The sequence below is a fragment of the Lepus europaeus genome, chromosome 2, assembly GCF_033115175.1.
Source record: "Lepus europaeus isolate LE1 chromosome 2, mLepTim1.pri, whole genome shotgun sequence".
NCBI classification, from domain to species: Eukaryota; Metazoa; Chordata; class Mammalia; order Lagomorpha; family Leporidae; genus Lepus; species Lepus europaeus.
The window spans coordinates 144,808,206-144,871,387 of NC_084828.1; the positions used below are offsets into that span (position 1 = coordinate 144,808,206).

General features: G+C 44.9%; 1 pseudogene; it reads left to right on the forward strand.

Annotated features, from left to right (window-relative positions):
• Positions 1-9,248: 9,248 nt before the first annotated feature.
• On the forward strand, positions 9,249-37,908 carry LOC133751997 (dual specificity testis-specific protein kinase 2-like; annotated as a pseudogene).
• Positions 37,909-63,182: the final 25,274 nt, after the last annotated feature.

Below are 63,182 nucleotides of genomic sequence, written 5' to 3' on the forward strand. Positions count from 1 at the left end.
TAGAAGAGGAGACCGAGCCTCAGAGAGTGTAAGTAACTTGGCCAAGATCACACACCTGTGTAGGTGACCCTGCCGGAATTTGAACAGAGAGCTGCTCTGAGCTTATACCCTTGACTGCTATGATGTGCTGCCTCCTAACAGGGATCATATACAAACCAAAGAAGACTGTGTATATCAAGTAGTTCTCATTTTGCTACCCAGCCACAGACTACATGTGCCTCATAGGAAGGAATTGTGTTTTCACCATACTCTGTCCTCTTCACTAGGCTTGTTCTCTAACAATAGTTAAAATACTACAATACTGAAATATTTCCATAACGAGCCACTGGCCCAAGTCTCTTCCCCTAAGATATCCCCTGCTCTGCCCAAATCCAGCAATTAAGAGCTTCGCCCTGACACAGCAGGGAGCCCCAGTCCCTATTTCAGAAATTCCAATAGATGTCCCATCTCTTAGGTAGGCAAGTGAGCCTCCAAGAGGCATAAATATTTGGAACACCATTCTCTAGAGGAAGTAATGGTAAACACTTGTTGAACGAATACAGTTGAGGTCAGTTGTAGAAATGGAATTTGCACCCAGGTGCACTTGACTCCAAAGCCTGTGATGTGCACCCCCAGGAGACCTGGCACCCACAAGCATCAGCATCTGAAGGGGTTGAGCCTTGAGAGGCAGAACAAAGCTTACCCTAGACTCAACAGCACAGGCGAAAATCCTCAGTGCCTACCTGCCCTGCAAGATCCCCATCACCCTGGCTCCCTAGCTCCCTGGCTCCCTGGCTCCCTGGCTCCCTCTCTGTCCACATTCCAGCTGCAGTGACCTCTCTCTGTTCCTTGCCCACACTTGGTTTCTCTGGCTTGGAAATCTAGGCTCCTCATCATTCAGCTCACGTCTGAAATGTCACCTCCTCAGACTGGCCTCCCAAGATCACCACACCTGAGACTACCACTCTCCCAACCACCACACCCTCATCACAATCATCGGAAAGATGACCCTTTCCCTTCCTTCAGGCCACTAGCGTAAGTGTCATGAGGCCAGGGTCCAGTCTCTCCTTTCCACTGGTGTATCCGCAGCTTCAGGCACCTTTCGGAATAAGTTAATGAGGAACAAGTATAGATATTCAGGAAGAATAGTTTAAGTAAACCAAAGCCAGATGGTTCTGAAATACAACAGAAAACATCCAAGAAAGTCAATTCTGGTGGACATTTACCTTCTGTCAATGTTAAATGATCACCTGCTTCCTACCAGGCTCTATCCTAGGGCCTGGAGATTCACAAGGGAACAAGCAGAGAAAAAATTCCAAACTTTATGGAGTTTTTCTATTACGGGGATCTAGAGTAAAGGGAAGAGAAGTGAAAGGGCAGGTGCTGTGGCTCAACAGGCTAATCCTCCACCTAGCGGCGCCGGCACACCAGGTTCTAATCCCGGTCGGGGCGCCAGATTCTGTCCCGGTTGCCCCTCTTCCAGGCCAGCTCTCTGCTGTGGCCAGGGAGTGCAGTGGAGGATGGCCCAAGTGCTTGGGCCCTGCACCCCATGGGAGACCAGGAGGAAGCACCTGGCTTCTGGCTTCGGATCAGCACGGTGCACCAGCCCCAGCGCGCCGACAGTGGCGGCCATTGGAGGATGAACCAACAGCAAAAGGAAGACCTTTCTCTCTGTCTATCTCTCTCTCTCTCACTGTCCACTCTGCCTGTCAAAAAAAGAGAGAGAAAGAGAGAGAGAGAGAGAAGTGAAAGGCCAGGACACAAAAGTAACATGAGCAAATGAGAAGGGGATCATTGGAGAGCTTTGGGGAGAGACAAGCTCTGCTCTTTGAGCATCAGCTAGCGAGTGCAGGGAAGTGGAGCTGTGGCACAGGGAGTTCAGAGGCTACTGAATTGCACTAACACAGGCAAGAGCGCCAAGTAGCTAGGTCTAGAGTGATCAAGGTAGAGGTGGAGAGAAGAGGTGCCCCAGAATCAGGCAGCATGAACATTTGGGGCTGGCATTGTGGTGCAGTAGGTTAAGCTGCTGTGTGCAATGCCAGCATCTCATATTGCCTCCAGTTCAAGGCCAAGGTGCTCCACTTTCAATCCGGGTCCCTGCTAATGTGACTTTAGGGAAGCAGTGGAAGATGGCCCAAGTGCTTGCATCCACATGGCCACATGGGAGACCCAGATGATGCTCTCGGCTCCTGGCTTCAGCCTGGCTCAGACTTGGTCATTGTAGCTGTTTGGGGAGTGAACCAACAGATGGAACATCTCTTCTCTCTCTCTAGAACTCTGCCTTTCAAGTAAATAAAGATAAAATAAAGACTATGATTGTCTAAAATCAGGGCTAGTAGCTATGGAAAGAAAGAAATGACTTCAAACCTTTTTGCTAATGATTACACACTACAGGAACAGGGACAGCTAGACTTGGAGGAGGTCATAGGAGCACGTTAAGAAAGGAAGATGGAACTGTGGCTATGGGCACAAATGCAATATATCATGGAGACACACAGCACCAGCAGACGGGTTAGGAGAGCAAAAAGGAAGCATGAAGGAAGTCTCTGTGGCTGCTCCTGCCTTGGAGGAGCTGTGTCTCCAATGCATCCTTCCGAAGGCAAACTCCCTACGAGTCAAGGTCAGCTGTCATGGACATGAGGCCTGCACAATCACATGAGCCCCCTGCTTGAAAAGGGCCTTGCACTTAGTTTAATGCACCTTTTCCAGTGTCTTGAAATTCCTGATAATTTGGGGCCAGTGCTGTGGCATAGTATGTTAAGCCTCTGCCTGTGGGACCAGCATAGCATATGGGCTCCAGTTCATGTCCCAGCTGCTCCACTTCCAATCCAGCTCCCTGTTAATGTGCCTGGGAAAGCAGTGGAAGATGGTCCAAGTGCTTGGGCCCCTGCACCTGTGTGGGAGACCCAGAAAAAGTTCCAGGCTCCTAGCTTCGGATTGGCTCAGCTTTGGCCATTGCAACCATTTAGAAAGTGAACCAGTGGGGGAAGACCTCTCTCTCTGTCTCTCCCTCTCTCCGTCTATAACTCTGCCTCTCAAATTAATAAATAAATCTTTTTTAGAAATCCTGATCATTTTAACAGGGGGCCACACATTTGCACTCTGCTCCAGGACTCACAAATCATGCAGCTGTTTCTGCTGACAGCACTCCGGACTCACTTGCTGCCACGTTTGGAAAGTCTCCAGGAGGGACTGTGTGAGAAACACTAAGATGGTGATGTTGCAAGAGCCCTTGGACACCCCCAGGGACGAAGACGCTGTACCCATCTGTGCCCAGCAGCACCGCAGTGACTATGAGAACATTAGCCCTGCACCCAGAGTCGTCAGTGGCCTCTTTAAAGTATAAAAGGGCAAGAACAACACAAATAAAACCTGTGGTGGAAAAATACAGCATTCCCTCTTTCCACAGTTATGTTTGCCTTCCAAAAACCAATGCACCCAGGAACAGCCCCAGCCACCACGGAAGTCCTGTTGATTGGTACCAAAAATCGTGCCCCAGCCATAGTCATGATTGACTCTGAAGCACAGAAAGAAACCCATCAATAATGACTTGTCTGTTCATTCTCTTTACTCACTCTTCATCCATGTACCCAGACTAGCAACTAGACACTAGAAAATTAAATTTGAAACAACGCCTCCATTCTAGGTAGTAGACGCAATTCTCCCTCACCTGATTCTAGGACTGTGGCTAAAACAAGCTAAGCATCTATTCATTTCATTTTCAAATATCACGTAATCCATGAGGAAGTATCAAAAAGGAGAATTCACAAATCTGATGCTGGAATAAACCAAACACAACAAGATGAACAGACTTTGTTCCTGACTGCGTGGCTATTTAGCTTTTGTGGACTATCTTAGAAATTTAAAAAATAAACAAATAAAAAGGAGCACTAGCAGTTTACTGAGTCAGCAAACCCATCTTACAGCATCAGAATAACACTATGTGGTGCACCAAATCCCCAAAACACGGGCAGCCTCTCCCCCAGGATCTACAGTAAGACATAGATGCTGAGAGCACTTACATTTATACTGGAACATTTTTAAATGTTAAGGAATTCAATCGACTCATAACCAAATATATAAGGGGCTTCCAAAGCCATTAGAAAAATGGAGCTAAAAGATAATGTACATTTTCCATGAACTCTCTGAAGCCCCTTACTAGCTACAAGCACCATAATCATATTCTTGAAAAAGCTGTGGCTGAAGCTGAATTTTCCAGAACTTCCCTGGTTCACATCTCTCATAATGGATAAGACATTGAATGGTCTTCAGCAATTCCTACCTCTCTTACATCAGTGCCCTTGCCACCCAACACCAGAGCTCCAAATATGAGGTCTTTCCACTCATCACACCTTAAACCCACCATAAAATGATTCTCTCCCCCTGTCCCCACCCCACCACCACCTCCTCCTCCTCTCTCTCTTGTGCCTGCACAATTGAAAAGTAACCAGTTAAAAAAGAAAAGTTGGACGTTGGTGAGAGTTAATAACCGGCAGATGATCAAGGAAATTGAAGCTAAACAGTCATTCCAAATGGGAAGCATGCAGGGTCCTGTGCCTTGGGCAGGACACACAGCAGCACTGACCCAGATGTCACTGACAAACACCATCAGATACAACTCCGTCCAATGGAAGGCCCTGGAGCTCTGGGAACAAGCTGTGTAGATACTTCCGTGAACCCCCCTCATGTCTGGGTGTCTGGTTGAACCCATCAAGATGGAATTGTTCCTTTGAGCAGAAGGCTGTCATGATCATCCTGGAAAACAGAGCTTTGGTATGAGGCCATCAACCTATCCAGCGCCCACTCACGTCCTCCCCCCACCAGATTAGCCTTATTTACGAGAAATTCACATGGGCTTGGGACAAAGCCCCACTAAGAGCAAAGTGTTGTTTTGCTTTGCTTTGTTGCTACAGCACATATATCACCTGAGGTCAGATTCTCCCATTTCTCCTAAAACAAGAGACCCAAACATGTCACTTTCCATTATGAGTAGAAAAGAGGGAGGGGGAAACTATGAGAATTTATTTGCTTTTAAGAATTAGTTCCCCATGGGTTAAAATGACAAATGAAGAAGACAAAATCGGGTTTTTCTTGGCAATTAGCTAATGAGACTTGAACATTCTCACGTATGAAAGGACGTCCTTCCTCCAGCAGGTGTTTTTGGCATACTGAATTAACGACAGGAGCTAAAGTTTGTGTTTTTTATGACCCAATTTTCAGTGCATACCCTTGTTTTGAGATAACACAACTGATACACTAAAAAAAGATTTGCAGTCAGATCTGTACTTATGTTATTAAAATAAGAGGTTATATTAAAAGAAATTTATTTTCCCTTGCCACTCCTTTATAAAACATTAAGCACTTTGAAAGTCATGACTTGTTTCTCTTCAAAAGAGAACTGAATTTAAGAGGGATGCTTATCTAAGTCCTTTTAGATTTGGAAAGTAATTCCCAAGATAGGCCTATATTCATTTCAAGTGAAAATTTTACCTAACAGAGGCAGCCACATGATTAAAATGGAAGGTACTTTGAAATGTTTTAGATTTTACCTTGCAAAAAAAAAAAAAAGATGATCCTTGAAAAATCTGGCTTCCCTTCTGGCCCAGGGCTGACTATGACCTTGAAAAACTGCAGCCCTGGAACCAACTGCGTACAGGACCACACAGAGATCTTCTCCCAAGACTGTAAAGGTTGAGGAGCCCACCAACCCTCTACCTTAAAGGTTACAAAGCTGCAGTTGTCCAGATGACCTCATTCTCTTATTTAAGTAACGCACATTTAAATTAGAGAACTCTCCAAGCATCACTTGGGATCCATTGTAAATCACTGGATTTTTCATTGACATCTCTCTCCTCCCTTTGCTTTTGTGGTAGGACTTTCTTGTTTGTGTTCTTAGAGCCACAAGACAGCCACTAGGAACCCAGCAAGGAGCATCTTCCTGGGCTGCGTTAGACTCACGTCTAGTGAGTAAACCAGCCTTGGTAGATCATGAAGCAGTGCTTTCAGATCTTGCCAGAAACTGGAAACAGAAACTAGAATCCATGCTCGAAATGTTTGGCCTGCCAGCCTCACCAGGGACCATTTCGTTTACAGACGAGGTTTGCCAAAACTTCAAGAAAAGCCTGGTCCCTCTTCCCTCAGAAAATATTTCAAAGAATAACAAAAGCCATCAGCTAGATTTACCAAATCAACAACAAACTTGATAACAAAACCAAAGAAGTACAGTGCAATAAAAGATGATTAGACTAACCTTAACTGTTCACATAGAGAGGAGAGTTCCAAAACATCAAAAAAATCAAGTCCAATAGCACATCTCTAAAATTACATCATAACCATTTGGAGTTTACCCAAGGGGCAAAGAAAGGTCAACATCAGGAGATCCATTAAGCTGTAACTCACACTGATGAAGGAAAAAGAACCTCAAATAGTGTTGACAGGTCATGTGTTAGAATTGAATACACATTCATAATTTTTAAAAGTTCTTAGTGGCCGGCACTGCGGCTTACTTGGCTAATCCTCCGCCTGCGGCGCCAGCACTCCAGGTTCTAGTCCCAGTTGGGGGGCCGGATTCTGTCCCGGTTGCTCCTCTTCCAGTCCAGCTCTCTGCTATGGCCCGGGAGGGCAGTGAAGGATGGCCCAGGTGCTTGGGCCCTGCACCCGCATGGGAGACCAGGAGGAAGCACATGGCTCCTGGCTTCGGATTGGCACAGTGCACCGGCCATAGTGGCCATTTGGGGGTGAATCAACAGAAGGAAGACCTTTCTCTCTGTCTCTCTCTCTCTCTCTCTCTCTCTCTCACTGTCTAACTTTGCCTGTCAAAAAAAAAAAGAAAGTTGTTAGTGAACACTCAATAGGAGGAAAATTTTTAATATGATAAAAAAGTATGCACCAAAAGCTTAGAGCAAACATCCTTTCTCATAATGGAAAATTTAGAAATATTGCAATTACCAAAAATAAAATGAAGATGTCTGCTATCCCCATTACTATTCAATATCATTGCAGAGGTCCTAGGAAACGCAGTAAGACAAGGGGCAGAAAGGATATTAAACTGCTACTGTTTGCAATTAACAGCCTTTACTACTTACAAATGCAGGATAATCTACAGACCAACTATTAGAAGCAACACAAGAGATTCACTGGCTACAAAATCAATATAAGACCAACAACACCCCTACCCACCAGCAATAACAAGTGTAGAATGCAAAGGAGGTGTGTGCACATACAATTCATATTTACAACAAAAAACCTCAGGAATCCAGGAATATATCTAACAAAGGATTTTTAGAGGAAATTACAAAATATTATGAAAGAATATAAAAGAAATCTCAAATAAACAAGAGATATCTTGTTCATGGTTGGGAAACTGAAAGAAACCATATTTTTTTCTCAATAAGATCAGCATGATTCTAATCCCAGTGATAGAGTAGAACTTAATAAAATGATTCTGAAGTTCTTGTGGCAGAATAAAATTCCAAGAAGAATCAATATAATTCTAAAAATAAATAACAAAACAGCAACCCTGTCAGAGTTGCAACACTATGTAAGGAGGTAAAGAAATTAATGAAACAGAACCGGAAGCCTGGAAATATGGTACAGTAGTCCCCCTTAGCCATGGTTTTGCTTCCACAGTTTCAGTTACCCTAAGTCAACCAGGTTCAAAGATATTAAGTAGAAAATTCTAGAAATAAACAACTCATAACTTTTGGGTCGTGAGTGGGGCTAGGCACCGTAGCACAGTGGATTGTGTCACTGCTGGGACACCCGTTCCCCATAGCAGAGCACAGGTTCAAGTCCGAAGTATTCTGCTTCTGATCCAGCTTCCTGCTACTGCTGAGAGACAGCAAACGATGGCCCAAGTGCTTGGATCCTTGCCACCCACACGGGAGACTGGGATGGAGTCCCAGGCTCCTGGCTTTGGCCTGGCCTAGCTCTGGCTGGTGCAGCCATTTGGGGAGTAAAACAGCAGATAGAAGATCTCTTTGTCTCTCCCTCTCTCTGTAACTCTGCCTTTCAATAACTTAACAGACCCAAGAAAGCCATGTTCTAAACCAGCAGTGAAGAACTCAAGGAGCACCCTGGTTTACTGGACAGAATCGACAAACGATGTCCCCACTGGCTTCACAGCACACTGGACAGGAAAGGTGTGCTAGCAGCTAGGCTCCCAAACCCCCATGACCACTTTACCCACTAGGGCAACTGCACCCCCAACCCTGGAGAAGATAAAATAAAAGATCGATGGTTTGGGGGCACCTGCCTGGTTATGGGCAGGAGTGTCTTTGTAAAAATAGGAGGATTTAAGTAAAAGTCTTCACTCTGAAGGCTGAGATTCCCAGATTTTTTGTGGACTTGATCCCAGAATTCTGACAGCATGGCTTATGTGATGTTTCAGTCATGAAAAGTCAGGGCCAGTGCTGTAGCACAGTGGACTTGGCTTCCAACTGCAGTGCCAGCATCCCATACGGGCAACGGTTTGAGTCCCAGCTGCTCCACTTCCAATCCAGCTCTCTGCTATGGCCTGGGAAGGCAGTGGAAGATGGCCCAAATCCTTGGGTCCCTGCTACCCATGTGGGAGACCCAGAGGAAGCTCCTGGCTTCTGGGTTCAGATTGGCGCAGCTCCAGCTATTGCAGCCATTTGGGGAGTGAACCAGCAGATGGAAGGCTTTCTCTGTCTCTCCCTCTCACTGTCTGTAACTATACCTCTCAAAAAAATAAATAAAATCTTTTTTCTTGAAAAAAAAAAAAGACATGGAAATTCCTTTCTAGGGAATATATTCAACCTAAGAAAAAGCTGAAGAAAATGGCAGTGGGTATTTCTAAACAAAAGGCCCAGCCAAGTCCCCCTATAGTGAGGCCTGTAGTTAGCAGGTCAGACTTAGTACCCCCTTCAAACATGACAGGATGATCAAGGACATGCAGGCACTTTTTCAGAGCCCTTAACTGAAAGACAGGAGCTAGAAAACCATTTCAGACTGTGGAGCCATGGCAGTCACCTCCTCATCCTCTGCTGTGGCTCATGCCCCTGCATTGCTGGCTTCTGCACAAGGGACCCCACCACCACCACCTCCTCTGCCCAGGGAGCTGCTGCCACCACCGAGCTGTGAGGCTACCGAGCTGCATCCTCACTGCCACCTTCCGATCCCGCCCACACAGGCGCTCCTCTAACTGCTCAGCCCCACCTCGGGATCAAAACAGAAGAGAAGCAAAGTTCAACAAAAGTGTATTATGTTTGGAGTTCCATTTTAAATGAAGAAAAAAAATGATTGAGGCTATGGATAGAAGAAAATGGAATTCAATTGCAGGATTTCCTCCACATGTCGAGCATCTTGAAGAGTTTGAAAGAGTTAGTGGAGGGGATGGGTACGCGACCCAGGTGGGAAGAGTCTGGCCATCTTCCTATTGAGCTCTTGTAAGTGCCTTTTCCAGACTGACTCATTTGGATGATTTTACCTGTGAAAAAATAGGGTCTGGCTTCTTCTCTGAAGTTTTCAAGGAGCACTCCAGAGCTTTGGGTCAGCTGATGGCTCTTGAGATGAATAACTGGAGCAGTAACCAGGCGAATACGCGGAAGGCAGTACAGCTCATGAATAGACTCTCTCAGCCCAGCACCCTTAGGTTCGTGGGTGGGTGTGCACATCAAGGACAATTGCAAACACTTACAGATTAGATCAACTCCAGGAACCTGAAACAGTTGTCAGACTGTGACCCACATTTGCCCTGGCCCATGAGCGTGAAACTTCACTGCAAAGGCATTTTTCATCAGGGCCTCACGCCCAAGAACTGCCCATTAAAGAGAAAAGAGGAGGGTTCCTCTGCAGTGGTGGCTGACTTCAGCCTGGCTGAGAAGGTCCCTGATGTCACCATGGGGCGTGGGAAGCAGCTGTGTGGGCTCTCCTTTCTGGATAGCACTGGAGATGCTCAGAGACGAGCCTGCCCCAAATGAAGAGGCAAACATGTTCTCTTACGGTACCATCCTCTGCGATTCATTGCTCACATCCAGGCTGATCCGGACTATCTTCCTGGCACAGAGAATTTCAGGCTGGACCATGACGCACACAGATGTGAGACTGTCCCCCAGACTTTCTGCAGCTCACCTCAACTACTGCAATATGGACCCCATACTGGAGCCTGGGAAGACCCTCAAGGAAATTCTGAGCCACTTACAGGAAGAAGAACCAGAGAAAAGCAGAAAGCTGCAGCCCACAGCCAAGGGATTCCTAGAGAAAGCACCTAGATAAGGCAACTGAGCTCACTGGCTGACATGATCCCTCATAAGTCCCCATGCCCAAGCCCAAGAGGTACCATCTGGCTATCTCGAAGCCAGTCAGATATCTTCTCCTACAAGCCCCCACATACAGGGAGCATCTTGGATCCCTATTACCAGCCACAACAAGATGGTTCTGACCACGTTCCTAGTGTCATCTTCTTCAGCACTCACCAGGACCTTAAGGGCGGCAAGATCCAATATAAATGGCCTCAACTCTCCAGTTAAAAGATACACTGGCTGAATGGATTAAAAAACAAGACCCATCTATTTGCTGCCCACTAGAAACACATCTCACCAACAAAGATACACACAGACTGAAAGTCAAAGGATGGAGGGGCCAGTGCTGTAGTGCTGTGGGTTAAAGCCACGGCCAGCAGTGCCAGCATCCTATATGGATGCCAGCTTGATTCCCAGCTGCTCCACTTCTGTTCCAGCTCCCTGCTGATGAGCCTGGGAAAGCAGTGGAAGATGGCCCAAGTGCTTGGGCCCCTGCAACCATGTGGGAGATCCAGAAGAGGCTCCTAATTCCTGGCTTCAGACCAGTTTAGCTCTGGCCATTGCAGCTATTTGGGGAGTGAACCAGTAGATGGAAGACCTCGCTCTATGTCTCTACCTCTCTCTGTAACTCTTTCAAATAAATAAAATAAATCTTAAAAAAAGTAAAAGTATGGAAAAAAGATATTCCATGCTAACAGAAACCAAAGAAGTGCTGATGTTGACATCCTAATATCAGGCAACCTAGACTTTAACATAAAAACTGTTAAAAGACATGAAGAAGGGCACTACACAATGATTAAGGGACCTATTCAAAAGGAAGATGTGACTATAATAAATGTATACACACCCAATTTCTGGGCACCTGGATATTAAATGGAAATGTTAATGGACCTAAAGGGAGACATAGACTCCAATACAATAGTAATGGGGGACTTCAATGCCCTACTTTCAGCAATGGACAGATCAAACAGAAAGAAAATAAGCAACGAAACAACAGAGTTAATCAACACTATAGATCAAATGGACCTAGTGGATATCTACAGAACATTTTACCCCACAGTGGCAGAATACACATTCTTCTCATCAATGCATGGAACTTTCTCTAAGAAAGACCATATGCTAAGCCATAAAGCAAATCTCAGCAAATTCAAAAAAAGTGAAATCATACTATGGAATAAAGCTGGAAATCAACAACTCAAGAATCTCTAGATCACATGCAAATAAATGGAGATTGAACAATCACAGAGGAAGTCAAAAGAGAAATCAAAAAATTTCTGGAAACTAATGAAGATGACAATATATCATATCAAAACTTATGGATACAGCAAAAGCAGTATTAAGAGGGACTTTTTAACTTTTATTTAATGCACATAAATTTCCAAAGTACAGCTTATGGATTACAATGGCTTTCCCCCCCATAACTTCCCTCCCACCCGCAACCCTCCCCTCTCCCGCTCCCTCTTCCATTCCATTCACATCAAGATTCATTTTCAATTCTCTTTATATACAGAAGATCAATTTAGTATATATTAAGTAAAGATTTCAACAGTTTGCACCCACATAGAAACACAAAGTGAAACATACTGTTTGAGTATTAGTTATAGCATTAAATCACAATGTACAGCACATTAAGGACAGAGATCCTACATGAGGAGTAAGTGCACAGTGACTCCTGTTGTTGACTTAACAAATTGACACTCTTGTTTATGGCATCAGTAATCACCCTAGGCTCTTGTCATGAGTTGCCAAAGCTATGGAAGCCTTTTGAGTTCACCAACTCTGTTCATATTTAGACAAGGTCATAGTCAAAGTGGAAGTTCTCTCCTCCCTTCAGAGAAAGGTACTTGCTTCTTTGATGACCTGTTCTTTCCACTGGGATCTCACTCATGGAGATCTTTCATTTAGGTCATTTTTTTTTTTTTGCCAGAGTGTCTTGGCTTTCCATGCCTGAAATACCCTCATGGGTTTTTCAGCCAGATCTGAATGCTTTAAGGGCTGATTCTGAGGCCAGCGTGCTGTTTAGGACATCTGCCATTCTATGAGTCTGCTGTGTATCCCACTTCCCATGTTGGATCGTTCTCTCCCTTTTTTGTTCTATTGGTTAGTATTTTCAGACACTAGTCTTGTTTATGTGATCAAGAGGGTCATTTATAGCAATTTGTGCCTACATGAAAAAATTGGAAAGGTACCAAATAAATTAGCTACCAATCCATCTCAAGGACCTAGAAAAATAGCAAACAAGCCAACAATTAGTAGGAGGAAAGAAATAATTAATATTAGAAGATAAACAAAATTGAAACAAAAAAATGCAAAAATATCAGTGAGATGAAGAGCTGTTTTTTTTAAAAAATAAGCAAAATTGATATACCATTGACATAACTATTCAAAAAAAAGAAGTCCCAAATCAATAAAATCAGAGATGAAAAGGGAAATGTAACAACAGATACCACAGAAATAAAAAGCATCATCAGAAATTATTACAAATATCTTTATGCCAACAAATTGGGAAACCTATAAGAAATGGATAAATTCCTAGAAACATACAACATTGAGTCATGTAGATATAGAAAACCTAAACAGACCAATAACCAAGATGGAAATTGAATCATTAATAAAGACCCCCCAAACAAAGAAAAGCCCAGGACCAGATGGCATCATGGATGAATTCTACAAGGCATTTAAAGAACTAATTCCAATTCTTCCCAAGCTATTTGAAAGGGAGCGAATCCTCCCAAACTCCTATGAAGCCTGTACCACCTTAATACCTAAACCTGAAAAAGACGCAACAAAGAAAGAGTACTATAGACCAATATCCCTGGTGAACAAAGATACAAAAATCCTCAACAAAATATTAGCTAATCAAATTCAACAACACATCAGAAAGATCGTTCACCCAGCCCAAGTAAGATTTATTCCTAGTATGCAGGGATGGTTCAACATTTGCAAATCAATCAATGTGATACATAACATTAACAAATTGAGGAACAAAAACCATATGGTTATCCCAATAGATGCAGAGAAAGCATTTGATAAAATACATCTTTTCATGATGAAAACCTTAAGCAAATTTGGTATAGAAGGAGCATTCCGGCCGGCACCGTGGCTTTACAGGCTAATCCTCCACCTTGCGGCGGCGGCACACTGGGTTCTAGTCCCAGTTGGGGCGCCAGATTCTATCCCAGTTGCCCCTCTTCCAGGCCAGCTCTCTGCTGTGGCCCAGGAAGGCAGTGGAGGATGGCCCAAGTGCTTGGGCCCTGCACCCGCATGGGAGACCAGGAGAAGCACCTGGCTCCTGCCTTCAGATCAGCGCGGTGCCCCGGCCGCAGCGGCCATTGGAGGGTGAACCAATGGCAAAAAGGAAGACCTTTCTCTCTGTCTGTCTCTCTCTCACTATCCACTCTTCCTGTCAAAAAAAAAAAAAAAGAAGGAGCATTCCTCAACACAATCAAGGCAATCTATGACAAACCCATGGCCAGCATCCTATTGAATGAGGAAAAGCTGGAAGCATTCCCCCTAAGATCCAGAACCAGACAAGGATGCACACTTTCACCATTGCCACTTAATATAGTCCTGTATGGCTTAGCTAGAGCCATTAGTCAAGAAAAAGAAAGGGACACAAACTGGAAAGGAGGAAATCAAACTATCCCTGTGTGCAGATGACATGATCCTATATATAGGAAATGCAAAAGACTCCACTGAGAGACTGCTGGAACTCATAAAAGAGTTTAGTAAAATGACAGGATATAAAATCAACACAGAAAAATCAACAGCCTTTGTAAATGCAGACAATATCTGGCTGAGAAATAACTTTTAAGATCAGTCCCATTCACAGTAGCTCCAAAAAGAATCAAATACCTTGGGATAAATTTAACAAAGGATGCCAAAGATCTCTATAAAGAAAATTACAAAATGCTGAAGAAAAAAATAGAAGGAGACATTAAAAATGGAAAAATCTTCCATGTTCAAGGATTAGAAGAATCAATATCACCAAAATGTCCATACTACTGAAAGCAATTTACAGATTCAATGCAATCCCAATCAAAATACCAATGACATTCTTCACAGATATAGAAAAAATGATGCTAATATTCACATGGAAATAAAAGAGACCCTGAATAGCTAAAGCAAGGTTATACAACAAAAACAAAGCTGGAGGCATCACAATACCAGATTTCAAGACATAACTACTGTTATAACCAAAACAGCCTGGTACTGGCCAAAAACAGACTTGTAGACCAATGGAACTGAATAGAAACTCCAAAAATCAATACATGCATCTATCACCAACCTATCTTTCATAAAGGAGCTAAAATCAATCCCTGGAATAAGAACAGTCTCTTCAATGGATGGTGCAGGAAAACTGGATCTCCACAGGCAGAAGTATGAAACTAGACCCCTAGCTTACACCTTACACAAAAATCCACTCAAAATGGATCAAATATGTAAATCTACAATCGAATACCATCAAATCCTTAGAGAACATTGGGGAAACTCTGCAAGACATTGACATAGGCAAAGTCTTCTTGGAAAAGACCCCAAAACCACAGGCAATCAAAGCCAAAATTGACAGTTGGGATTACATCAAACTGAGAAGCTTCTGCACTGCAAAAGAAATACTCAGAAAAGTGAAAAGGCAACTGACAGAATGGGAGAAACTATTTGCAAACTATTCAACTGATAAAGGATTAATTTTAATAACCAGGATATATGGAAAGATCAAGAAACTCAACAACAACAAAACAAACAACCCAGTGAAGAAATGGGCAAAGACATTTTTTCTTTTCTTTTCTTTTTTTTTCTTTTTTGAAAGGCAGAGTTAGACAGTGAGAGAGAGAGACAGAGAGAAAAGTCTTCCTTCTGCTCATTCACTCCCCAAATGGGCGCTACAGTCAGCACGCCATGCCGATCCGAAGCAAGGAGCCAGGTGCTTCCTCCTGGTCTCCCATGCAGGTGCAGGGCCCAAGCACTTGGGCCATCCTCCACTGCTTTCCCGGGTCACAACAGAGAGCTGGACTGGAAGAGGAGCAACTGGGACAGAATCCAGTACCCCAACCGGGTCTAGAACCCAGGGTGCCAGCACTGCAGGCAGAGGATTAGCCTAGTGAGCCACAGCATCGGAAAAAGACATTTTTCAAAAGAAATCCAAGTGGCTAACAGACACTTGGAAAAATGCTCAGGATGACTAGCCATCAGGGAAATGCAAATCCAAACCACAATGAGGTTTCACCTCACTCCAGTTAGAATGGCTTTCATACAGAAATCAACAAACAACAAATGCTCGCAAGAATGTGGGGGAAGATACCCTGGTCCACAATTGTTGGGAATGTAAATTGGTGCAATAATTGTGGAAGACAGTATAGAGATACCTCACAAATCTGAATCTAGACCTGCCATATGATCCAGCCATCCCACTCCTGAGAATTTACCCAAACCAAAATAAATCAGTGTATGAAAGAGTGAATTCACAATAGCTAAGATATGGAATCAACCAAGGTGTCCATCAACAGTTGACTGGATAAATAAATTAAAGTATACATATACTACGGAGTACTACTCAGTAAAAAATAAATAAATAAATAAAATCCTGTTTTTTGCAGCAAGTTGGTCACAACTGGAAACCATTATACTTAGTGAAATAAGCCAATCCTAAAAAGACAGATATCATGTTTTCCCTGACCTGAGGTAACTAATAGAGTGCCTGAAATGTAAGGTATTGGAGTGAAATGGACATTCTGAGCTTTGATGATTGCTTACAGCCCTTGTCTCTGCCACTGAATAACAGTCTTGTCTTTTCTTTCTCTTCATACTATTTGTTGAACTCTTTTATTTAGAATAGGGTTAGCTATACTGTCATTAAGTATACTGAAAATGGATCACTGTAAAAATTAAGAGTTGGAATCCGAGAGGGAGCGGGAGGAAGGATTGGAGTATGGGCAGGAGGGAGGGTATGGAGAAGTGCCACTATGTTATCAAATCTGTATGTATGAAATATATGAGACTTATATAACTTAAATGTAATTTTTAAAATTTTAATTAAAAGACGTGTTCTGTCTCATAGAACTTTCAACCTTGTGGTTGGGAGAAGGGCTGGTTTGTAGGCCCTATAGGGCCTGTTCTATGTCTTTGACAACATATGACACACCCAAACGGTTAAATGGTTTATACATGGACTGATTTTCTTCCCTTCCTACCATGGACAGAGCTTCAGGAACAATCTGTCTTCACAGACACATTAAGAAATAACTGAAGAATGAAGTTGGTCAAATATTTTCACAACTTGTTTCTGCTGATTTTTTTGCAAGACTTCCCAAGATATTTTCAGACTTAAAATAAAGTTGTGGGGCTGGCACTGTGGCATAGTGGGTAAAGCCACTGCCTGCAGTGCCAGCATCCCATATGAGTGCTGCTTTGAGTTCCGGCTGCTCCACTTTCAATCCAGCTCTCTGCTGTGGCCTGAGAAAGCAGTAGAAGATGGCCCAAATCCTTGGGCCCCTGCACCCATGTGGGAAGACCCAGAGGAAGCTCCTGGCTCCTGGCTTCAGATCAGTGCAGCTCTAGCCATTGCAGCTATTTGGGGATTGAACCAGCAGATGCAATCTCTCTCTCTCTCTCTCTCTCTCTCTCTCTCTCTCTCTCTCTCTCTCTCTCCCCACCCAGTAGCTCTGCCTTTCAAATAAAAAAAATAAATAAATCTTTAAATTAAATAAAGTAGCTTTTACAGATGAAAACAACACATAAACAAAATTTTCAGGATACAGACTCCATGTGGGAAGAACAAATTTTAACATTAGTATTAATATCATTTCAGACAGAAGATACTGTATATTCATGAACTAATGAGGAGATACCATTTTTAAAATAATAGGAAGAAGATGATTTTTAAAGGCTCTTGGAAATTGAAAATAATAAAAATTAAAAATTTCATTTTGAAGGTTAAGAGGATTTGAACACACACACACACACAATGTTTTATCACCTCACCCTGTCAGAACAGTTATTATCCAAAAGACAAAGAGTAAGAAAATGCTGGTGGAGAAAGGGCAGCTCTTACAAACTCTTGGTGGAAATGTATATTAGTGTGGCCACTGTGGAAAATAGTACAGAAATTTCTTTAAAAACTAGAAATAGACTTGCCATTTGATCCAGCAGTCCCACTGCTGGGTGGGATTGATATGAATACGGTGTATCAAAGAGATACCTACACCACCATGTTCATAGCAGCACTGTTCACAACAACCAAAATATGGAACCAACCAAGGTGTCCATCATCAGAAGAATGGATAAAGAAAATGTGGAATATTATTCAGCTATAAAAAGGAATGAAATTCTATCATTTGCACCAAAATGGTTGCAACGATTGACTGAAATAAACCAGCCATAGGAAGACAAACACCACATGTTCTCCCTTATAGGTGGGAGCTAAAATTTAAAAATAATAATAATAATAAATGCCTATGTGTAGTAGTATTGCTGCAAATATAGTTTTGTCAAATTTTGTTTCATATCTTTGTCAAATTGTTAAGAATGCTATACCCTCTATGGTTTTAATGATCTGTGATTATTTATTTACTAAATATGAGTGAAATTGACATATTTACACTTGATTACTCTTTGTAGTCCCAGCCTATATGCCTGCTGAATTCTTGTATTTTTACTTTTTAGTTGTTGAACTCTGCATTTAGTAGAGCATTAACCTTTGACTATAATGTAAATTAAAAATGTTATCTCAAAAATTAAAATTTTTTAAATTAAATAATTTTTTAAAAGTAGAGAAACTATACCTTAAAGTAGAATAAAAAGGCAGAAAATAGAAAATGTAAAAATGTAGGAGGAACAGTTTAGGAGACCTACCATCTCAGTAACAGGAATTTCAGAAAGAAAAACCAGGGAGAGAGATTTCAGTACAGAAATAACTCAAGGAGTCTCCCAGAACTGAAGAAGTCAATGACTGCCGAGAGACTGGACGAAAATCAACCCACACTGGGACAGGTAATGAAATTTCCAAACCCTAGGAGATCTTTCAAGGTTCTAAAGAGGACAAACATAGCAAGAAATATCAAACAATGATATCAGAATAGTTACCAGGACAACTTCCCAGCCTTAAACAACAAAACTCTAATAGTAAACTATTGAGCATTATCATTTAAAAAAATAATAAAATGAAAATAAAATGCATTACACATGAAAAAGTAAATATATTTTATCTTTTCTTAAAAATGAAAACATAGAGGCCGGTGCCGCGGCTCAATAGGCTAATCCTCCGCCTTGGGGCGCCGGCACACCAGGTCCTGGTCGGGGCACCGATTCTGTCCTGGTTGCCCCTCTTCCAGGCCAGCTCTCTGCTGTGGCCCGGGAGTGCAGTGGAGGATGGCCCAAGTCCTTGGGTCCTGCACCCACATGGGAGACCAGGAGAAGCACCTGGCTCCTGCCATCGGATCAGCGCGGTGCGCCGGCCGCAGCGCCATTGGAGGGTGAACCAACGGCAAAGGAAGACCTTTCTCTCTGTCTGTCTCTCTCTCACTGTCCACTCTGCCTGTCAAAAAATAGAAAAAAAAAAATTTTAATGAAAATATAGAATTAAAAGTTTATTTCAGTGCAAAAAAAAATTTGAAGGAAAATTCTTTTTTAACTAACAGTATACATCCAGCAATAGTACTAAGTGTGAGGGCAAAACACTGACGTTTTTAGCAACAGATTCTCACAAAGTTAATGTCCCATGAGTTGCTCCTCAGGAAGCTGCTGTAGTGTGGTCTTTTCTGAAACAAAAGATTAAATGAGAAAGGACAGGGAATCTAGGAAAGGGGAAACCCAACGGAGGAAATGCAAGAGGAAAATCGGGAGGGTGCCAGATATTCCACCAGTGCAGAAGGCAAGCAGTTCTGACTGCGGAAGGTGAGGGCCCAGCAGACACTGCAGTAGATGCCCTCGACAGACAACTTGACATGTTTGAACATATCAAGAGGAGAATTTAATACAGTCATACAATTAAACTCTATGCAGAAATTAAAATGAATCACACACACACAAAATCTCAACATGGAAAGATTTGTAAGGTGAACATGTGGAAAAGGCCATGAGAATTCCACGGACACAACACCATCATTTGTGTGTCAGACACAGCAGGAATGGTACTAGCAATACTACATATTTTTCACTAGAAGAGAAAAATAAACCAAGGTCATAAAAGTTCCCTTAATGTCCTAAAGGACCACGAGTGATGCTGGGGAAGGGAAAATAGAGAAGACTTTAATTTTTATAACATTTTATTTCCTCTAAAATGATTTTTAACACTTAAAGCAAAAAATGTCTAAATCTTTGCATTGATTAATTCTGGGCAGTGAGTCCACAGGTATCGTCTGACTTTAGTTTTTTCTTTTCCAGAAAGGAAAGAAGGGAGGGAGAGAAGAGAGCGCCAGGGGCTTCCATCACGGCCTCTCCGAGGCCTGGGCTGGGGCACGTGCCAAGGTGTGCCCATTCCAGGTAGCCCCTCCTCCTCCAAGTCTGCTCTTCATCTTGTTCAGGCCGTGGCTCACAGCACAACACAGCCGTTCTGGAGGGCGTACGTCTTCCTTGCAATAACATCCCTTTTTAAATCTCAGTTCTCTGGCTCTCTCTACACAGTCCGTAGAATTTATGCTTCAGCAACAGCCCACACCGAGGAAGGGTGTGCTACTGGCCCTTTTAACACCAAAAACTGAGGCTCAGAAAGGAAGCTTCGGGAAGTGGCTTGGTAACTAATACACAGCTAATACACATGGCATTACTCAGTACCACTCCTCCTTTAATACAAAAAAAATGTAACAATTGCCTCTCTCTCACTTGCTCTCACCTTCACGTGGCAAAGTACACTCATGTCCGAGGGCTCTGCCCTCACCCAGAAGCTGGCAGCTTCCTCCGGCAGGTAAGAGCTAGGAGGGACTCTGTTAAGATCACCCAGACCGTAGGCATCACAACGATGCAGGGTGATGCTGAGATGGCATTTGTCCTGTTTAACACAGAGATTTGCCCTTGGCCGTGAAAGGGCCTGCTAAATGCTCAGCTTCCAGGGCACATTCCCAGCTCCTGCAGAAACCCGAAAAGCTGAGCCCACAGATACCAGCACGCGTGGTCTCGGATAGACTCAAAATAGTTCCTCATCGGATTCTTTCATTTGATTTGGGAACTGGAAGAAGAATTGCAAAGAAGCCAAAATGAAAGGCACTGGACAGTTATCCTCTCTCTATTTAAAAAAAATAATAATAATAACTCTGAAGTTTGGTGAGAATGGTGTGCGCTTGGTTCAGGTCAGTGCACGCATTCACTGACGCTTGATGGATTCCTGGCTTCAAATGTTTTATCAAGACAATCCACCTTGTAGCAATCTCCAAGGAAGACTGTGAGGCTCCATTAAGTCGCAATTTGCTTTTTAAAAGTGACTAAATACGCTTTTTCACAACAACGGCAAGTCATCTCCCTCCCGGAGCCAGCAGAGTTTGTCACCCAGCTTGCCCTGCTTTTCAAAGCCAGCCATCAAAAAGCAAAGGAAATGTCATGACTTTGGAGCGGTCAGAAAGCTCTTAAGTCGCAGTGCAGGCTATTTCTCCCTTTGTGGCACAGAAAAGAGTGGACAGACACAATGAATAAATAATCCCATTGTACTTACAAATGTGCAACAATCCCTCAAAATGAGGTGAGGAACAAAGATAGGAGATAGCAAAGCAGCCTGGGTCTTAACAGAACAGCTTGCAGTTCCAGGGCCTTAAACTGCCTTTGCAAACACAAACACGCACGCCGCAACCATGAGAAAATAAAAATTAAAAATGGCATCTGATTCAGAATGCCAGGAGGCTCAGCCTGAATGACCTTCTGCATAATTTACTATGGACACTTCCAGCCTCCCTGGGTGAAGGCAGCAGGTCTGGGCCAAGGTTAACACCTTAAACCATTCAAAACAACTGACTTTGAAATCAACATCAGGGTCACCAGTTGTTGCTAAAACCACCTCTTCATCATTTTTACTTCTCGGCAGCCTTTCCTTTGCCTTTTAAAGGAGTCTTGTTGTTTTATGTTCTAGCGTTTGCCCAAGGCCTCCATTTTTCATCTCTGGTGCCTGCAGCCACCCCTTCCACCTTGAACTGCAGAATCCAGAGGCACACAGAAGGGTGTGCAATCACTGGAAGGCCCTGCAATGAAGGCCTGACGTAGATCCTAATTATACATCATTCCTGTGCATTCACCCAAGGGGTAATATAGGGAAATACACCAGCCAGGGTAGTCCTAAAACATTTCCACACTCGGAGTCTGGCTCTTCCGAATCGCTTTCCAACTGTGACATTAACGACCACGGTTTTCTATACAGTATCACCCTCTGTGCCACCAGCCGCATAGATGAAGCCACATTTAGTGCACTATCGGCTCTGGGATTTTCTGCCAACCCACAGGCACCATTCTGCAGGTCCTAAACGCTGCAGCTTTCTCAAAATTGTCAGATAATAAAACTGCTTAGTGATAGAGCCCCAACTGACGGAACTGTAAGATGCCAATGACGCTAAGACACACCCCGATGTCACACACAACTAAAGCACTGATGGAGGTGCTAATTGTGTCGGTAGGCCGGCGCCGTGGCTCAACAGGCTAATCCTCCGCCTTGCGGCGCCGGCACACCGGGTTCTAGTCCTGGTCGGGGCACCGATCCTGTCCCGGTTGCCCCTCTTCCAGGCCAGCTCTCTGCTGTGGCCAGGGAGTGCAGTGGAGGATGGACCAAGTGTTTGGGCCCTGCACCCCATGGGAGACCAGGAGAAGCCCCTGGCTCCTGCCATCGGATCAGCGCGGTGCGCCGGCCGCAGCGCGCTACCGCGGCGGCCATTAGAGGGTGAACCAACGGCAAAGGAAGACCTTTCTCTCTGTCTCTGTCTCTCTCTCTCTCACTGTCCACTCTGCCTGTCAAAAATAAAAAAATAAAAAAAAAAAATAATTGTGTCGGTAAAAAGCGGAGGGCTGCAGGGCAGGACGAGGAAGGAAGGAAGGAAGACAAGTGGAATGTGGGCAACTCAGCTGTCTACGTGCCCACAAGCCACATGGGGGGCTCAGTACCCTCAGGGGGATGTTACACCTGTCTGATGACCACAGCACCCCAGGGACTCAGCATCTACAGTGCAGCGAAGTGAAACACGTGAGCCGTCTGGCCCAGGATGGACGGACTTCCTCCCAGCTCCTGCACACCCACGGGAGCAGCAGTGTCGTTAAGAGGCCTCATGTCCCCAGAGCCACTGTGAGCTACCGAGCTGGAACCACACCAGGCTCCCCCTCCACCCCGTAGGCCAAGCAACCAAAAACGAAATGAGAGAAGACAAATATTGATCTCCCCACGCACACAGAGTCAAAATAAGGACTCCTGGCTTCTGTTCGGAAGGCCCGTCACATCAACATGGAGCCACAGAGAGCGCCTGGGTGCTTATGAAAACGCATGTTGTTTGAAAAATGTTCTTCTATGCTTTAATCCCCCTTTAAAATTAATGTTCCCAAATCCTGGGGCTGCCACGATAGGATCTCGGCCATCTGCCCCTGCCGGTTCCTATGGCATCCTCCTGATTAAACAAAGGGTGCCGGGCCTGAAGACACCAGGTTTTATTTCACAGGGAACCCACACTTTCTCCACAGGCCCCATCTAGGACTAGAAACACTTTTGCAAATTAATTAAAGGGGCAAATGTGTCTTCTTTTCTTCTGCTTCAAGAAATGACAAGACTCATGGAACTTTTCAGACACAACACCTCATCAAGCAGACCCCTGCCGTGTCCGAATGGGACATTTACGTCTGCCCAGCACCCTGTCCAAGTCCTTTGCATCTTTCTGATACACTTTGCACACATGGGGATGCCCCCGACCTGCCCACACCTCTGAGAACTGGTACAACGGCACTGAAAATCATGAGGTAAAACAGAGCATCGTGCAGAATGTACAGAGTGAGTACTTAATCCACGGACACACGTGCTCTGAGTGCTTTAGCAGCTGCAAGCTTTCACAGACCACAAAATCGGGTTTGCCAAAAGAAGGATAACTTCAGCCGGCACTGTGGCAAGTAAGGCTAAGCCCCCACCTGCAGTGTCAGCATTCTATATGGGTGCCAGTTCGAGTCCTGGCTGCTCCTTTTCCATTCCAGCCCTCTGCTATGGCCTGGAAAAGCAGTAGAAAATGGCCCAAGTCCTTGGGACCCTGTACCCATGTGGGAGACCAAGAAGAAGCTCCTGGCTCCTGGCTTCGGATCGGCACAGCTCTAGCCATCGTGGCCATCTAGGGAATGAACCAGTGGATATAAAATCTCTCTCTGTGTCTCACCCTCTCTCTGTCTCTAACTCTGTCTCTCAAATAAATAAATTAAATCTTAAAAACGAAGAGGAAGAAGAAGAAGGAGGAAGAGAAGGAGAAGAAGGAGGAGGAGGAAGAAAAGGAGGAGGAGGAGAAGGAGAAGAAAAGTAACTTCATCTTCTCTAACTCCACTCCATTTCCACTTTGAGCAGAAGACAGTCCGTGAGCTCCGGGTACGTTCCATCAAATTAGTGGTCACTCAGGACACTGAGCTTACTAAGTCAAATGGTGCATATCCCTTGTGCTCCATCACGCCCCTGCTCTGTCTGCCCTTTCTTCTCAGGGGAGCAGTAAGCTTCCAAAGATAGCACTAGAGACCGGGACGTGGGAGCAGGCATGCAGGGGCCCCTGGGCCACAGTTACCCTCCGTCCTCCTCCGGCATTGCTGGCTTGAGCTCTTCAACCCCCTGTCCTCCACCAGCAGTGTAAGCACGGCTCCCCAGCCCTGGGGACTTCTGACGCCCTCCGTCACCATCCTGAGGCCAGATTCCAGGGAATCTGAGCAAGGCTACAACTTCCAGAGTTCCAGAGGATAAATAGGTCACAGCTCAACAGCCCCAAATTTAAAGGCATTTCTAGGGACTCCTTCTGGGACAAGCCAAAGGCAGGGCACGGAGAAGGAACCTCCTCTCCATTTCCAACCTCTTGCTTCTTCCCCAACTCCATCTCCATCTCTCTGGATCTACCACAATCTGTTACCAAGGATACCATTTCTCGACAGGAGTGGTATTGCCCCCATAGCAATTTTGAAATTTCTAAGAGTATCATTCCCCAAAACATTTTATTTCAAAAGCTTTCAAATCTATGGGAGAGTTATAAGAAAAGAAATGGATAATTATCCAAATAATCAAGAAATTTAGCATTATCTACCATACAATTTAGTATTTGAATATCCTCAATTACCCCTTTAATTTTTATTTATTTATTTTCATCTGTTTAAGAATCAGAGAGACAGAGTTCCCATCTTGCTGGTGCATAAACCACCAAGCCAAACAGCTGCCCCTAACAATAATGCTCTTTATACCTGGTTTTTAGTTCCAGCTAAGATATAATTAAAGATCATACACTGAGCTTAATTCTCAAGTCACCTCAGTCTCCTTTAATCCAAAATGGTTCTGGCACTTAGTGGGCAGGGGCCCAGAATAATAGATCTTCACAATGCATAGGAAGGTCCTACCAGTAAAGAATTGTTCCACAGCCCATACCACTTTCGAGTATTCCCCCCATGTACAGTCTTATAAGTTCAAAAAATTATTTATATGTATCTTTACCCAGTACCTAATACCATTTTATGTATAAACTCAAAGTAACTTTTGGAAACTTTACATATGCACTCAATTTTTCAGGTCCATAAAAACACTATAAATCAAACAAAGGTTGAACTCTATTTTGTTAAAAAATTTTTCAAGAGTTATTTATCGTTTCAAAAAAGTACTTCACTAATGGCAATGCCATTCACAATATTGAAATCACCATGACACCCCTAGGTCATTCTATGTTCAAGGCTGTCACATTCACTGTGGCTCTATATTCAAGTTCAAGCACAGAACTACATTATTCTATCTTCTAGTACAGTCATTTCTAAGCACTTAAATGCTGAAATGCATGTTTTAAGTAGCTTTCATTTTACTTCTGTTAGGGCATTATATTGATTATGTTTTAATTGTGTAATAAGTCAGATTTATCTATAAGTTTTATTCCAGGATAATAAAGGGCACTTTGCAAAGTGCCAGCTCGGAAAGAGGTTTGCTTTTAACAAATTGTTACAGATGTGTAAGTTAGCCGGGAAATGTGGACACAGTAATTAGGGAATTAGCAATAATTATCTCAGGTGTGAAAATCATGCTGGGGTTATGCTTTCTTTTAGTGCATGTGCTGCCGAAGCCAGCACATGGGGTCATGAATTCTTTAAAAAAAAAAAAAACTCATTTGTTTTAACAGATCACATCCAGAAGTGTTTGCAGATGAAATGTGACAACTGTGGTGAAATCATCAAGGTAGCAGAGTGGGTCAGGATGCAATGAAAGAAGATGCCCCTGGTCACTCATTGTTGAAGCAGAAGGCGAGGACATCAGGCTCATGTTACTAGTCTCTCTCCTGGTATGAATTTTTTGAAGTTTTCTATAATAAAAAGGTTGAATTAAAAGGAGGAGGGAGCCTGCTGGGTCTGACGGGGTTGAGAGCCACCGGTTTGTGGAGAGCCGTATTTCCAGCTTCCTTTGGGGCTTACTCTTTTGAAGTAAAAAGAAAAATGGCTTCAAATCAAAAGCATTGACGTTTAAGAATGTTCTCTGGGATGAGTTTTTAAATCTGCTTGGAAACTCAACAGCCAAGAACTGGCTCTTTCTCTGCATGTTCCTTTGTGTCTTCCTTTCGATGGAGGTGGGAGGTGGCAGACTGTCCACCGTGGATAGTCCTCCTTGGAGGAGGAGGATAAAGATGAGGGAGGAGATGGCTTGGGAACATGGGAGAAGGAACGCGGCAGACACCCATTGTTCCAACACCAGCCTCTGCTTCTCAAACTACCGGCCCTGCTCGCAGCGGCTCCTTCACAGCACTGTGACGCCTTCCCACCAGCAGCACACAGACAAGGGGCAGGGGCAGCCCTGCCCTCCCTTCCCAACCACACTGGCTTCTGGTTTCAAGGTTTCTCTTCCTCTCTGTTTCTAACTCAGTGTCTCGGAGGTGGAAGTTACTGCGCATGAGGCACTCGCCGATGAGCGTGCCCTGGTTTCCGGGTGAGTGCTGGGGCGGGGGCCAGCCCTGGACCTCGGGGAAGCCTAGTCCAGCAAGGGTGAGGTGCAAGCCAAGGAGCTGCCAATACTGCAACAGCAAGGGCAGAGCCACTGTCCTTCTCTCTTTACGTCCTGAGGCGGGTACCCAACTGCCTCCAGGGGCCTACAATGGAATTCAGTTTAACTCGGTGCATACGTACCAAGCACCTACCCTGTATTAGGTGCCACTTTTTTTGAGACATTGAAATATTTTAGCTTCCTTCCCCGGTCTACTCCCTCTCCTCCATCTCAGTTTTGTTCTTTACATCTGAACATTTTCTACCCCAGACAGATCGGCACTTAGAGCTATGCCTGGCAGACAATGTCTGCTTCATTTCGGACGTGCTTTCCTTAAAGCCAGGAAAATAAATAACCAGCCCAACAAACGTGGGTACCTCAAAAAGTCTGTGGAAACGGAATTAAAACACTTTGGTGCAAAAAGAAAACATTTGAAAACCGTGCGGCTTTTTTCCTGATACACATTTTCCATGAATTTTTGGAAAACCCTCATATGCATTAACTTCAAAGTTGTTTGCACCAAAATAAACGTCTCCTTTAAATTCCATTTTCCAGGAACTGTTTGGGACATAGCAGGCATGGGGTGTGGTGAACTCACCTCTTTGCTTCCTCCGTCTAAATCCTTGCCCTTTCCCTGGTCCTTCACGCTCTCCCTGTCAGCTCCTTCACCGATTCCACCTGCAGCTTCCCCCACCTGTTCCTCTCAATAGAAAGCTTCACCTCCCTAGTGGAGCCGGCCAGGAGTGAGCCCGTTCAGCTTCTACACCCACAGGCGATCTCGGACAGGAGACACCCATCACACCACGCTGCCGCACTCCCCAAAGCACAGCTGCAGCCTCCACCGCCAGTCCCACCAGGGCGCCCCAGGCCGGACCCTGGCCAAGACAGAGCTTTCTGTTCCCCTTGTTTTCTTGCAGGGCTCCTCAGGGCTTGTGCTCCAACACTCAATGGCTGTCTCCTCCCGGCCACTTTCCCTGAGCCCAGGCTTGGTCAGGCCCTCGTCCGGCCCCCACGGCACTGGCGCTCACCTCCGTCTTCACCTTTGTTCCATGCTGACAGTATCTCCTGGATGGCAAGAGCCGATCTCACCCACCTGTGTTTCCCTGGCCCTGGAGGGGTCTGGCACAGGAAAGGCTGTGTGTTTGCTGGGCTGGGCTGATGGTCTGAGGTCAGCTGATTTAAACATGACCTGGGTACCTCTGGATACCGTGTGGTGGCACAGCCACCATTGTCACCAGAGAGTGCAAAGCCAGTGTGGCATCTTCCTGCACCGCACGTGCCTCGCTTCTCCTCCACCAGGGCCAAGGGGAGCAGGAACAGGCGTTGGAGGGCAGGGCTCTCCTGTTCCCCCGTGCATGCTCTCTGCACCTGGCCTCACCCCTGGCTCCAAGCAGATACTCCAAAAGTAAAATGCAATTTCTAACTAGCACGATGGAGACTTACTCCTCACTAAGATTTCTTCCAAACAGGCTGAATTTTCAGGAATGAAATCTTACATATCTTCTGATTAATGATCAAATAAGAGACGAGTCACAATTCTTCCCTGCATTAATATTGTACTTTCAAATGCAAAATCAGGCAACCCCCTCGCTTAGGGAGCAGAGGGGCTTTCTGGAATCTGACCAAGTCCGCCTCTCTCAGTACATTTCCCTGCTAGCGATGCTCTTAGGAATCAAATGTGGTTTATTTCATTTTAAGTCGCCTTTTTTTTCAGTTCAGGAAAATGAATGTTGGAGCCAGATAAGAAACTATAGTCTGCTTTCAAGAAGGTTACAAGAAAACTGCATCTTGCATTACTAATCCTTTATCTTCATGTTAACAAAAAGATTACCGACACATTTTTGAATGAAAGAAAATAAAATAGCAAATGCATCTTAGGAAATGTGTAACTTTCATGCGACACACAAATCAGTTGTTAAATATTTTTAAAATGAAGAAAACCGCATAATAAATTTTTCCTTCAGAAGTCAAGAAACCAACTTTGGAGAACAGGAGGGAAAAAGAGCAGTCGGACTGGGCCATCGTCCTTACACAGGATGTAGGCTGAATGAATCAAATGATTACGCCTAGAACTTCTTCATAGATAGCGTGCTTTCTAAAATGATCCCGTTGGCCCAAGTGAGTGTTGTTTTGTGAGAGGAGACGTTCTGAGGCTGCCTCTGTGTCTTTGCTCCTGCAAGGTCACACTGCTCCCCAGAGTTTCTGCAAGGAAGGGCCTGCAAGACTGAAGTCAGCCAGATGGTGTGCAACTGGGCCAGGAATCTCGAGAAAGACCCCAGGGACAGAGGAGGTGACCGAGGCAATCAGCAGTGTGCGCTGAACCCACCCTGCAGCATGAGATTGGGTGAGGACCACCATCCTTGGCAGCAAACACACCTCTCCTCAGTATCAGTCATGCCACTCACACGCTGGGTGCTTGGATAAGTGTCCCAACCTCTCTTCATTCTCTCTTCATTTATAAAGTGGACATAACATTATAACTGTCCGATAGCATTAAATGAGTTACTACTTGTGCTTAGCCCAGTGCCAGCACCCTGTATGCACTATATGAGTATTTGACTAAAGAAATAGTCAATAGCCGGCGCCGTGGCTCAACAGGCTAATCCTCCGCCTTGCGGCGCCGGCACACCGGGTTCTAGTCCCGGTCGGGGCACCGATCCTGTCCCGGTTGCCCCTCTTCCAGGCCAGCTCTCTGCTGTGGCCAGGGAGTGCAGTGGAGGATGGCCCAAGTGCTTGGGCCCTGCACCCTATGGGAGACCAGGAGAAGCACCTGGCTCCTGCCATCCGAACAGTGCGGTGCGCCGGCCGCAGCGCGCTACCGCGGCGGCCATTGGAGGGTGAACCAACGGCAAAAGGAAGACCTTTCTCTCTGTCTCTCTCTCACTGTCCACTCTGCCTGTCAAAAAAAAAAAAAAAAAGAAATAGTCAATAAATATAACTGCACACAATAAAAGAGGGTACTGTTCTTGAGCAAGGAAAAGAGATACTGAGAAATGCAAATTACAGGATGGATGGAGGATGAAAGAAATAGGATTCACTCTTCCCCAAGGGGTAGGCATTTGGCCTAGCAGTTAAGATACCAGTTAGCACACCTGGATCCCACATCCCACATCAGAGTACCAAGCTTTGACATGCAGCTTCCTGCGAGTTCAGACTCTGGGAGGCAGTGGTGATGGCTCAAACAGGTACCCCCGTGGGCATTTCGGGATGAACCAGTCATTGGAAGTGCTTGCTCTCTCTCTTCCCCTGCCTCTCAAATAAACAAATAAGGTTATGCTTTTTAAGTACCTGTGCTACTGATGGAACTGAGGGAGTCTGAAGGGCATCTTAGTTGAGGGTTTGGATTTTTGCTTTGTTTTCTTGATTATTGAAGTGGTGAGTGATACTTAATGCCATCTTTTTTAAGATTGATTGATCTGAAAGAGTTACACAGAGAAAGAGAGAGAGAGATCTTCCATCTGCTGGTTCACTCTCCAAATGGCCACAACAGCCAGGGCTAGGCCAGCCAAAGCCAGGAGCTAGAAGCTTCTTCCAGGTCTTTCATGTGGGTGGCAGGGGCCCAAGCACTTGTGCTATCTTCCGCTGCTTTTTCTAGGCCATTAGAGAGCTGGATAAGAAGTGGAGCAATGGGCTGGTGCCGTGGCTCACTAGGCTAATCTTCCGCCGGCGGCGCCGGCACACCGGGTTCTAGTCCCGGTCGGGGCACCGGATTCTGTCCCCGTTGCCCCTCCTCCAGGCCAGCTCTCTGCTGTGGCCCAGGAGTGCAGTGAAGGATGGCCCAGGTCCTTGGGCCTTGCACCCGCATGGGAGACCAGGAGAAGCACCTGGCTCCTGGCTTCGGATCAGCACGAAGCGCCAGCCGCAGCGGCCATTGGAGGGTGAACCAATGGCAAAAGGAAGACCTTTCTCTCTGTCTCTCTCTCTCTCTCACTGTCCACTCTGCCTATCAAAAAAAAAAAAAGAAGAAGAAGTGGAGCAAGGGGGACTCGAACCGGCACCCATATGGGATGCCAGTGTTGCAGGTGGCAGCTTTACCTGCTACACCACAATGCCAGCCCACTTTATGCCATCTTAATTACGTTGGTTTCTCAGCAATGTTATAGCATGACTTGGCATTAAGAAGAAACAATCATTTATGTCAGAGTTGGTCTATGCACTTTATATAAAACTTATTTTGATCCTTTTGACAGCTCTGTGACATAGATATTAATATTGTCACCATTTTACAGAGGAGGAAACTGAGGCCACAAAACATTTAAGTAACTTTCCCAAAACTGATAAGGAAATAAGTGGAGAAATTTACATATACCATATACAATTAAAAATCTCATCCCCCAATACCTGCATGACTATTTATCCATACCGTTACTTATACTTTCACACACACAATTTCATTTAATAAATCTGAGGTAAATGTTCTTACTCCTGTTCTATGGATGAAACTCAAAATATCAATGAAACATTTGCCAGTGTGTGTCTCAGAATTACACAGTCTGGGGGTGGGCACTGTGGCACAGCGGGTTAAGCTACCTCTTGGGACACCCACATCCTGTATCTGCGGGCCAGCTGGACTCCTGGCTACTTCACTTCCAACCCAACTTCCTGCCAGCGCTACTCTAGGAAGCAGCAGATGATGGCCCAAGTGCTTGGGTTCCTGCCACCCACATGATGGATCCAGACTGAGTTTTGGGCTTCTGCCTTTGTCCCGGCCCAGTCTTGACTGTTGAAGGCATTTGAAGAGTAGAGATTCTCTCTCTCTCTCTCTCTTTCCCCCCTTCTGTGTGTGTGTGTCTGTGTTTATCTCTCTCTTCATTGCCCTACCTTGCAAACAGAAGAAAAATAAAAATAAACATTTTTAAAAGATACATACTGTCTTTTCTTCTGTAACTCACAGCTATGCAATGCAAATTAGTTCACACAAGACTGGAAACTAAAGACACTGCGTTCATTTAACACAAAAGTCATGTTGGTCCATGTACAATTTTTGCCAATATTTTAATGCAGCAAGCTGGGAAGGCAAATGATATTGACCATGCTCTCCATCTCCAACAACCTTTCTCCTCCTTTCTTTACTCCATGGGATCTGTCTCAGATGTGCCCACTGGTGAGGTTCCACTCAGTCTGAACTTTGTCCTTGTCTCTGTCACTCATCAGCCTCCACGCTGCCTGATCCACACTTCCATAAAGATTTTTGTTAGGTAAAGTCCAGATTTACTACAGTGTTTTTCATCTATTAGGATTTAGCATGGCATTTTTACTATGCTAGTATTGTTACTAGGGTTGCAATTGGTTTACAGCATCCTGGTGACAACATTGCATAAGTTTTGAGTAATCTGCTTCTCACCCTATTTTCCCATAATATCTGTGTTTTCCAGTGTGTGATTCTGTAAAATATGGGGTTTTTCAAGAATGTTCATAGCATATCACAATAGAAATTCTTATATAAGATAAAGTATTTGAATTAGCTTGCCATTATCTTTTGTGTGTGTGTGTATATATATATATATTTACATATATCATATTTTTTTAAAGTTTTTTTATCTACTTGAAAGGCAGAGTGAGAGAGACAGAGAGATGTTCCATCTGCTGGTTTACTCTCCCAAGTGGCCACAACAGCTGGGGCTGCACCAAGACAAGGCTAGGCCAAGGCCAGGAGCCTGGAACTCCATCCAGTTCTCCCAGCTGGGTAACAGGGGCCCAAGTCCTTGAGCCTCTTCCACTGCTTTCCCGGCACATTAGCAGGGAGCTGGATCAGAAGTGGAGAGGCCAGGACTCAGACTGGGAGATGCTGGGATCCTAGGCAGTGGCTTAACCTGCTACACTACAACACGGGCCCCATATCATATTCTCATCAACCACAGCAGCGGGCAGAACCCGTGGGTAACTTTTTATTCCTCTGAGATTAAAGATTTTGTTTCTTTTTCAGGACAGAGAGGGGACAAAATAGAATGCTGGGGAGAAATCATTTCAAATCTTTTTTTCTTCCATGCCATACACAATTCTTCCTTTGTGGGGAATTAGCCACTCCCCTCAAAGGAAGAGCTATTGACCTGATAGGTGTCGGGCCCTGAAGACTGAGGAGGCTGCAATGGCCACGAGTGGAGCTGCTGAGCTCAAGGGGCCGCACTCACTTGACTGGAGTCCTGCTCTTCTCGACGCAGGATTAGAAAGCTCGCCAGGCCTGAACAGGAGCTCAGTATCTCCTCTTGTCCCTTCGCCCTCACAGATGCACTGGGAGATGCAGGTAAGTCCCAGCCGGCTCTGCAGATCTGCCCATGTCAATCCCTCATCCCATCTTCAGTTTCATTCCTCCACTCGGCTCACCAGGGTACGGTACAAATCCCAAATACTGACTTCTTGGAAGACATGGGAGAATCTACGAAGTCTCAGGCTCATGCAGTCTCTTCAACCCAGTCTTCCTGAGAAGCCCACGTGGGCACCACAGTGACTCGTGCTGTCGTGAGGAATGAGGGTGTGATCAGCAGAGCAGGATTTGGGCACAACTGGGCTTCTGGCCATATTGTTGACATATGCCACCAAAATCAGGTCCAAGACAACAAAGGCTGAGTCTCATCAGGTTTATATGTTATAGACATATATTTATATATATATTATCTATAATATGATATATACATGTAATTTATGATATATACATATAATTTGCCCTCCCCCTAGGTTGCCAAAGCACAAGATCATGTCTTCCAAGTCAGAGCCTCTGCCACAGGCTCCCAGAAGTAGCAATGTTTCTCTCCTTCACTACCTGCATGAGGGCTGCAGCTTCACCCAACATACATTTTCAACTCTGGAGAAAATGGTTAAGAAATGTGCAACTACTCACACTAATAGTTCAGATAATATTATCACCTTCATTGTTTTCATACTGAGATATTTTTCAGAAATCCACTGGTGTTTACCATTTGAACACTGGGGAAAGGTTAAGAGGTTCCTTAATTCTGATTAAATAATCAGTAAACTCCAAGTAGAAGACAACAGTGGAAGAAAATGTATTACATATAAGAAAGATTAATGAAAGAAGTTCTCAAGAGAAAAATAATAAGGAAACAGGGAAGAGACTGTAGAAAGTGAAAAATTCTGTATGATAAAGACCATTATTTTTTTTGTCTGGCCAGGCTCTGCCTCTGAGACACCCATCTCTAATCAACATGGACCTAGGGGCTGTCAATCACAGAACACTTCCTCCCCCTACCCTCCCCCATCCTCCTCTTTCTCCTTCCACCTCCAGAAGCATGTCTGACCAATCAGAATTCCCGCTCACCCCATGAACTGCAGTAGCGGTTTGTTCAGGGATGACAACGTGACTCAGGTCAAACCACTCAGAGTCTTCACCAGGATCTTTCTGTAAGCCAGTAGGAAAGAATGCTTCTTGCCTTTGAGGTCATGGTGCTGGGAGGAAGTAAGGTTGGAACATCTCACACCCACCTGCCTTGTGTGAGAAGAGAAAAGCTTATATGTTATAAGAAAAGGGGGAAAGTAAGGTCAAGAAAGCAGAGAAGCAAACTAAAACATTACATTGAAGAAAGTTCTGTTGATCCAACCAAGTCCAAATCCAGAGCTACCCTGGACTTCCCATTAAACAGGCCAATAAATTCCCATGTCTGCTTAAGCCAATTTGATTGTGATCCCCTCCCACCCTCACAACTGAAAGGCTACTGACTAATACAAGGGTCTTTGTCACTGAGCAAAGATGAACTTATCAGGACAGGAAATATCCCACATCCTGGAATTTTCGGATTAAATGCCTTATTGAAATAGCAATAAACCACATTTGCAGATGTCCAATTCAATCTACGTAAATATCTTACTGTCATGCATTACTCTTCACTAAAAAGGTTCAGGAATGAGATTTAGTGCTGCCTAAAATTAGAGGAAAAAATGATACAGAATTCTACAGGATCCCCAAATGTCTTTCTGGAGGGCAACTGCAAGGGCAGGTGTTCCACCAGTTTCGTCCACTAATGATTAGAGACCACCACCACTCAGTCCCCAATCCCGCTGATAGAAGAAAGGAGGCCGTACTAACTGGCATTGCACTATGCCAGACCTGCTGGGTATTTGGCAGGTGTCATCTAATTTTCTTGACAAGCCTGCAACATAAGGATTATCCCCATTTACAAATGAGCGAACCAAGACTCAGCAAGAACAAGCAACTTCCCAAGGCCACACAGCTACCACACGGCAGAGCCAAAAACCAAAGTCTATACAGTGTATCTGTAGGAGTCCAAATCCCATGTGCTCTGCAGTTCAGAAAGCTGGAATACCCACCATCACTACCATGTCTTGGAGGAGGCGATCAGCCAGGTGATAGGTGTAGAGGGGAAATTTCAACTCAGGTCAGCCATCATCTATCAGGTTTGCCAGTTGCTGGGAGGTAAGACTCATTCATCAGGATCATTACCATGGAGCTGGCAATATCATGGGGAAACAGACGATTAACAAATCACTATACTCCAGGTATGAATGAGGTTATAGCAGAAAGTCACGGAAGACCTTGAAGAGGGGAAGACAGATTCCAACTACAGGTAGCAGAGAACGCTGTATGATGGAGGAACCAGCCTAAGCTGAAGAGTGAGTGAGCCTCCCTCAGGTCCTCACTTCCAAAATGACAAAGGAAAGCAGGTACAACAGTGCCAAAAAGGACTACAGCCACACACAGCCTATTTGCTCAATGTGCGTCCAAGGACAAAGTCATTAAGAGTTCAAGACCACGGCAGTCAGAAACTTTTTCTAAGATTTATTTTACTTATTTGAAAGGCAGAGTGACAGAGAGAGGGTGAGAGAGAGCACACTTCCATCCACTGGTTCACTCCCCTAAGAGCCACAATAGCAAAGGTTGAGCAAGGGACTCCATTCAAGTCTCCCCTGTGGGTGGCAGGGGCCCAAGTAGTTGGGACATCACCTGCCATTCCCCAGGGATGTTAGCAGGGAGCTGAACTAAGAGTAGCTAGGACTCAAACCAGCTCTTCGATAGGGGATGCCGGCGTCACAAGAGTGGCTTAACCTGCTGTGCCATGACACCAGCCCCTTTCAGGGACGTTTCTGAAAGGACTGTCCCAGATGCCTACATGCTTCCTTGTCTCTGAAGCTATTTGACCACAGTAGCTGCAGTCACAGCCAGGAGGCGGGCATCAACCTTGCAAGCCCACAAAGACCAAACCCTTCTGCTTTGACTTTGCCCTGCCAGTGCTGCCAGACAACCTCCACCAAAGCCCACGTGAGGAGCGGACGGAGCCCAAGTAAGGACTGCAGAAAATGATCCTCTGGAAAAATCAAGTGACATTTACACCTTAAACCGAAAAGAACAAGTGGATTGCAATGGGTTGAAGGGTGAGATCGGAGGTTTTCTCCTTTGACTAAAACATCATGTGATGGTGGCTAAGTGCCCTTGTCCTAAGAGGACAGATATTTTTGAAAAGTTCATGGAAAATTAAAGTTGTTTTGGTGCAAAATTTTTTGAAATCCTTGCCTACAAAGAGTTTTCAAGTGGTTCATGAAAAGTATGCATTATGAAAACACTAAGCCTGGATTTTGTAAGGAAAAGGGGTACAGACTGGTGCCGCCTCACATGGGGCACCAAATCTAAGGGAAAGGGTGCAGAACAGAGAGGATACAGAACATGAACTTGCAGCCAGACCGAATTTATTCAAAGAAAATAAAGTCGCAGAGGTTGACCAACTGCCAGTGTGCAAACACACCGAACATGTGGCAGAGGGCCCAGCCCCAGTAAGCTGGGCCTTTTTGTATCTTAGGTAGGCTAGGAGTTGAGGTGGAGGGCAGTAGGCAGAGGTAAGTTTCCCCATCCAGGTTCCTCAAGATTGGCCCCCTGGCTTCTAAATCTGAGGAAGAATGCAGGGTGGGGGGGGACAGTAGAGTGTGAGACTGAACTGATCTCTTGAAAGAAGGCAGAAGTGAAAAGAACCTAAGATGGCTCAGGCTTATTCCTTGTTCCAACAATCCTGACTCTGAGTATAGATGAGGTTTGGTGCCAGTTTCTTTCTGGCTACTTCCTGCTGATACGGGGCGTAGATCTGGGGTGAGGATCTCGGCGAGGATCTATACTCGGGATTGGATTGATTGGAAACGGAGAGCAGTCTTGTGTTGTTCCTGCATGATGGCTTGGATATAGCCATCATATACTCCTGTAAGGACTTTTGAAATATATTATACTGATTCATTTCACCTCCATTAGACCCATTTGACTTGGTGATTTGCTTTGGGGCTGGCTCATTTGGTTAGTCCTCTGCCTGCGGCACCAGCATCCCATATGGGTGCCGGGTTCTGGTCCTGGTTGCTCCTCTTCTGGTCCGGCTCTCTGCTGTGGCCAGGAGGGCAGTGGAGGATGGCCCAGGTGCTTGGGCCCCTACACCTGCGTGGGAGACCAGGAGGAGGCACCTGGCTCCTGACTTCAGATTGGCACAGTGCCGGCCGTGATGGCCATTTGGGGGGTGAACCAGCGGAAGAAGGACCTTTCTCTCTCTCTCTCTCTCTCTCTCTCTGTCTGACTCTATCTGTTAAATAATTTAAAATATTAATTGTACATGATAAAAATAGGAGCACTATGATTATGAGGTTAAAAGGAGAAACTGGAAACATTGCTCATGGTGGAAAAGATGGCCAAAATGAGGAGGACAAAGGGACGTATAGGAAAACAAGAGCCCTGTCCTATTAGTGGGAAGACAGGTGAATCCCTGAATGCTTCCGTTTTGTTCAGGGTGTACAAGCTGGCAAGAAGCTGTGGGATGGAGTTAGTCTGGCCTGCTTCTAATCCCAGGCTCCATCATTCCCTCCCTCTGCTTATGGAAACCGTGGCTGCTGTCAGGGGTTAGGACAAGGACTGTCTGACTTTTTTAAGCTGAATAGGAGTGAAGTAGGGACCCGTGGTCAAGACAGGGTTGCAGCAGAAGGTGGCCTCTCGGGGATGCTACAGTGCTAGCTCACATGAACTGTCTCTAAGATTCAATGTGAAAATGTTTCATGTGCATGGCCATCTAGAATTTTGCTGCTTCAAGTCTAGAGGAAAGGAATCTAACAAGCAGATTAGATACACAAGGTCTAAAACAAAAGGCAGATCATTATTAGAGGACCCAAAAGGTGCTGTCCAAACCAGGAGGGAGTTTTTCCATTGCGAGACAAACAGAAACTGACAGGAGGGGCTTGACAATGATCAGGGAGCATTAAGTCCTGGCCAGGTATAGGTGAGGTCCAGACCTATCACTTCACATGGGTTATTGGAAGAGACATTATAAGCCAGTTGTGAACCTCCTTAGGGAAGATACCCTGGTAACTCCCATTACCTAGCTGGCCCAGGAGGAGGGCTGGCCTGAATAGGAGGTCAGTATGGAGTAGGCAGGATCTCTAAAGGGAACCCTCCTGCACTGCCTGCAATGTTACTGCCCCTAGGCTGTCCCCTTGGTGGCTGCCATGACTTTGGAAGCTGGGAACAGTGAAGAGCTTTTTAGCATAGGGCCAATGGGGTCTGCAGTTCTGACCCAGCAGTCCTCCAACCCCTAGGGCAGTTCCATTCCCAGGGGCCTGGCTCTTGGGCAGAGCAGACAGATTTCAAAAAGTGTTTGCACCAACATTAACTTACCTTTCAATTCCACTTTCCATGAACTTTCTGAAACGCCCTCCTACTTTACGTCTTGTTCATTCTAGGATGCAGGCTGATGAAGCAGCTTCTATCAAGAACATGGCTCACCACCATGAAAGAGGACATGCAGTCTCTGGGGGTCTCATTACCACTTAATGCTCCAGCTTAGAATTCCACCCACAGCTCACTGCCCAATCTAATCCACGGTCTGATACAATCTCAGTGATCCAAGAAATAGGATCCCACTTTCCTGGATAGAGGAGACCCAGAGATGTTTGGTGAACAGCAGTAATGATGATTACACTTGGGGGTTTAGACACTTACCCATGGCAGGGTTCTTGTGAGGTACGGACGTGAGGGGCAGATAGTTATAGAGAGCAAAACAAGAGTCCAGAAATCACATAAGCAAACATAAAAACATTGATTAAACACCTATCATGAGCTAAGCATTGCGTTTAGCACTGGTGATCAAAGAGGAATAATAACATTGCCTTAAGGAGCTCATGGTCTCATGAGCATGTAATAGACTGAAGTTCATCTATTGAAGCCCTAACCCCCAGTGTGATTACACTGGAGATAGAACCTTTAAGGAAGTGATTATTGTTAACTGAAGTCTTGAATGATAGGACCTGGGTCCTTACAAGAAGAGGCAGAGACACCAGAGCTCTCTCGCTGCCTGTGTGCTCACATACAGGAGAAACCATGTGAGGACACAGCAAGACGGCAACCATCAGCCGACCAAGGAGCCATGCCTCGCCAGACACCAGCACTGGCACACTGGTCCTGGACTGCTAGTCTCCAGAACTATGAGAAAACAGATTTCTGTTGTTTCAGCATTCTGTTTCTCCTCTTTGTCATGAAGACTGACAGTACATAGGCAGAAAATTACAATACGCAGTGATAGATGTATCATAAATTCACACATGGGGAGGGGGTCCTGCAGTAATTAGTATAACCATGTCACCCTAATACCGTGCCCTGATGCGGAACCCAGGGACAGGGCCCCAACTCCACCTAGAGTCAAAGGTTCAGGGTCTTTGAGAAGCTTCAGGAACCAGCCGTGGTCTAGTGGACATCACTTTTCACATGACCCAAGGCAAGCATCATGAAGAAAGATGCTCTGAAGTTCACCTTCATAGGTATGGACACAAAAGACAATGGAACAGGGTTGCTACTATTGCCTGCTGTCCTGTATCCCCCTTGGTCATCAGCCTTTTCACAATGAAGCCCTATTAAGCAATGATTTTCTGAGACTCCACCATTCCACTTTATACTGGATGAAACCAACACACTGAACAAGCACAATTCATGAAATGACGTCACAGAGCATTCCACGATGTCTTCTGTTTTCCTGTAAAATTTACTCAGTAGTTTACCCATTAGTGTGAAACTCAGGTTGTTTCTATGACTTTTCTGATTGTCAGAAAAACAAAACCTTACAGGTTCAGTTTAAAGGACAGTTAGCTATCTAGTCCCATGTTCAGGCTTCCAGCTTTATGTAGAGATCCTGCTTCTGCCCTCTCCACAGGACTGGCTTGCTCTGTGGGAAGAAGGGGTGGTTACTTCCATCTGTCTGGCTTATCTTCTCTCTCATGCAGTTGTTGTTTCTGACACTCCAGCATTGGGGGCTAAGGGAAAAAGAAGAGTGAGGGGACTAGAAAGCTCTTAATTGACTGACACTAGCCTAAGCTCAAAAGTCACTGATTGATGGTGTTATCCTTCCCTGATTCTCTTGCAAACTTTCACATGCTATTTGGAGATTCCCATTTTAATGATTTCTTGTCCATGATTTCCTTGACCCAGGCAAAGCCATCCCCAGTGCACTTGCTCCTTTTCTGCATGCACAGCCCCTGGGTAGTCTATCTCAGCTTGCTACCTGCAGCAGTAAACTGTCCCATTTACCTTCCAGAAGCCCCTTCTGGTTGGGACTCCGCTGTTTCACACACATACAGGCATCTAGCCCTTCGGACACACCTGTGCCTCTCGGCCCTGACACATGGCAACCCCCAGACAGATACCACACCTCTGAATCATCCACCAGTAACTAGTCTGCCCACCTCTTATCCATATTCTTGTTTCAGATTTTACTTATTTATTTGAGAAGCAGAGAGAAAGAGAGATACAAGCAAACAGAGATCTTAACCACTGGTTCACTCTTCAAAAGCCCAGATTGGCCAGGGCCCAAACCAGAGCTGAACTCTATCCAGGCCTCCACATTGGTGGCAGGAACCTAATTACTTGAGCCTCCCAGGGTCTGCATTGGCAGGAACCTGGAGCCCAGAGTCAAAGCTAGGAATCCAGCTCAGGGATGTGGATTCTCAACATCTAAGCCAAATGCCCACTCCCCCCACACCCTTTGAAGACTTGCCCAGTAGGAATTAGACATCAAACCACTGTTCCCTCCACTCTACAGGATCCCATAAGCTTTCTGAATAGTCCTATTAAAGTATCCCTCACTAGGTTGGAAATGAAGTCAGGCACAAGTCACCGCTTGTGGTGGGGGCTTCTTTAATGAAGTGCTCTCCAGAGAAATTCTCTTCACCATTCCTGTCTTACCTCCAAAACAACCACTTTCACCCCTAGTGTGAATTCATGTTTAAGAAATATAAACTTTGTTTTTAAATACTTTCTCTGCAATGTGGCATCATGGTCTGGTTCCCCACGGTGGTATCTTCACCCATTGTCTTTGAGTCTCAGCTAGAATGTCCACTTCAATATTCAGTTACTCAAACTGTGGCGGCTAGAATTGTCTGCACCCACAAAGAGTATCACCTAGCAGTCCAAGAATTTCAAACCAGTATCTCCATAGGACTAAATGCATGTCCACCAGCAAATTAACACCACACGCCTTCTTTTCTGCTGTGGAGTTTCATCAAAAGAACTAATTCCAGGGCCTGTGCCATGGCGTAGTGGTTACAACTGTCCACGTGCAGTGCCAGCATCCCATATAGGCACCAGTTTGAGTCCTGCCTACTCCACTCCCAATCCAGCTCTCTGCTATGGCCTGGGAAGGCAGTGGAGGATGGCTCAAGTCCTTGGGCTTCTACACCTGTGTGGGAGACCCAGATGAAGCTCCAGGCTCCTGGTTTTGGACTGGGTCAGCTTTGGCCATTGCAGCCATTTGGGGAGTAAACCAGTGGATGGGAAGACTTCTCTCTCTTTCTCTGCCTCTGCCTCTCCATAACTCTGCCTTTCAAGTAAATAAATAAATCTTTTAAAAAAAAAAAAAAGGAGAACTAATTCTGTTCGGTCTCATCATCTTTTGTGGTCTCATTAGTCCTGATTTCAAATCATTTGGCTTCAACAGCCAAAGGCTGAGGCCTGTGTCATTCAAACCAACCAACTCAGAACAAGTATTCTGACTGTGTTTCAATAAAGTTGGAACTCCTAAGAAAAAGATGACTTCACCTTAAAAGACTAATCATTTAGAAATTTATATTTATAAAGATAAGCATGGGACAAAGAAGTTACAACAACATACGAACATTTAGAATTGAAGGATGAGAAACCGGCTATGAAAATTTGTGAAGCATACCTAAAGAGACACGAGAGGAACTTCTGTTCTCTTGAGAGCTTAGTCCATGTGTGCTGCTACGACAAAATACCTCAGACTTAGCAATTTATAGAGGACAAAAATGTACTGTCTTACAGTTCCGGAGTCTGGGAGCCCGAGAGGAAGACGCCAGCAGGCGCAGGGTTTGGGACAGCCTGGCTCCGCTTCCGCTTTGTTGCTGCATCCCCCAGAAAGGAATGTGTTCTCACACAGAGCAAGGGACGGAAGGGACAAAAAGGACAAGCAACAGTGGTGAACGCCTCTATCAAGCTCTTTCATAACGGCTGCTAATCCCAATCATGAGGACAGAGCCGTCCTAACTCAACCACCTCCTAAAGGCAACACTTCCTAAGGCTGTTGCACTGGAAATTAAATTTCAACATGAACTTGGGGGAGGATACAAATATTCAAGTCAGCACAAAAGAAGAAAACTGAAAGGTAACAAATTTAGCATTCATCCCAACAAGTTAGGAGAAGGAACAAGTAAAAGGACAGAAATAGTAAATAACAATAGTAATCAAAAAAGATGAAATTAACAACAAAAGAAACAATGAAAAGATAATAAAATATACAAGTCTCTGGCAAGATTGATTAAGGGGAAAAAAAGAGAAAGCACAAAAAACACTAGATATTTTTTAAGAGGACCTAACTATAGATTCAATAGGTATTTAAAAATCAAAAGGAAATGCTACAGAATTCCTGCCAATCAAATTGAAAATTAAGATAAAATGAACATGTAAATGGCCAGAAGTACCTAAAGGAGAGCTAGAACACCACATTAGACCGCTAAGGAAGCATCAGGCACCAAACACCAGTTCTACAGTTAAGTTTCATCTAACCTTCAGGGAGCGTCTAATCCTTACCTCATCAAAAAGTCCCAAGAATAGAAGATGGCGCCGGAGGCAAAGAAAGCAGCTCCTGCCCCTCCTGAAGCTGAAGCCAAAGCAAAGGCTGTGAAGGCCAAGCAGGCAGTGTTGAAAGGCGACCACAGCCACAAAAAGGAAAATTGTGCTTCATCCACGTCAGCCACGTTCCAGCAGCCCAAGACACTACGCCTCGATCGGCAGCCCAAATAACCACAGAAGAGCACCCTGACCACTCTGCCATCGTCAGGTTCACCTGACCACCAGGCCACCATGAAGAGGACAACACACACGTGTTCATCGTGAATGTCGGGGCCAACAGCACCAGCTCAGCCAGGCTGTGGAGGAGCTCAGGGACACTGATGTGGCCAGAGTCAGCATTCGGGTGGGGGGAACAAGGCGTGGATGCTGCCAACAAAACTGGGATCATCCGCACTGAGTCCAGCTGGTTAATTCTAAATATAGTTTTCACATTAAAAATGTCAAAATATTAGAAAAAAAGAAAAGGATGCACAGCCCATTCTATGATGTTTATATAACCTCATAACAAAACTGAACAAAAAGAGCCCAAGGTAGAAAAAGTGTAGGTCAATCTTATGATAAACAAAGATGAAAGATAACTAAAATAACAGCAAAATTAATAAAGAAAAATACAAAAAATGGTTATGACTAAGTAGAGTTCCAATATACAAGGATATTCTAATAGGTAAAAGTCTATTAACTGCTTCAAAAAATAAAATATCCAAATGGCAAATAACCATACAAAATTGCTTAATATCATTAATCATCAGGCAGATGCAAATTTAAACAATGAGATATCACTTTATATTCACTAGAAAAGCTAAAATTAAAGACTAACATACCAATGAAGATTAATACCAAGTATTAGCAGAAGTGTGGAACAACTGGAATTTTCACACATTGTTGATGAAAGTCAAAAATGGTAAAAACCCTTGAGAAGATTGTTTCACAATTTATTTTTTCTTTTTTCAATTTCTTTATTTATTTGAAAGTCAGAGTTACACAGAGAAAGAAGGAGAGGCAGAGGTTTTCCATCTACTGGTTCACTCCCCAAATGGCTGCAACGGCTGGAGCTGCGCCAATCTGAAGCCAAGAGCCAGGAGCTTCCTCCGGGTCTCCCACATGGGTGCAAGGGTCCCAGGACTTGGGCCATCTTCTACTGTTTTCCCAGACCATAGCAGAGAGCTGGATCAGAAGTGGAGCAGCTTAGTCTCGAACTGGCGCCCATATGGGATGCCAGCACTGCAGGCTGTGGCTTTACCAGCTAGGCCACAGCGCCAGCCCTGATGTTTCACAATTTCTTATAAGATTAAATAAAGTTCCATATTTATTAGCCAGAATGATGTCCCATGTCCCAGTTACATAACATAATAATAAAACAGGGGCGGGCTATTGGCCTAGTGATCATGACGCTAGTTAGGGTGTGCAGACCCATATCAGAGTGCCTGGGTTCAGTCTGCGGCTCTGCTCCTGCTTCCAACTTCCTGCTGATGCACACCCTAGAAGGTAGCAGGTGATGACACAAGTGATGGGGTCCCTGCCACCCACATGAAAGACTTGGATTAGGTTCTGGGCCCCCAGCTTTTTTAAAGATTTACTTATTTATTTGAAAGGTAGAGTTACAGAAATAAAGAGAGAGATCAATCTTCCATCTGCTGGTTCACTCTCCAAATGGCTACAAAACCCAGGACTTGCCCAGGCTGAAGCCAGGATCCTAGAACTCCATCCTCCACATGGGTGACAGGGGCCAAGCACTCCCAGTGCTTTCCCAGGTGCATTAGCAGGGAGCTGGGTTGGAAGCAGAGCAGCTAGGACTCACCACTTTGAGTGGTGCTCACGTGAGATACTGGCACCACAGGCGGTGCCTTACCCTGCTGTGCCACAATGCTGGCCCTGGGCTCCCAGCTCTGACCTGTTCACACACTGCCCATAGCAGGCATCTGGGGAGTAAACCAGTAGATGAGATCTCCCTCTCTCTCTCTCTCTGTCTCCCTCCCTCTGCCTCTCAAATAAGTAAAAGAAATAAATTTTTAAATAAATTAAAATAATTACTATTAAATGCCTAACCCACACAATATACATGAGAATATTTTTACAGAATATATACCCACAAATGATTATGATCAGGACATATAAAGAATATATATTGCTTTTTAAGATAAATCCATACGAAAGAGACAAGAATATACAGAATATATAGAAATAGATGCACAGTCAGTACCCTAAAGAGGAAACTCAAAGGCCGATAAACATAAGAAACAGGTTAGGGAAATGTCAGTTAAGACAACAAAACGTCACCAAACTATGAAGCCGCCACCCAGACAGGTGGGGAGAAGGCCATTCGATGCACAGCATGTGCAAAATCGCCCAACACAGTGAAAACGCATCTGTATGTCTGCCTGAGGGAGAGCAGCAACAATGTGAAATGTGGGTGCAGAGGCTCAGGAAACACGACCCCAGAACACGGCAGCCTGGCACGCTGAAGGTTTTAGGCTGAGGGAAACTGAGAAAGCCCCAGACGCAGAGGGTCTCTCTGACCTGCTTCCGCCACCCCTTCCTTGAAGACTCTCAGATGACCGGTGTCCTGCCCCTCACCTGAAGGGAAGGGGAGTTACACTGGGAAGGCGGGAAGAATTGGAGCAGGCCTGGCCAAGCACCACCCCTGCCCCAGGTTCATCCCCGTTACGCCAAACCCCCTGTTTGACCACTCAGACTTCCAACTACTGTCCAGCCGCTCTGCCTCAAAACTCAGCACCAGAACAGTGTCGCCCGTCTTGTTGGGGCTTCATTTCGGAAGGCTCCCGTGTCATGTACAACATACACTGATTACATGAGTTATGTTTTTCTCTAGTCAATCTCTTTTTTTGAGATTGTCAGCCATGATCTTTGCAATGGGTGAGGAAAAACCCAACTTTTTCCCCCCTACAGAAGAAAACATCAAAGTTGGACCCCCAAAAAGTGTTTTTCTCTGCATTCTTATCACAAAGGCGCGTGCAATTCCTGTGCTTCCGCAGATGAGAACTCTCCAACAGCAGGCATCCCTAGAATTCTGGGCTAGGAAGGAGTCCTGGCTTTCTGGCGGGGAGTGGATACGTCTTCCCACGTTACCGGAGGAGTTCCGAACCATTCACCATTGTATCTTGTGGGAGACACGACTGCACTGGCTGTACCTGAATCAGACAAAACTAGCAGATGGTGACCTCCTCCTGCAAAGGCCCCCTTCCTGGCCGAGTCCCAGGAGCGCAGGGCCGCGTTCCACGCACTGACCTTCGCAGACAAAGCGGCATGCTGCAGCTGAGGCTACGTTACCTTTGAGGTCTGAAACACAGACAGTAACTTGTAAAGAAAGGAGAAAGCACTGAGGGGAAAGTAAAAGCATTACCCAGCCCAGTGCAAAACTCAACAGCTCCTCACGCTCCACTTTCACATCACTGTATCAGTGTCTCTGGGACAACGGAAGCTTTTCTGGATGTCACCGAAATTTGGAGACAATGGGTCTTACTAGTTTAGTCTTTTAAAAGAAATGCAGGTAATTATGGAAATGCTTGCTCCCCCAAAAAATGGAAATTTGGGGACTTGTGTAATTTGGGACATTGCTAACATATTGTGAGAGAGGAACAAAACTTTGAAAGCCTGAGTAGGAGCCTGTGCTGGGAGGAGGGAGAGCGCATTGGCTCCTCCTGGCTGTGAGGAGGGAAGAACGCCCACTGAGACCACAGGTGGCTCCCCTGCCTGCCCGTCCCCTCCTGTGTGGGGGCGCAGTGTACGGATGAGAACAGTCCATGATGTGGATTGACATAGGGACTCACTCATCCAGCTAGTTATAGCTTGTCTGAAAGTTAGGGGCGTAGGGTTAGGGGAGAAACAGATCTTCCTTCCTGTCGGATATCGCGATCTCTCGCTCTCACCAGCTCGCTCTCTCTCTCTCCCTCCCTTTCCCTCTCCCTCTCCCTCGCTCTCGTTCTCTCTCCAGCAACAGCAGGAAAAACAGGAAAGGGATAAGTTCAGAAGGCCAAGTTGAACAGCAGAAAGAAAATGAGCTTAGGGGCTGGCACCATGGCTCACTTGGTTAATCCCCGACCTGTGGCGCTGGCATCCCATATGGGCACCGGGTTCTAGTCTCGGTTGCTCCTCTTCCAGTCCAGCTCTCTGCTGTGACCCAGGAAGGCAGTGGAGGATGGCCCAAGTGTTTAGGCCCCTGTACCCGCAAGGGAGACCAAGAGGAAGCGCCTGGCTCTTGGCTTCGGAATGGCACAGCACTGGCCATGGCGGCCATTTGGGGAGTGAACCAACGGAAGGAAGACCTTTCTCTCTGTCTCTCTCTCTCATGTCTATAACTCTACCTGTCAAATAAATAAATAAATAAATATTAAAAGAAAATGAGCTTAGGCAGACATTGTGAGCAAGCTCACTGAGGTCACGTGTTCACAGGGGGTCTAAAAACCACTGCAGGACTGTCCCTCCGAGCCCCTCCAAACACAAGGCCCGGTTGGGGAGTCGAGCCCGGAGCTCTGAGCCCTAAGGGAAGCTGAGTGACCATCTGGGCCTCTGAAGTACATCACTTCCCTGAAACCAGAACAGGCCCAGATGAACCATCCCAGGGGCCCAGGCAGGGTTTCTCAGCCTTGGGCCACGTCCCAACCCCCAAAGGTGCATTTCCCCAGTTGCTGCCCCCTTAGATTTGAAAACCACAGAGGCGCTGGGTATCCACTTCCGGATTGCCTGCGAACATGTGTCCTCTGCACATAAAGTGACCTAGATCTCGCCTCCCAAGGACCAATTTTCACCCCCTCTGGGCTTAAATAACGCTCTTAGTGAGTGGCCTCACCCCCCACTCAGTCTCTTTACCTCTGTATTGCCTCAGATGGCATTGCCTTATAACCACAATCGACAGAGAAATTGAACTGTATTATTACAGAGCAAGTAGCACAAGCAAATTAACCAGAAATAGGTGTGTGTGTGTTCAACTCTCAGTATCTAGCCAGCCACAGTCCTCTGCAGCACTCACACCTCTAGTGGCAGGTAACAGAATTGCAAGCGTGCAGGGTAAAGAAACAATAGTTTCTAAAAAGGTTTGGTGTTGGTTACAAAGATCTCAAACACAGATGTCTGTCCCCACCTTGAAAATCATCTTTAGGATCTATATCCCACCTAGCCCTACCAGTCAAGAATACTCTGACATACTTTCTGGTCCACACCTTGTACTGTGGAATAAAAGTTTTATTTCTCTAAAATTTTCTAAATCCAAATCATAATATAATTTGTAATATGATTATGTGATTTTTTTTCAGGCCATATTGCCTCAAAATCCTGATACAGCATCCTAGACATGGGGCAGGGTCCCCATATGGAAATCACTCTTCCAGAGAGCCAAATTAACAGTTTCAAGAGACAAACATTTCAGAGACAGCCTGGAAGCTACTGGTTCAAGTGGATTAACCAGTCATTTGGTTCCCAAAGCATCCAGGGGCTTGGCTCAGCTGGGGCTCTTCAAACCAGCTTCTGCCGTAAGAGCAGCTGGAGCAATAGTTAGCATCTGTAGGAAACATCTTCCCATGCCTTCACCTGCCTTGGATGTGACCACCTTCTCGCCTTCTAGGTGGCCATGGAGGCCACCCCAAGCCTTATGGACTGAAAAGGAGGACACAAGAGCTGCAGGTTATCTTAGAGACTAGCTGACCCTGGGAATGTCTTTTATGAATGATAATATAGTTATCATTCATAAATAGTTCTCGAAAAATCCAGGTGTATTCCAATGAACCATGGACCACTTTTGTCTATAAAACATCTTCCTGGTACAGAGCCCACACGTCTCATAGACCACACTTCTGTTCCAAAGTCTCTCCTCCCCCCAGATAAATTACACTTTGTGTCATCCTGAAATGTCTGCCTCTTTCTTGGGGTTTCCCCACACCTCTGCCTTTGGTGGCCAGTTCCTGTACACTGGGTTTTTCCAAAACACCATCATTCCAGTAAACCTATTAAGCAAATATTGCTGTTTCCATTTTACAGATGCAGAAAATGAGGCTTGTGGTGGTCACACCTCGTGCCAGTCCACAGGGCTAAAGAGAGTGGCGGAGCCGCAATTCAAATCCGGCCCTGCCTAAACCCAAAGCCCACATTCTAACAGCAGCACAGTCCCTCTCTTTGTGCAAACAACGCTTCGTTTGAAGATCAGAGAGGTAACATCAGTTAGAAATAGTTCTGTTAAAATATAAGCTGTGTCACTCAACTTTGTAGGCTTTTGAAAAATTTGGGCAACAGCTCTATCCTTCTAAAGCCAAGCAAGCTGGAGAAGCCACTGTGAAGATTTGTTTTCGAATTTGAAGCCCACTCCAGGGAGGTGTTCTTGGAGTTCAGCGGACAATGAAAAATCATCCCCAGCTCTACCCACTAACAATTGGTGTGCAGGACTCCTGCTCTCTGTCAACCTCCCGGCTCCAACCAGCTCAAGGGGCTCTCTGCTTTGCATGCGACTGCACAGAGGCAATTTATTTTCTCATTGGAAATGGTGATGCCGGGAGAGCAGCGCCGTGTCACACATGGGGGAGCCACCACTATAGGGAACAGAGGCTCCTTCCAGCTTGGCTTAGCTGCCATCTTTTAGGCTGCTCTGATAGCAGTGAGAATGGTGCATACCCAATCCCTGTCTCAAGCAGGATTGAGAGTGTCTCAAATCCCTGCCTTCTTAGAGAGAATAATGGTAAGGGTTCATGGGGGAGGAAGGGAGGGGAACCTCTCCCTTGAAACCTCGACTATTGGGCTCCTTTAAGATGGATTAGCATTTCAGAGATTTATTCCGTTTCTTGGGTAGGAAGCTGACTCACAGATACTATAAGTTTGGGCGTGATAGCTTAGAGTTAAATCTGTGTCCTCAAGCAGAATCTCAAACCAATAATTTTGAGAAGGCATAATGGAGTGCTGTGATAACCCCCAAACTCTATAAATAATGAAGTCACACCTCTCTTATCCGCGAGTCGAGCATCAAACACCCTCAGCCATCCAGAGCATCTGAAAACACACAGGCATCCCTACTAGTCACCCTGCACCGGCAGGAATTAGAAAGCCAGGGAGCGCTTAGGAAGGAAGGTTAGGGAAGAGTGAGTGATGGTGGGTCTGCACTGAAAGGGGCTCCTTCATGGGCAAGCAATGGCTTCAAAAATTAAGTGTTATCAGGAGCAAAAAAGGGGTGGGGAATAGAAAAGAAAAAAAAATTATACAAAATCTGAATCCAAGAGAAGCATACTAATAGCATCACTGCCCCTGTATGAGCCACAAATGCAAGGCACATGTACAATCTTAAATTTTCTAGTAGCCCCACTAAAAGCACAAATAAGCAGGTGATATTAATTTTAGTGACTTATGTTTCTTAACCCAATATACCCAAGATAGCACCATTTCAACATAAAGATAATACTACAGTATCAAATTATGAGATTTTTATATTCTTTTCTTCACTAAATCGTCAAAATCCAACATCCATTTTACAAAATCCTACAATGCAGCTCCTTTCGGACCAGCCACCCCTCCAGAGATGTGGCTAGTGGCGACTGTATGGGTAAAGAATTCTCAACCGTATGTGCAGGAGAATCACAAAAGAGTGATACAAGGACATTCATCACAGCATTACTTGTAAGTAGTGAAAAATTGTGAATGAGCTCAGTGGCCATCAAAAGACAAACAGATAATCTAATTCTGTATTAAAGAATGAAACACAGAGCAGCAATTACAATGAATAAATTAGGTCTAAACATATCACTGCAATAGCCCTCAAAACTACAATCCTTTTTTAAATGACAAAAGCAATCTGCAGAAGTGTACATATAGGGTGCCATTTAGGTAAAGTTTGTAAAACATATATCCTCGAAAAGCCATTTATTGCTTTTCAAAACAAACATATGTAATGCAGTCAAAATATACCAAACAGAAGGGCTACGCACTAACTTTGAGAATGTGGTTAGCCCTGGAAAGGAGCAAGAAAGGAAGGAGGGAGGCAAGGAGAGAAAAACAAAGGTTTTGAGAAATCCACAAGGAGTCCTCAACTGAATATCTAATGCTTTTATTTATTTAAAAAAATATCCGGGCACAGGCATATGGCACAGCACCTTAGGCTGCAGCTCGGGATGCCTGTCTGCCGTTGTGGCGTGCCAGTGGAGTGCCCAACGCCTCTGCTTTGGATTCAACTTCCTGCCAGTGCATCCTGAGAGGCAGCAGATCATGGCTCAGGTACTTGGCCCCTCGCCACTCACATGAGAAACCCAGACGGCACTCCTGTCTCTTGGCTTCAGCTGGCCCAGCCCTACCTGTGGCATTTGGGGAGTGAACTAACAATGGAAGATCTCTCTCTCTCTCAATCTCTCTCTCTCTCTTTCTCTCTCCCTCTCTCTCTCTCTCCCTCTCTTTCTGCCTTTCAAGCAGATGAAAACAAATAAGCATTTTTTAAATTAATATCTAACACAAACAGAATATTAGAATGTTAAGGCGATGTTGGTGCAGAAAATGTCACTAAATTCTCCTCAGCTCTTGTCTGTGTGCTTGACAGACATGAGACAGAGGGGGAAAGACGAGAAGGAAGACTCAGACACACCAGGAAGGCAGAGAGAGATGAAAGTCTGACGGAGCCAGCACAGGTTTCTGAACGTGTCCACCTGCCGCCCGCGCACAGCGGGACCCACCTGCTGTCCACTCATGACAAAGGCACTTGCTGTGCCCCTGCCAAAAGCCGACACCACAGAGCACTCAGAGCCCAGAGACACCTAGGTGTGACCAGAGATGGAAGCAAATAGTCTCATGCTTTCCTCACGCTCTATAAGGCAGAGAGCATTTTGTTTATTCTAAGAGCCTGTGTGTACTTATTCAGAAGCTCCAGCCTATGAAGGAGTCAACCTTCCCCTTCCGTCCTCTGGAGCCCAGGCTGCGCGGCTCCCTATTGGGCAGGAAGAGGGAGCCGAGGAGTTACGCTGTCACACGGCCCACGCAGCCCAACCCCAGCTGTGTCACCACCATGCCCTGCACCGCCTCTTCTGCAACGGAGAGCTTGGCCCACCTCCACCAGGTCCTCAGTGTCTCTCTCGCTCTCGCTCTCTCTCGCTCTCTCTCACACGCGCACACACACACACACACACACCCTCCTTGCTCGAGTCCACCTCTTTCCTCCCTTCCAAGCGTGTTTGTCCGTCAGTCCAGCTGGGGTCCTGCACAGACCGGAAGGGTTATTGCCCATCTCCCTCTGGTCATGAGTTGCAGCCACCTGCAGCGCTGATGCCACGAGGTCCCCACGGGGCGCCTTCTCTAGCCGCAGAGACGCACTCATCACTCACCTCGTTACCCAGTTCTTGCCCAGGATGCAAACGGCTCCCTGAGTTGTATGGCAACAGTTTTCAATGGTAAAAGCGCTCAGCCCGGGCTGTCCTGCAGGGTTCCCGTTTCCTGCACCTGGGCTACACTCACACAACTTTCTCTTTGACATCCTCACCCCCCCAAAAAAAGAAAAATGAATAGATCCATAGATCAGCAAATCGATAGGTAGAGAGATCCATGGAGAGATGGGTGGATGGATGGATGGATGGATGGGTGGATGGGTGGATGATAGATATGGTCAGTGAGGCCTGAGCTCCCGCTCCAGAAACCAGTCTCCCAGTCGGGTCAATCCCTGGGTGCTCTCTGCTCAGTCTGTTCCAGGAACCCAAGGAAGACCTGCGAGCCCTGGGGTCTCAGGGTCCTTTAGGACTTTAAGCTGAGGTCCTCTGCTTTTATTGGAGATTTTGAAACGCATAGAAACAATTCTTATTTTTTATGCTCCTGGATTCAAAATAAATTCAGACAAATTAGTAAAAATTCCCAATGTCCTACTATGGGTCACAGAAGGCTTTGAAGTTGATCTCTTTTTATGGAGGTTAGCATTCTAGGGGGGAAACGGTGGCATGGTTGCATTTTCTGCCATCCAAACAAGTGTTGGTAACCATCCTGAAAAAGTCATATGTCACGTGGTTCCACGAAGGCTTTCACCCCATGGCTGTTGGTACACGCGTGGCTGTGTCAACGCTACAGAAATAAAGGCAGAGAAGCTCCACGCGGGTTTCATTCATCGGGAAAAAAAAAAAAAAAACAAGTAATGCAGCTGCAGAGGCTCTTGGACATTTTAAGTGTACAATTACCTCTTCCGCTGGAAGCAGCCCCGGGGAGCCGCCAGCCGCCGTCCTGAACGCTCGCCCGGAGGGCCTTGGGCGGCCGGGGTCCCACCCCTTCCAGCCGGCCGGAGCAGGGGGGCCCCACGCAACGTGAGCTTGAGCAAACGACTTTCCCAGTCCCTTTCCAAAATCTTTTCAAGCAGACTCTAGTTCGAGCGCAGGGAGACTTGCTCTGTAATGTTCACACTTTGCCACGGAGGCAAACGACTCCGAGCCCCTCAGTAGGTGACCTCCTCCTCCTCCCCCTCCTCCTCCCCCCTCCCCCTCCCTCCCCCCCTCCTCCTTTTCCTCACCCTCTTCAGATCTCGCCGCCTCCCTGTCCGACCGGCGAAGGCAGCTGCATCCTTTTGTCTTTGGCGCCCTCTGATGGCCGCTCCATTATTAGACCCACATCTGGCAGCATTTTACTGGCGACCAAATCCCCAATGAGGAATTTAGCCATGCTAAGACTAAAAAGCCTAGAGCAAATCCACTTTAATCTGTTTCTACAGAATGCCAATAAACTAGTCATCCTACTACTCAAGGACCAAACCCAAACCCAAACGGACCCACCTTAGTTGATGTTCCTTATCCCTTAATGAGATGGACGTGAGAATGCCACGTTGGCAACAGTTACCCAAGTCCCACAGACTCATCCCAGCTTTGCCCTTCCTTATGCCTCACTCAGTCCTCTCTCGGAGTTTCCTTCCAGAAATGCACTCAGGAAATCCCAGTCTTTCCATCTAAGGTGGTGATTCCCATCACAGTGAAACGGAAATCCCAGGCAGCCAGCGAGCAGGCTAGCCCCAGTGGGTCAGCACTCCCAGCTGCATTAGCAAGAAGTTGGATCAGAAGCAGAGCAGCCAGGACTTGAACCAGCACCCTGATATGGGATGCTCGCATCATAAGCAATGGCTTCACTCACCACGCCACAACACCAGCCCCTAAATCTCTCTGTAACACATTTGGGGGTACACATAACACATAATGACACTCAGACTCATATACCCATCATTTATTTGTGTGTGAAATTCACACTGTCTCTTCTTACTTCCATTTAACTGAAACACATTCTAAGTTGCAAAAGCAGCTCTTTGAAATCTTTTACCCATTTGCAACCAATGGGTGAGAATTGGAATTTTTTCCATATTTGCAGCTTCAACAAAATTCAGAAATTAGCTGGATTCTGAGGTTGTAAAGCCACAGTGATCATTCAGTTGATTTCAAATGTCTTTGTGAAAAGACTCATTGTCTTCATGAATTTATTAATAGGTGAATGTTTTGTATGTTATCTAATAAAATAGATTCTCATAAAAGTCTGATTTCTTCTTCCATTAATTTTTTTCCCAGTTAATGGGAGGAAAGACATTTGGGAAGGCTGATCTTACCTGGGAGTGCCTTTCCCCTAGTCCACTTAGGATTCCCTCCATGCATAGAAACTTCCAAGCGGTGCCAGTAAATGCAGAGAAGGGAGGAAACAGTCCCTGGAGTCCACCCCGAGCCATACACTCCTTGTGACTGCACACACTGGTCTGGGTAAGTAACACAGCCTCGAAATTCCCAGCTCTGGTGCTCATTGTACATCAATGATACAATGAATGATCTGTTCAGCTCACATACAAAGGTAAAGGCAAGATCCAGTGTCAACTGGATTAAAATTCTTGTTCTTTGTAGAACTATGCTCAAACAGTTCTGCAAACTTGAATAGAAAAACCAGGTAATAACTTTATACTGATGTGAAGAAAAGCATCTTTGAAGATGCTCCTGTCCAGCAGCAAGTTGGTTTCTGAAGTTTCTTAGAGTTCAGGATGGTCTCTGAACTACTTGCTAAGTATGTTTCTATAGTTACTTGTTTACTGAGGAAATAGGATAGAGGATTAGACGTAACTGTGATCCCTCCTTTCTCTGTAAGGATGTGATGTGTAGAGGCTTAAGCATTAAATATTCGGAAAAGGAGTTTAACATTAGACCCCAACCTTTTAGGGAAAAAAAAAAAGCCCCACTAATGTGACATGATGGTTAGAAGACTCAGTTCGCAGGGCGAGAGATGTTTTCAAATCTTCCCAAATGATGGGCAATCACCTCTGGATGTTGCCACCTGTTCCTTAATCACCATCATCATTATCATTGAATGAGTTCTCGGATGTAAAAAAAAAAATCATGACCTTCACATAAAAGATCAAGAATTCTAGTTTCTCTTGAGAAGTCCAACACAGCAATGCTGAGAGAAGAACAGAGGCAACCCTATCTACACAGATGCCAAGATCTTCCCTGGTGTCTTTCTCACTTAGCATACTTGGGCCCTTTGGGCATTGGAGTTTGGCTGCACCAGCTTAATACAACATCACATTTTTAGCTAATAACTTTATGAAGTTTTAGTTTGCAAAAATCAGAAAAGAGTAATCTGCGTCTGAGATGACGTATTACCGTGTGAGCCGTATTGAGAGTGAAGAGTGACAATGACAGTAAGGTAAGGCAGTGCTTCCCAGTTTTGCCTTATGCTACAATTTGCTTGGGGCACTTGTTTTAGAACCCAGCTTTTAAACCTGGTGAATCAAATCTCCTGGGGATGGTTGGAAATAGGTATTTTTGACAAATACCCCCCCAGTGATTCTAACACACAAGCAAGCTTGGGAAACAAGTTGATTTCTATGCCCATTAAGAGTTGAGGCACTCTGCCCATGATGGCCATCTTGGCTTAAGTGGGCAAACCAATCAATCAATCCCCCAAAGATCCTTTTACAGGTTAAAACCTAATAGTCACCTTCAAAACCATGGTTACTTTTAAAGACAAAATTAGTCTGCCAAAATGGCATAGATAGCAATAAAATTATCTAATAATTTTAACATTGGAATTATGTAACTGAAATGAATGGGTTTAAAAGATGAAAAGACTTGGACTTAAATGTCAATGATATTGCTGACTAACAGGTGCAAAAACGTTTACCTCTTATAGCTTCAGTCCTCCATAAAATGAGAATATTGCCATCTTCTTCACAAAGCTTAAGTAAGGATATGTATAAGTCACCTAGCTTGATCTCTGGCCCACAAAAGACATCCAATAAATATGTTTCGTTGCTAGCCCATTAGAAGAATGCTGTATTTGTGGTATATTTATATTTAATCAACCTGAGTTGAAACTACAATTCCCAAAATGCTCTTCTCTGAAAAATTATGAGCTCGCATGGAACACAAGAGGCAATTTGGTGGAGATTTGGGAGACGGAACAGAAGCAGCAGCTGTATTGCCTGTATACAACATACAAATCAACAGATGGGAGTGAACGGGCATGGTCTGACAGGCAGCAGGTGGAGAGGGGAAGTGTGGAATGACTGCCTCAGACGGGGTGGCCTGGGAAATCCTCTCTGGGGAAGCAGCATCTAAGCCTGCATTCTGATGCCTCCAGGGTAAGCTGACAGTCAGGCTAAGAGCTGCAAACAGACCCTCCCAGGCAGAGAGAAGAGCAAATAGAAAGACTTCACGCAGGGCAGACCTTCACTGCCTTGAGAAACAGAAAAAGGCCCAGTAACACGTGAGTATCTGGAGTAAAACAGAATGGCACCAAGGGTAGTGAAGGCTTGGGGAGAGGTCAGACCCATGTGGCCCCCACGGACTGTGTCAGAAAAGGGCGAAAAATGGATCTTAATCTATTTTTAATTTTTTTGTTTATTTGAGAGACAGAAAAGAGCAAGTCTGAGACAGAGAAAAAGCTCCCATCCACTGGTTCACTTCTCCAAAGGCCAACAAACAGCCATGGAGTCTGAAGCCAGAGTCTGGCTAGCAATTCAACCCAGGTTTCCTATGTGGGTGGCAGGAACCCAACTACTTGAGCCACCCCTACTGCATTCTAGGGTTTTCATTAGCAGGAAATTGGAGTCAGGAGCCAGAGCCAGGTATTGCACCAGGTGCCCCAACGTCGGCCACAAGTGTCCCAATGAGTAGCCACTGAACCTCTAGGCCAAGTCCCTACCCCACCCGCAAAGAAACATGAGCTTTATTCTAAATAGAAGGACATCATTGAAGGGTTAGAGTAGAAGTGGGGGGAGGTGACATAGTCTTTTCGTGATTTTTAATTATAAAGATCACTTGTTTTACATCTTTTAGATCGCCAATTTTTTTTTAGGTCAGACAATATCAAATGTTGAGGAATGCAGGGAAACAAGAAAACTCATTATGCTTCTGCAAATGTTGTGCCATTGAGGAGAGCAGTCTGGCAGTATCAGGCAAAATTGAAAATGCATGTACCACAGGATCCAGCATTTTCATTAATTTCTGGGTATCTGCCACAGACGTTCTTGAACACTGCACAAGAACGCTGCACAGATCACCCTGGTAAACCTGGGGCAGCCAGTGAAGGAAAAGCAGGAAATGTAGAAGTAAAACTGGGAGAAGGGGAGCAGGCACAGTGGCATAGTAGGTTAAGTATTCGCCTGCAGCACCAGCATCCCATACGGGCACTTATTTGAGTCCCAATTGCTCCTCCTCTGATCCAGGTCCCTGCCGATGGCCTGGGAAATCAGTAGAAGATGGCCAAAGTGCAACCAAAAGAAACTCCTGGCTCCTGGCTTTGGATCAGCCCAGCTCCAGCCATTGCAACCATTTAGGGAGTGAACCAGCGGATGGAAGATCTCTCTCTCTCTCTCTGCCTCTCCCTCTCTCTGTCTGTAACTCTGCTTCTCAATTAAATACATAAATCTTAAAAAAAAAAAAATACCTATAGAAGGTGGTATCCAAAAACTGACAGAGAGAAGCTGGTATTGTAGTGCAGGCGGTCAAGCTAGGAGTTCTGGCTCAAGTCCTCACTGCTCCACTTCTGATCCAACTTCCTGCAAATGCGCCTGGGCCCCTGCCACCCATGTGGGAGACCCAGACTGAGGTGTTTTTGTTTTTGTTTTTTGACAGGCAGAGTTAGAGAGGAAGAGACAAAGAAAGGTCTTCCTTTCTTCCGTTGGTTCACCCCCCAAATTGGCCGCTATGGCTGGTGCGCTATGCCCATCCAAAGCCAGAAGCCAGGTGCTTCCTCCTGGTCTCCCATGTGGGTGCAGGGCCCAAGGACCTGGGCCATCCTCCACTGCACTCCCGGGCCATAGCAGAGAGCTGGACTGGAAGAGGAGCAACCGGGACAGAATCCGGCTCCCCGACCGGGACTAGAACCTGGGGTGCCAGCGCCGCAGGTGGAGGATTAGCCTAGTGAGCCGCGGCGCTGGTCCCAGACTGAGTTTTGAAGATCTCTCTCTCTCTCTCTCTCTCTCTCTCTCTCATTCTGCCTTTCAAATAAATAAACAAATATTTTTAAAACCAAACAGAGAAACAACTAAAATGAAGAAAAAGTAAATTAGATTTGGCAACGTGATCATCAGTGATCTTGACAACAGCAGTATCTACCGCAGAGTTGGGGGCAAAGGCCAGTAGATTGAAGAATGGATGAACTTTTCAGTTTATTTGAAATATTTCATAACACAGTTTCATGTGTGTACTAACTCCTATATGGAAAACAAGGAAACAAAGCAGCAAGCATGGACAGCTTTAGTAAAGCTGCTCCACTTCTGGTCCAGCTCCCTGCTAATGGCCAACTCTAGAGGTTCTGCTCGGAAAAGGAGCATAGTCTGGCTGCAGAGGGAATGGGTATCAAGGAAGGTGTGGTTTTGTTTTACTTTGCTACATTTTGGGGATGGGACTGTTTCTGCATGCGTATATGGGTGTTCAGGAATTGCCCCGAGGTGAGGGAGAGATCAAAGATGCAGGGAAGACAAAAAGGGAGGCTGTGTGAATCAAGGTCTTGGGAAGGCGAGAGGCAGGAAGGGGCCCAGCACCTGCTGGAAGATGCTTCGTCCACTAGGTAGAAGATGCAGTACAAGAGTAGAGAGTAGTGAGGGCTTTGCTCTGGAATGACAGGGGTGGTCCTGAAGGAGGGGAGAGGTTGCAGGAAGCTTCAGAAGAACAGGGAGTCATCATGGAGGCACAAAGGTGAGCCCACTAGGGAGGAGAGCATGGTTGGAGACAATGTACAGTACCCACTTGAAATCAGTCATCACAAACTTTAAGTGCAACCAGTTAGCCTGAGTCTGAGTGTTTTTTTTCCCCAGGAATGTTCTGATGTTCTTCTATAAGCATGAAGAAGACAGGCAAATGAATTGGGCCAGATGTGGGGTAACTAACCATAGGGAGAAAGAGAGAAGGACAAGGGCATTGAATACTTCACAAAAGAGTGATTATAGAGTTGGGAGATGGGCAGTGCTAGGGAAAGTGAAAACAGGAATTGGAGAGCCTTCTGGTTCAAATAGCAGATTATGTACACACACTTTTATTTATTGTATGAAGAGCTGGAAGAGAGGAGCTGGTCATCTCAAAACACGCAGAGTGGGGAAGTGGGGATGCGGATTGCCTGATTTGGTCAGCTTGTGCTTGTGTAACCATGTGTTGAAATATTGCAGCATGCCCCAAACAGGTGTATAAATATTACAGGTTAATCAAAAATTTTTTAAATAAAACAAAGAAGAAAAGTATACATTCAAATTTGCTTCTACCCTTTCAGGAACTCCACTTAAATGACAACAAAAAGTGTTTAAGCACATAACATTCAGACAAAAGAGAGGAATTAACAGCACTGAGGTAACCTACCCCCCACTCCCCAGGAAGCCAACAAAGAGACTGGTGTATACTAACCAACAAAAAAGGGGGAAAGGAAAGGAAAACCAGAGAATGCTGATGTCTAAGAGCCACTGGTTTGAGGTGTTGGGGAGAAAGCTAAGAAACAAACCAATTTTCAATGCAATTCACACTATAAAGCTCCAGAAAGTCTCAGAAACTAGAGATGCAATTCTGAAAAAATGAGGGATGTTAGGTGAGGCTGCAAATCATGGGACAAGTTTGAAATCGGTGTCAAAACAACTGGGTGTTAGGTCCTCTCTTCCTTTCCCCAAGCAACCAGAGACATCCTTTTCCTGCAGAAAAGTGGAGTTCTGCTCTCTGGCGGGGCTGGGTTTTAAAAGGGCTCCACCTTAGAGACACCAGACCAAACTGAGCCTGAATCAGAAGCTAAAAAACAGGAGTGGTCCACATGGGCCCATGCGCTGAACAAATGTGCACGTGCTTACTTGCCCTCCTGCCATGTTACATCATACCCAAAGGCCCTTCCTAGATGCAATGCCATGCTTTCTAGACTTTCCAGCCTCTAGAACCATAAGCCAAATAAACCTCTACCATATAGTTCACACGTCTGTAGTAGTCAACTACGGCAGCAGAAAACATGCTAAGACAAAGCCTCGGGATCTATGGAGCTAAAACAAAATATCTGATATTTATATCATCACAGCCCTGAAAGGAAGGGAGAAAGAAGACAGAATGTTTTTGTACCAAAAAAAAAATTATAACTGAATGAGCATCCACGCCATCCCACTCTTTGTCCAGAGAAACAACTGAGCAGGCTTCCCTGAGTGCACCTCCCAAAGAGACCCCATACAGCTGATAAATGGACCTGCCCACCTACCCTTGGCCCTTGGAAATACCTAGGTAGTCCTGAGCAATTTGACCTACCCATGCCCCAGGAAGCAAATAGGCAACCCACACTGAGCAGGTCATGCCCCTGAGACACAGGACTTGGACACTACACAGGCCCACTGCACAGGCCCGCTGTAGCTGCCCAGTGTCCATATGGCCTTGAGGTGCTGTAGACCCAAAGAAAGCATAAAAAAGTAAAGCTGCTTCACTTTCGATCCAGCTCCCTGCTAATGGCCTGGGAAAAACAGTGGAGGATGGCCCAGGTGTTTGAGTCCTTGCTACCCGCTTGGGAGACCTGGAAAAGGCTCCTGGCTTCAGCCTGGCCCAGTGCTGGCCTTTGCAATCATCTGGGCAGTGAACCAGCAGGTGGAAGATCTCTCTCTCTCTCTCTCTCTCTCTCCCAGCCCCTTAACTCTGACATTCAAATAAATAAATCTTTTTTAAAAAAAAAGCAGCAACTACAATTATGTCAGTTAAAATAGACTTTAAGACAAAATTCGTTAAAAAGAGACAAGATAAAGAATAATGATAAAGGAATCAATTCAACAAAAGAAAACAACAATAGTAAATATATATGCATCCAGTGCTGGAGCACCCAATTATATAAAATAAACATGATTAGATATGAAGGAGAGAGAAAGAGACGTCACTACAGTAATAGTCAGAGAAATCAACACCACATTTTCCTCAATGAACATTACCCAAACAAAAAATCAACAAAGAAACATTGGTGTTAAACTATAGCACGGAAGAAACGGGCCCAGTGGACATTCGCAGACTTCTTTGCTCAACAGCTGTGGAATACGCACTCTTCGCCACAGCAGCTGGAGCATTCTCCTGGATACATCACAAAATAAGTCTCCGAAAAATCAGGAGCAGATCATTTACTTTCTCAGACTTCAATAGAATGAAACTAGAAATCAATAAGAGGAACATTTAAAATTGAACAAAAACATGAAAATTAAGCACTAGGTTCTTGGACGACCAATAGATCAGGAAACAAATTGTAAAATTTCTTGAAACAAATGGAAATGGAAATACTGCTGGGTCAAAACCCATGGAACACAGAAAAAGCAGTACTAACAGGGAACTTTATAGCAATCAGTACCTACATCAAAGAAAGAGAAACATCTCAAATCAATAATCTATTAATGAAATTTAAGGCTTAAGAAATGCAAGGAAAAAGCAACCCTAAAACTAGCACCAGGCTATATATAAGAGATAAATATTTGGGCTGGTACCGTGGCGTTGTAAGTTAAGCCTCTACCTGCGGTGCTGGCATCCCATATGGGTGCCAGTTCTTGTCCTTGCTGCTCCACTTCTGATCCAGCTCCCTGCTAATGCACCTGGGAAAGCAGCAGAGGATGGTCCAAGTGCTTTGGTCCCTGCACCCATGTGGGAGACCCAAAAGAAGCTCCTGGCTCCTGGCTTCCGATCGGCCCAGCTCTGGTCATTATGGCCATTTGGGGAGTGAACCAACAGATGGAAGACCTCTCTCTCTGTCTCTCCCTCTCTCTGTCTGTAACTCTGCCTCTCAAATAAATAAATAAATCTTTAAAAAAATAAATATTAGGACAAAAATAAATGAAACAGAACAAAAACATCAATGAAATGAAGAGCTATTCTTTTGCAAATATAAACAAAACTGACAAATCTTTACCCAGATTAACCAAGAAAAAAAGAGAGAAGCACCAAGCAAATAAAATTAGATATTAAAAAAAGACATTACAACTGATATCAGAAAAATATAAAGGATCATTGGGGATGTCAATGAACAAGCACATGCCAACAAACTGGAAACCTAAAACAAATGGATAAATTTCTGAACACATGTAATCTATCAAAACTGAGCCACAAAGACTTAGAAAACCTAAACAGATCAAGGAACAAGTAATCAGTAATAGAATCAGTAAAAGATTCAGTAACAGGAGTGTAATAGACTCAGTAAAAGACTCAGAATCAGCCCTTAAGGCATTCTGGTCGGCTGAAAGCCCATGAGAACATTTCAGGCATGGAAAGCCAAGACACTGTAGCAAAAAGTGTTGTACATGAAGGACCTCGGTGGGTGAATCTCCAGTGGGAAGAAGTCATCAAAGAAGAATGTATTTTTCTCTGAAGGGGAGAGAGAACCTCCACTTTGCTTATGGCCTAGTCCAAATACTGATAGTGTGTGGGTTCAAAGGCTTCCACAGCCGAGGCAGCTCCTGTCAAGATCCTCCAGTGATCACTGGCACATACACAAGAGTGTTAACTGTTAAATTAACCACAGAAGTCTCCGTGCACTAACTTCCTATGCAGGACCTCTGTCCTCAACGAGTTGGATGACAAGAGTTAATAGTAAAACTTGTTCTCAATGATTTACTTTGTTTTAGTGCATTCAGTGGAGGTTATTCTTATGTCTCACAAGCTATAGCTATATCTAAGTCTTTTGCCATGCAAAAGATACATCATCATGGGTTCTTCATCAAAGTTAATTAAGTTTCTTAAAAAAAGAATATTTAAAAGAAATTTATATATTATAAATCAAGTCTCAGAAAGGTTTACTTTTATTGAATTAAGCAGTATGCTTTTTTCCTTATTGTAAAAATAATCCTTCTGATGTTCTATTGCACAGTAGGGTAACAATAGTTAACAATAACATATTGTGTAATTCTAAATAGTAGAAGAAATACTTCTGAATGCTCACACTACCTAGAAATCTTGAATACATGAAGTGATGGATGCTAACTATCCTAATTTTATTATTAAAATGTATACATGTATTGAAATATAATATTGTACCTCATAAATATGTACAATTATTGTGTGTCAATAAAAACAAATACTCTAATAAAAAGTGCAAGTAAAAAAAATAATAATAATAAAGAATCAGTAAAAGAATCATTAATAAAAAAAATCTCAAAATGCTCAGGACAGATGGTAAATTCACTGCAAAATTTTACCAAATTTTTAAAGAAAAAACCCATTCTACTCAAACTATTCCCAAAAAATAAAAGAGAGAACCCTTTCAAATTCATTTGACAAGGCCAAAATTATCCTGAATATCAAAACCAGACAAGGACATACTAAAAAAAAAAAAAAAAAAAAAA